At 55.1% G+C, this 69079-nt stretch overlaps 3 protein-coding genes across 5 annotated transcripts; 2 read left to right on the forward strand and 1 right to left on the reverse strand.

The window, feature by feature from the left end:
- Window positions 1–473: 473 nt before the first annotated feature.
- PTPN7 (protein tyrosine phosphatase non-receptor type 7) lies at window positions 474–11225 on the forward strand. Of its 3 annotated transcripts, none has more exons than XM_036909545.2 (10): window positions 474–558; window positions 1644–1815; window positions 2319–2502; window positions 2778–2862; window positions 4271–4347; window positions 5528–5665; window positions 6040–6150; window positions 6845–7002; window positions 8547–8660; window positions 9540–11225. In XM_036909545.2, exons 2-10 carry the CDS (start codon window positions 1694–1696, stop codon window positions 9760–9762), a joined length of 1212 nt encoding a protein of 403 aa, XP_036765440.1. In that variant the 5' UTR covers window positions 474–558; window positions 1644–1693; the 3' UTR covers window positions 9763–11225. The 3 variants fall into 3 exon arrangements, with proteins under 3 accessions (XP_036765440.1, XP_057364107.1, XP_036765439.1); XM_057508124.1 differs by having other exon boundaries at window positions 2781–2862; XM_036909544.2 differs by having other exon boundaries at window positions 486–591.
- Window positions 11226–12458: 1233 nt separating this feature from the next.
- Window positions 12459–20509, forward strand: ARL8A (ADP ribosylation factor like GTPase 8A). Its single transcript, XM_036909547.2, has 7 exons — window positions 12459–12758; window positions 17045–17125; window positions 17394–17467; window positions 18266–18359; window positions 18496–18563; window positions 18787–18857; window positions 19387–20509. Exons 1-7 carry the CDS (start codon window positions 12636–12638, stop codon window positions 19434–19436), a joined length of 561 nt encoding a protein of 186 aa, XP_036765442.1. The 5' UTR covers window positions 12459–12635; the 3' UTR covers window positions 19437–20509.
- Window positions 20353–28898, reverse strand: GPR37L1 (G protein-coupled receptor 37 like 1). Its single transcript, XM_036909542.2, has 3 exons — window positions 28098–28898; window positions 22129–25147; window positions 20353–22096 (listed from the first exon to the last, which is right to left on the reverse strand). The coding sequence occupies exons 1-2, from the start codon at window positions 28725–28727 to the stop codon at window positions 24338–24340; spliced, it is 1440 nt and encodes a 479-aa protein (XP_036765437.2). The 5' UTR covers window positions 28728–28898; the 3' UTR covers window positions 20353–22096; window positions 22129–24337.
- Window positions 28899–69079: the final 40181 nt, after the last annotated feature.

The raw sequence follows: 69079 nt of genomic DNA on the forward strand, positions 1-69079 counted from the left end.
CTTCTCACCCATCCCACCCCAAGTCTGTGCCCACCTCTGCTTCAGGAAGATGCAGTCTGTGCCCTGAGCTCCCAAGACTTGAAGGGCAAAGGCTTCCAGGGCTCTGAGGCAGAAGTGGGGAGGCGGAAATCCATCTCAGGCTGAGGTCGCTTTGAACAGGAGCAAGCCAGGGCTCCATGTGGGACGGTACGGAGCTGGGGGCCAGCTGAGCTCTGCCCGGCAAGCAGACAGAGGTAGGCAGGGCACAGGTCGGGGGGGGACACTGCAGGCAGGGGCTTTGGGAGTGAGGGGCTCCGGGGCAGGCAGGGGCAGTCCAGCCCCTCGTCCGTTTCCAGGAAGCAGGGCCTTGAGCCCGGGGCAGAGGTGCCGGCACACTGCCAGCCTGCCCCTGGAGGGGCACCCGCAGGAGGCACCTGACCCCTGGTGGCGGCCGCAGGCGCAGGAGGGCAGCATGCCGCTGGGGTGCGTGGGTGGCAGTGAGGAGGGGCGGAGGGAGGAAGCTGGCTTCCTGAAGCCTCCTCACCCTCCAAGACAGACCAACAGACAGGCAGACAGCTGGTAGGAGGCAGCCAGGGGGACACGGCTGCTTCAGTAAGTACCTGAACGGGGGAGGAGTCCTGTGGGCCCGGGGCGGTGTGAACCTTGGGACGACAGGAGGGCATCTCTAGGAGGGTGTGCACAAGGCTGCATCGGGTGCCACAGTGCCCGGCTGGGGAATGGGTGCTGGCCTAGCCGATGTCCCCAGGCCGGAGGGCAGTGGAGCCCCCAGGAGCTGCAGGGAGAGCAGAGGCTAGCAAGCCCCCGCCTGCTGCTGGAGAGTTCTCGCTACTGTGCACATCTGCACCGGCCCGCTCTGCCCCCTCTGTCCCTGCGGGCTTAGCACTCTGACACCACCTCCCCCCGAGGCTGTGTCCCTGCTCTAGAAGACGTGGACTGTCCCCCAAGAGGACGTGGCTCCACCACCTCTGTGTCCCCTCTCTTGCCCCCAGCTGTCGCCTCACCATGCGCTGTCGCTCAGAGGCTTGGTGAGGCCATTTCCTGTGACGGTTACAGAGGCGGGAGATGGGGGGGATGGGCAGAGGAGGAAGGAAACACCCCCATCCTATCTCCCAGGACAGAGACCCCAGAAGCCAGAATGAACGTGGGGGTGGTACAGGCAGCAGTTAGGAGAGGGTCCTGCCGGGGGCCCGCAGCTGGGCACACCTGTGCCCTCACTGGGCTCCACCATGGCACGGCACCTCAGGTGTCTCAGAAAAGGCCCACTGGCTGACTGAGAGGTGCTGTCCGGGGGCTTGCTCCCTCCTGTCCACACAGCCCCCGGGGAAGGTCCCCTCCCCTGCCTCCTCTCACTTGAAGCCCCGTGGGCTGTGGGAGCCGGCAGCCCCTTCTCCCTTCCCTGCCTCCTGGACTCCTTCCCACCTCCCCCCGACCTTGCCCTCACTCCAACCCCCGACTGCCCACCACCCTGGGTCACGCTGTGAAGATCCTGGCCTTCCCCTGGTGGACATGACACCCCTCTTGGAGGAACAGACACCCCCAGTGACAGCAGAGGTGCCAGCTAGCAGAGGGCTGGCTCGGGCTTGGGGCCCCTCCGGCCAGTCAGGCAGGCCAGGGGTCAGCAGCTGAGGGGCCCTGTCTTTCAGGCAAGCCTCATGGCTGAGTGAGCCTCCCCCGGGCCCAGCAGCCCCGCAGCATGGTCCAGGTCTGCGGGGGGCGCTCCAGAGCACAGCTGTGGGTCTCGTCTTCGGGAACAGCCATGACCCAGCCTCCGCCCAGCAAAGCACCAGCCAAGAAGCACGTGCGGCTGCAGGAGAGGTGAGATCTTTCCCAGCGGAGGGGAACCGTCCCAGCCCTGAGCCCCAGCCCTTTCCCTGCACCTGCCCCTCCGGCTCTGGCAGCTGAGAGTTCAGAGGGCCTTTAGTTGTTGACTCCAATCTGGAAGGAAATCAAATGTGTTCATTTGCATATCATTTGCATTCCTTTACATGTCTGGGCACAGTTTCATGTCAACTTGCGTCTGCTCCCCAAACCCCAGGTTGGATTGACCTGTCCCTGGAACAAGGCTGCCTTGAGTCTGGATGAGGGTCTGAGCTTTAGGGGCCAGGTCAGGAATGGGCAGAGGTGGGCTCGAGGCTGCCCTGCTCTGGCTGGCAGAAGTAGGGCATGCAACAGGGGCCTGAACCCTTGAATTCACTGGGCATCCGGGTCAAGGGAAGACAAGGAGCAGCCTCCTCAGATGTGCCCTATAGCAATAATCATCTGTTAGAAGAGCAAACATTATCGGGCGCTCACTGGGCACTGCTCGCCTGTGCCTGCAGGCGGGGCTCCAACGTGGCTCTGATGTTGGACGTGCGGTCCCTGGGGGCCGTGGAGCCCATCTGCTCAGTGAACACCCCCCGGGAGGTCACTCTACACTTTCTGCGCACAGCCGGACACCCCCTCACCTGCTGGGCCCTGCAGCACGAGCCACCCAGTCCCAAGCAGCTGGAAGAGGAATTCTTGGTAAGAGCCCGCAGTCCCCCCGGAGCCACGCCACACTCCTGCATCAGAGGCAGCCTGCAGGCAGCACTAGCTCCGACTGTGGGCCCAGCTCCCCTTTGGCCCTTAGGAAAGGCAGAGACTGCCCCCGGCGCCCTCTTCTGTCTCCACCCCATCCAGACCTGCATACTGACGCCAGGAAGGAAGGGTCAGGGCCCAGCTCCGCCTGAAAAGGGTAGAAGGGGAGGAAGAGGCTGGGTAGGGGTACTGACCCTTCACTCATTTTCTCCCCATGCCAGAAGATCCCCTCAAACTTTGTCAGCCCTGAAGACCTGGATATTCCTGGCCATGCTTCCAAGGACCGATACAAGACCATCTTACCAAGTAAGGCCTCTGGCAGGCATGCAGGGAGACGGCGCTATCCCTAGGGTGAGAGGTTCAGGAGGCAAGACTTCAGCCAGGGCAGAGCTACCCTGCATGGAGCACCTCCTGTGGGCGGGGAAAGGAGGAGCAGTAACCGCGGCCACAATGAGAACACAGCAACTCCTATTTGCAGATGTGTACTGTGCGCTAGGGGGTCTCCCAGTCGTTGGTAGGAACTCATTCTGCAACCCCATGAAGTGGATAGCATGGTATTATGATCCCCATTTTATGAGTGAGGTAACTGAGTCACAGAGAAGTTGTGTCACTTGCCCAAGGTCACACAGCTAGTTGTACCAAATCTTCTTCCTCACCCTCCCATATGGGAAACACCCAGCAAAGGGTTGCAGTGGAAGAGGCACCGTCAGGATGGCTCCCAGACAGAGGGCTTCGAAAGATGCAGATGCGGGGCGGAGACCAGGCTGGGATGGACGTCACGGAGCCGTAAGGGGTTCGGCACCAGGGGATCAGCACCTCCTATTTTTTCAGAGGCAGGAGTGAGGCCCTTTGACCATGAGGCCCTTGAAGACTCTCCCTCCTTCCCTCCGTCCCCCTCAGAGCAGCCTTTCAGTGGCTCTGGGTCTTAAGGCCTCTGCAAATTCTGACTCTGCCTGTATAGCAGGTCAAGGGGCTGTCAGCACTCCTCGACGTGAGGGGGAGGACGCAGCCCTTGCTTTTGGCCTCATTCCAACCAGACCCGAAGCTACCAGAGAGGGCAGAGGGCACACAGCCCTCTACCTGAGACCCCCCCCCACACCCGGGTACCCTCTGTCCCAAACCAGGACAGCACAGGGAAAGCAAGCATCCTCTCTCCTCTCTGCACAAACTAGCATCTTCATTCCTGCCTGGGTGGGTTTGGAGAAAGCCTCCCCCTTAAAAGAAGCGGTGGCCCCTTCCAGTGGGAATGAGACCTGAGATCTAGGCGCACTTCACCACTGAGACATCAGCAGGTCACTCATCTGAATCCCACATTCACCATCAGAAAAAATTCTTCCTCCATTTTTCCATTCTCTTTTTCCAACATCTCTTTTTCCATTCCTACTGGCACAATCCTACTCTACACCCTTAATGATCTCGAGGGTGGAGTATTACAGGAACTCCCATTGGGTCCCTGCTGCTCCCTTCCCTTGCTCCTACCCAGCACCACGCAGTTAACCTTTGCAAATTATTGCTTTGATCATGTCTCTCTACCACTCAAAAACATTCGGCGGCTCCCTATTGTCTGCAGAGAAAATAATCCAACGAGCATCTGGCCGCCTGCTATACGCAAGATACTATGATGAGCACAGGAACTCTCTTCTCCCTAACCCTGCTGGGGGGTGTGCATTAGTCACCTTTTGACCTCTGACCTCCACTGGTTTTGACTTCCTAGATCCCCAGAGCCGCGTCTGTCTAGGCCGGGCACAGAGCCAAGAGGACGGAGACTACATCAACGCCAACTACATTCGCGTGAGTGGCCGGCCGCCACCGCAGTGCAGGGGCAGGACGGTGGGGCTGTTTGAAGATGTGCCCGGAGAGCACCTTCCAACCGTGCCCGTGGCTCTGGCGCCTGGGTTTCCCGGCTCCCGCTCGCTGGTGCCATGGCCTGCCAAGCTGGGACGGATCCTGACCAGGCCCCGGGACACCAGCTGAGAACAAGCAGATGTTAAACACGCTGAAAGGAAGAGACTGCCAAGTCTCCTGAATGCCCCCTCCCCGTTACTTTATCTCTGCCAACCCTCTGAACACAGAGGAGTTTGCGCTGCCTACCCCATCCCAGCTCCCTGAGGCTAAGGGCTTGGGCCAGCACAACCGGCAGCCCTTGGGTGTCCCCCTTCCCTTTGTCTCGCCTTGACTGCCCCCCAGGCAGCCCCTCCTCGTGGAGGTGGTCTAATACCCAGCTAGAGGAACCTGGGATGCGAGGTGGGTCTCTCTCTACCGGCTGCCCACCTCTATTGGCCTCAAGTGGATGTAGAGGCAACGCTCTCTGGTGGTTCAGAGTGGGAAGGACCGTGGTCGCTGGTACAGAGAAGTGAAAAGCAGTCGGCAGGGGAAGCCACGGGGGAAATGTGATCTCCCAGCTGCCGGCAGAGAATGGGGTGCTGGCGGGGGGCAATGGTCTGGATTCACCATCCTGAGCAGCAAGCTGAGGGGAGAAGAACGGGCTGGCAAGAGTGTACTGCATCTTGCTTCTAAGTGTATAAATGTAATACGTAAGAATGAAATACTGCACAGTTTTCCTATTTTCTGCTAGTACAAAGCAGTGGGGCAGGAAGGGAACGTTTACAGAGGACCTGAAACATGCTAGGCTCGCAGTAGACTTTGTTGAATTTCATCTGCACTACATTCCTGCAAGACGGATATTATGCCCACTTCAAGATGAGAAAGCTGGGGCTTACAGAGGCTGGGTAACTGGTTTATGGTAACACAGCTGACATGCAGCAGAACAGGGATTTGAACCCAGATTTCTCTCACTCCAGAACACGTCTCCTCCACCATGCAGCTTCTGGCATGTGCATTTCTGCACGTGTGTCTATGGCTGCACGTTCCCTGGCTTCAGCCTGATTCTAGGACTTGCAGAGTCTGGGATCTCCCCAGACCTCACTCTCACTGTTTCCCTACCCCTTCTCCTGTGCCCCCACCTCCCCAGGGCTACGATGGGCAGGAGAAGGTCTACATTGCAACGCAGGGCCCCATGCCCAACACTGTGTCGGACTTCTGGGAGATGGTGTGGCAGGAGAAAGTGTCACTCATTGTCATGCTCACTCAGCTCCGAGAGGGCAAGGAGGTAGGAGGCAGAGCCACCAGCCCCGGTGAGCCCAGAGGGGGCTACACCCATGCCCCATTCAGGGCAGCTCGGGACCATGGCTCCCCTGGGCACTGAGAACACCCACAGCCAGGCCCAGCTCACCCATCTTAGAAAAATTCCTCCCGTATACACCACGGAGGCTGTCCATAGCTAGAATGTGGGAGGGGGTGTGCACTTCATCTGCGGGTACCAAGTTCAGGAGAGCCCGGTCTCAGGGGCTGACCCAGGCAGTGCCCAGATCCTCCAGAGGGGGTGGGAGGTGTGGAGGGGACCCCACTCCCCTTTCTGCTGCCCTGACCCCTGCTCTGGCTGATAGACCCTCTCCCTCTGACTCCCAGCTCCTTCCTTCCTAGAAATGTGTCCACTACTGGCCCACAGAAGAAGAAACCTATGGCCCCTTCCGGATCTGCATCCAAGATGTGAAAGAGCGTCCAGAATACATTGTGCGGCAGCTCACCATCCAGGTACCACCCTCTGGAACCAAGCCTGGGGCACAGGGAGGTCAGGCCACCCCCAGCACCCCTGGAGCCCAGGCCAGACCTTCACGAGGAGCCACGGATTTACCTGATTAAACCTTCTTTACCCCACATCTAAAAGAAGTGCTTGAGGCACAGAAGAAAAACATGGGTGCAGCCCTCAGAGGCCCCCCTGGGGCAGAGCCAGCAAACCAAGCCGAGCCCCGTGGTCTGTGCTGAATGGCCCAGGATGCGGGTGGGGGTGTGTCCGGTTGCTGAAGGAGCTACAGGCATCCAGAGATGTACAGCAGCTTTTAAGATGTGAAAGTGCTAAGAGTGCCTCCTATTATTGTATAGCATTTCTCCAGCCCCGGGACCCTCCAGGCATCCTGCGAAGTAAATCTAAGCAGCGCCATCCCCTTTCTCTAGGCAAAGAAAATGAGGTTTAGGGACTTACCCAAAGTCACGTGCTAGTTAGGGGCAGAGTCAGGACTTGAACTTGGGTCTTTCCGCCCTTCCACGGACAGTGCTCCTTCCAGCGTTTCCGAGGAGGAAGTGGTGGGGTCTGACAAGCAGAGAAAGGGCACACCTTGCCCGGCCAGGGCCCGTGGCTGCCTCACGGGGAAATTCCTCTGGCATCAGAGGAGAAGGCTGGCAGCGCCCCAACCCTCACCCTGGTTTTCACTCCTTGTCCTCACGCCAGTGCCAGGGAGAGTGCCGGTCAGTGAAGCACGTCCTCTTCTCAGCCTGGCCCGACCACCAGACACCAGAATCAGCTGGGCCCCTGCTGCGCCTGGTGGCTGAGGTGGAGCAGAGCCCAGACACAGCTGCCCACACCAGGCCCATGGTGGTCCACTGCAGGTACACAGCCCCCCGCCCCCCAGCAATGGCAGCGCCAGAGCCAGGCTCCCCTCCCTTCCACTGGGTCTCTCCTGGGAAGGGCTCTGAGAAGAGCAAGGCCGGGCAGGCCCAGGTACTGCTTGGAAAGGAATGTCTAGGTCGCCCAGCCAGTGCTGTCTCTTATTCCCTCCATGCAGAACCTGGGCTGGACCAGAGAAGGAACGGATGTCAGGAAGCGCCCGGTCTGCTGGGGCAGGAGATCAGCCCAGTCCCCGCTGCTGGGGAGTTTATTTACTCATTCAACAGTGTTTATTGAAGACCTGTTATCATCAGGCATAGTACTGGATGCTGAGGAGACAGCCGTGAGCAAGGCAGTCTGGTTTCCACCCTGACAGGCTTACAGTCTGGTGGGAAAGACAGCAGATAAAACAATTAATCATCACACAATGTGATGAGAGCAGATAAAACAATTAATCATCACACAGTGTGATGAGAGAGCCCTGATGGCATGTGTGGGGAGCACAGAATCAAGTCACCCAAACCAGAATTTGGCCAGAGAAGGTCTTCCAGGAGAAGGGATGTCTGAACTGAGCTAAGACCTGAAAAGTGACCTAGTCAAGCAAAGAGGGGAAAGGCGTAGTGTTCCAGGCAGGTGGAACAGCATGTGCAAAGGCCCAGAGATGAAATTTTAAAACTGCCTCATTGTTGACAGTAGAGTTAGACAGCAGGGGCCTAGAGGTCATGGGGGAAAAGGGACAGTGATGAGAGATGAGTCCGAACAGCCAGTAACAAGGGCCCCATAGGACTGGCTGAGAGACTTGGATTTGCCATTTGAAAAGAATACTTTGGCTGCAGAGAAAGACGTGGACCCCCAGGGAATAGGGTGTGATGCAGGGGACAAGGTTCAGCAAGGAAACAATTTGGAAGCGAATGCCCTAAACAGAGCATAGAGGCAAGGAGCAGACAGAAGGGGCTCATGAACCCCCTCCCCATAGGTGGCACCTGACATAAGCTAGGAGGTCACGAGGGACTTCTATCAGCTGTTCATATAAGAAGACTTTCTAAAGAAGGGATGCCTGAGAGGACGTAAAGGGGCAGGAAAGAGCAGAGTCGGGAGGGGAGACTCCGGGCAGGCCCCGGGACGGGAAAGGGAGCAAGTGTCAGCAGCCAGGAAGACGGTCTGTGCTGGGAGGAAGTCACAGTTAGACAGGGAGGGCTCAAGGGGTCAGCAAGCGCACGTGGGCACTGCCAGCAGGAAACCACTGCCCACTGCTCAGAAGAGAGCTCATCGAAATGCCCACAGGGACCTGAGGGCAACCTGGAATAGGTTTCAAGTGAGGCTAGGAAGATCTGTGAACTCCTTCAGGGCCAGCGGTAGCCTGGCACCATATTGCTACCTTCCTCCGTCCCCATGTCCCCATCCCAAAACAGCCCAGTCCCTGTTGCTGCTGTAGTTTGGGGCCTGGTCCCCATGTTCCCCAGCACCTGATCCTCATGTCCCCACTTGCCTGGTCCCCAGGGTCCCTGGCCTCCTGACCTCCCACCTCCTCCCCGGCTTTATCTAGTGCAGGGATTGGCCGGACAGGCTGCTTCATCGCCACCCGAATTGGTTGCCAACAGCTGAAGGCCCGAGGGGAAGTGGACATTCTGGGCATTGTGTGCCAACTGCGGCTGGACAGGTGGGTCCATGGATATAAACAGGACCAGCCACATTAAGGTGTGGCCTCAGTGGCCCCCGCACGCCAAACCACCTATAGGCACATCCCCATTGAGCACTTCCTGGGAGAAAGGAACTGGCCCTTTGCCTAAAGAGCTGTCTCCTTTGCAATTAACACCCAGAAAAGAATCTATATCTAGAATTTTACCATAGGGGCCTAGAATTAAATATGCCACTCTATGGCTTTTCCTGAGCCTTCCATCTTTTTGCTTTTGTCTTTTGTTTTTCCAAATCCCCTACTCAGGGGAAAGGTAGAGGATAGGGTTGGTTAGTTCGAGGTACTAGGCAGCCACAGGTAATGTGCAGAGGCTCACAGGATCTGGAGACAAGGGCCAGGGTGCAAATTCTGGCTTGCATCTCGCTGAGGGGTCACTGTACTTCTCTGGCCCCTTTCCTTACCTGCAGAGAATAATGGCCCCTTTGGAAGAGTGCTATTGTAAGGAATGAGTCAACTTTGAGAACCTACTATACAAATACATGGATTTATTAATTTTACTTTTAAGATCATTGGGAAGAGGAAACCTGGAGGCTCAGGAATGTTCCTGGCCTGGCATGAGGAATCAGGGGCCTGGTTCTGCCCCAGGAGCTGATGGGTCTGAGAAGACCAAGTGCCAGTGTGGGACACCTCCTCCTTGGCACAACTAACCGCAGGGCTCCACCCTGAGGAAGGGGCAGAGGGGCTTCCCTTCGTGGGAGGGGCAGCAAGAAGTAGGAAGCAGACAGGATGAACATGTGGGATGGAGCTGTGGGTTTTTTGGGAGAATCCAGATCTCCCTACAGGACTATGAAGACGTTTGACCTGACCCTCCTTCACTCATGGCTCGTGTGCTTCTCCTCGCAGGGGGGGGATGATCCAGACCACGGAGCAATACCAGTTCCTGCACCACACCTTAGCCCTGTATGCAGCCCAGCTGCCGGAAGACTCCAGCCCCTGCCCCCTGGCACCTTCCACTAGCCCAGGTGCCCAAATCCCCCAGGCCTGGGAAGGTGGGTCTGGGGAAAGTGGGCCTTGTGACCAGGGCCATCCCCAGGGTGGGCATGGGGAAGGGGTGCCCCCTCAGTGAGCACATGTGGCCCCAGGAAGCTGCATCAGCAAGGACCAGGACCAGACTCCAGGTCTGCCCCAAGGGCCGCTCTTCTGCTTCCGCTAGTCGCCCCATGCGGACACCAGGGGGACCCTCCCATGTCTCTCTGAACTTAAAGATAGGAGCTGGCACTTACACCAGACCTGAGAGGCCCAGGTGTCTCCATCTGCTCTAAAGTGCTCGGCAAGCTGCATTCTCCTCGTCTATGACACGGACAGTAAGCGTTTTGCTGCCATAAGAGGAAAGCAATCAGGGAAGATCCTAGAAGCTGCTCCAGATAAATGCTGTTCCTGGGATGGCAAAGTGATCCCAAGGCCATCCTGTGCCCAGAGCCCTGCCCAAGAACAGGCCAGACGCCAGAGCCAGCCAGGAAAAGTCTGGGCCTGGCCTTGGTCAAGTTCTCAACATCCTAGCAGCGACTCTGTCTCCTCGCCCCTCATCTGTGGGGGCTGATGCCCCTCACAGAGATATCCTTACGAGAGAACAAGGCCCGCACTACCCATGTCCACACGTGTCCTGGGAGCAGGCTGCAGAGGTGACCAGGTCCAGCAGTTGGAATCTCTGGAAGATGGAAAAGAGTGGGGACCCCTCAGCGGCCCAGAGAGCTGCCTGTGCCTCCGTGACTGCCAGGCTCTCACGCCAGCTACTCCCTAGGGAGGTCTGGCACCCTCTGTCTTCCTTTCCTGACCCCAGAAGATGCCCTGGATACCAGAAAGTACAAAAGAAAGAGGAAAGAAGAGATAAAAAGATCAGCCTGATTTTAGATTAACCAGCCCCCACCTGACCACCCTCCTCCCCTGCCACAGCAGAGTGCAGACGGGGGCTCAGACTGAACGGGGACCCCTCATTGTCTACCCCAGAGACCTCACTCTCTCATCACCTCAGTGAAAATGCAATTTCCTGGGCTATCTCAGGGCTGACCTACACACCCCAGGAAGGCATCCGAATCTTTCACCCTTGGATCCAAGATGGGCCGCCTGTGGGGATGAAGGGAGGTATTATTTCTCTAGGCACCCGACCCCTGGGGTCTGCCTTCACTGATGCTGCTCTCTGTGGAGCCCCCCAAGGAGCTGGATCCTGGAGAGCAGCTGGGCCTCCTCACCCATGACATCTCTTCTGAAGAACCTGTGGTGTTGAAACTGAGGTGGATTTTCTTAGTGCCTCTGCTTGGCCTTCCTGAGGGCCGCTCCTCCTCCCAGCCCTGGGAAGGGGCTCTCCTGCACCCCCACTTTCCTGACGGTCTGTGCGCGGGAAGCTGGGAGGAGAGCTCTCAAGGGCCTGGTGCTGCCCTGAGCGCAGAGCCAGCCAGGAGGGGAGCCACTGAGCAGGCCCACGGGCCCCCCAACCTGGTGCACTGCCCCAGCCCCATCCCAGCTCCACGCCTTTCCAGGGCACAGCTCTGGAAACGTAACCCAGCAGGAAAATAAAGACTTCTTGGATGACTATTCATTCCTTCTTCCCATCTTCTTCTCAGGCTTCTGCAGCCTCCTTACAGCAACACGGCAAGTGAGAATCCATAGACCAGGAACAGGCTGCAGATCCCAGAATATGCGCTTTCCCGGCATTTCTGAGGCACATAAAGTGTACCAGACAGACCAGAATCAATTCAGGCAATGGGGCAGAGGTGTACCCAAGAGCTGGAGAGGGACTTAGAATGGGCAGGGCCTAGAAAGATGACACTTAACCCAAAATATTGTGCTGGACCAAAACTGTGACTCCTCCACGTGGGCACCTGTTTGGATCATAGGGATCATCCTGGTTTGCCTAATATGGTTGATAATGAGTTTATGCACCTTTGACTGAAACAAAAGACTACATGTGAGTACATAGGAAAACCCAGTATGAAGGCACCCAGCATAGGGCGGGGCCTGCCCCAAACCTGCAACTAGATCAGGGTCCAGCCAACCCCAGGGTTCAGCAGGCTCTGCAAGAGGTTAGGTCCTCGGAGGTAGGGGCATTTTGACGGCCCTACACCTGCAGTCGCCTGTTCTCTTGAAAACTGTGGCTTTTAGCAAAACAGCCAAGTTTTTCATTTGCCACGGATCTTCCTCACTGGGACCCTCTTGGCAGTATCTTGAGTACCGCGGTGAGACTGGGGGAAATCGGCGTCAGTCTCAAACATCTGCTCCGGCCGGGGCCAGAGGCGTCCTGAACGAGCGGCCCAGGTAACTGTTAGCAAGATGGAGTTCAAACACCCGGGACGGTGCTCCTCTCTGCTGGGCACATTTTGAGAGGATGGAACTCAGTATCCAGAGATGTTCAGGATTCAGGGAACAGAAAGCCTCCTTTTTCCTCCCTTTCGGAGAGATCTTATCTTGGTGCCCTAAAAAGTGCTGAACCCCCTTCTTCACCCTGGAAAAAACGTTCCTGCTTATGGGGGACCACCTTGGTCCCACCACCCTTTAAAAAGGAAGGGGTACCAGACGGGCGCGGCAGCCCGGGTGGGAGAGACGTAAAATTCTACCTCTTTCGTCAAGTGCCCCCCGAGGCCAGCAGCGGGTCAGGCGCGACGGCTGGGACCCGCGGTTAGCCCCGCCCGCCCGCGCCCCCCGGAGCCCCTGGGTCCCCCCGGCTCCGCGCGAGGGAGGAGCGCGCGCTCGGCTGCGAGCAGGACACGGCCCGGCCGCGCGGGGGGGCGGCGGCGGCGGCGGCGGCGGAGGAGGAGGGCGCTGAGGCCACACCCATCGGCGAGCGGATCCCGGGGCGCAGAGCCGTCGGCCGCCGCGCTCGAGCCTCCGCCCGCACCGACCGCGGGACCCGGGCCGCACCGGGGAGGGGCCGCGCCGGGCCGCAGCGCGAGGCAGCGAGGGGCGGCGGCGAGCCGGCACCGGGCGGGGCCGGCGGCAGCGACCATGATCGCTTTGTTCAACAAGCTGCTGGACTGGTTCAAGGCCCTGTTCTGGAAGGAGGAGATGGAGCTCACGCTGGTCGGGCTGCAGTACTCGGGCAAGACCACCTTCGTCAACGTGATCGCGGTACGAGGAGGGCGCGGGGCGCGGGCCCGGGGCGCCGGCCGAGGGTCGGGCCTGCCTCCGTCCGCGCCGCGCCCCGGGGAGCCGGGGTCGCCGCCTGGCAGGGCCGGGCACGGCCCGGTGCCTGGCGGGGGAGGAGCGGGCCCCGGCGCTTGGGGCCTAGCACGGCCGGGATGGCACGGCCGGGGGTGGGGAGGGGGCACGAGGAGACGAGGCCGGCGCCCCGGGACCCGCGGTCCGGGGGGTCACGCAGTTAGGAGGGACCCGTTGCCCGCTGAGACAGGCCCCCTGCGACCCCGGCGCACGGGGGCATGACGGGGCGAAAGTGCCCGGGCCTCCAGGCCCCGCGGGCGGAGGGTCGCGGGAAGGGGCGGTCCGAGCGGCGTGGGGAGGGGGCCTGGGCAAGCCCGGCCCCACCCGGAGGGCTTAACCCCTCCTGCCGGAAGAGGAAGCCCGGCGCTTTTGAGGGGGAGGGGAGGCATCTCTGGGGTAGTGGCATCAGCTGAGGCCCTGGCTCCCGCCCAGACTTCTCGCCGGGGTCCAGGGAGGACGGCATCCTGAAGGGAGTTTGGGCGTCTCCGCCTGGCTCAGAAGTTGCAGGAGGAGGTGCCCGGACCAGGGGATGAGTTGGAGGGGCACTGCCCACTCTGGGGACACGGAGAGCGCGGCTCTGAGGGCTTGGGCTGGTCAAGACCGAGGCGGACCATTGCAAGTCTTTCAGTGCCAGGGGGCATGGTGGGGAAGGAGTTAAAAATCCTCAAAAAAAGGGGAAGATGAGCCTACGGGTGTGTGAGCTGAGGCTGCAGTAATGGCCGCGGCCTGCATTCAGAGCCCGGCTGGACTGGGCTTGTGGGGCTGAGGGAGGCTTGGAGCAGGGGCAGGGGTTGTCCAGGAACCTGGCCGCAGTCCCAAAACTGGGGTTTCTGAGAATTGTGGATTGGCCAGGTAACTAGCCGAAAATGCTGGTGAGATAGGTCAGCAAAGAAGTGTGGCCCGCCAGCCAGCCAGCCAAGGTACCTTACCCTGCCTGTGTTGTTGCCCATCCGGGCGGAAGAGGGTCTCAGCATCCCGAGATGCTGAGAGAGCATCGCCTGGGGCAGGTACCCCATGATCACATGTTTGGGCACTGGCTTCCTTTCCCAAGCATGTTTTGCAAATGACCTCTGCCCTTTCCTCCACCCAGTCACTCCTGGCTCCACATCAAACAGGGCAGGATCCTCAGGCCCTTGCTTCTCTTGCATGATGGTTTCTGGGCCAACACGCACCCCTAAGCTCCAGTCTGCCCGGGCTCTGGCCCCAGAGTCAGAGACGTTCTTTAGATGTGGCATTGACTTGGCCTCTGGGCTCCTTGAGCAGGTGCACAGCACCTGGGTTCTGATCCCGCAGGCCTGGGAAGCTTGGCTTCTACGCATTTAGATCTGGGAGATGCTTCTGGGGTCAGGCCAAGAGGCGAGACAAGTTGCTGCTGCTCTAATGGCTCAGCCTGGGTGTCACCTCCTGTCCCCGGGGAAGCTCTCACGGAGCATTTGCTGAAGCCATGCTCCTGGATGGGGGTGTACAGATATACAGTGGGCTGTTTCCTGGTCAGGAGGGTCTGCTCTAGACCAGCATCATATCCAGAGAGTGGGACACTGTGGCAGGTCAGGAACAGAATGCAAGAGGCAGATTCCACTGCCAGGATCAAGAGCATCTGTGATGTGCTGGGAAGTTCCTGCTTCCAGCCCATGCATTTCCCTTTTTGATATTAAATTAGCCACTTCAACTTGGACATCCTAAAAGTACAAGTGAAATTTCCCTGTAAAGAGGCTGTAAGGAAAACCACCCCTTGTACAGGGCTGCAGGGGGAGTTTCAGCGTTAGGGTGACCCCAGGGTTCTCAGATCTTGCAGGGCTACCACACTGGCATTTCCACCACCCTGTGTATGATCCCAGGGGAGGGTCTTTCAGGAAGAAATGAAGAGTCAGGACCCATGGGCGCTGTTCCCATGCCCACCGCTGACTTTCTGAATCACCCTTGCCTGTTTGTTTGGCCTCTTGTTTATCTCAGCTGTTTTCCCATTTGTTTTTTTTCCTACTCACTACATGTGGTCTGACTGTAAATAGGAATTGAGTCTATGTGTCTAGCTGCTCAGCAGGCTAATGTGAGCTGGACAAAAATTAGATAAAGACTTTACAATACTTTCAAGAATCTGAAACTGATCTTTTGCTTTCTGAAAAAGTTGTAATGCTGGGAAGTGGATGTTCTGCCTGAAGGAAACAAGAGGGCGTTTTCACATATAAAAGTCACAAAAGGGTAAAAGACAGTCCTGTGGAAGAACTAATCTTGGAGTACCCAACGGGGAGCGGGCCGGGGGAAGCTTTAGGAAGACAGATTTTTGACTTATAAAGAACTTCTAGAGGGTTGGTGCTCACCCAAGAGGGGATGAGCAGAGGGGATTCGGGTCTGAGACAAGAGTTTGGACTAGATGACTTCAGGGTTACCTCCCACCTTCAATGAGGAGCCTGCAGGATCAGGAAGCCTTAGCAAGGAAATAAAGTCATAACTGGTTCCAGCTTAGCTCTGACATTCTGCCAGTTCAGGCTGGTCTCTTCCATGGGAGCCAGTGAGCCTTGTTGCCAGAGGGCAATGATGGTTCCTCAGGCCATAGCAAACCATCTCCAAGTGCTCGGTGAGCCTTATTTGTCCGTCTCTAGCAAACCAAACCCCTTCTCCCCCACTTCACAGGAGGGAGGAAGCCCTGAGGCCCAGAGTTCCAAGTGTCTTGCCCAAGCTCCTCCAAGATGAAGGATGAGCAGGCAGTGGGCTTCCTGCCTCAGACTCGGTGCTCGTGATCGGCCCGGATGGGGATGGATAGGACCCCCTGCAGGGGTGTGGGTGCTCATACCGTGTGGGTCTCCCTGCCTGGAAGAGAAGCAGGCGCCCTTCAGAGAGCTCCCTTTTCCTCAGTGATCCTAACTTTTAGGGGCTCTTAGACTCTTTCCCCAGAGAAGCAGGCATACAAACATAAATTTGCATTTACAAGGGGTGCAGGGACTCTGTAAAACCCATGTGTGGCCCCCAGGTTAGGAGCCCTGTTCCACTGGCCATGAGCATCTACTGTGGGTAGTCAGTTCTGACATCCAAGGCATTTGGTGAATGAGATTGGTGATTCCTGCAGGTAAGAGGGAGTCGCGCTCATTCAGATGGGACCTCTGGGGTCTTTGTTCAGACTTACACACTCTGAATAAGAAACTGTCATCTCCTACGCCTTGGCTAATGGCCAGAGCCCCTGACCTCTTTATGTGACCCCTATGTGAGGCGAATTAACCCTACCACCCGGTAGAAAAAAATTTCACAATGAAGGAACAAGGCCGTCACCCTCAAGTTCAAGGTTAAGTGAGCCCTACCTCCTGTGGCCTGCATCTGGAGGGTAAGCAGAATGCCCCACGTAGAAACATGGACATGACCTTGGAGGTGAGTTTGGTCCGGCCTTATTTCTCTGGCTAGTTGAGAGCAATCTAGAGATCTTAGAAGCAGTTTAGAGGGGAGAAATGAAAATTACAGGAATTTGAATATAGATTATGGGAAACAGAATTATAGTCAAGTCCAAATTACTCAGCTCACACTTAATCAACACTAATATACACATGGTTCCTCTCCCCAGGAAGCTCTCAGTCTCATGGGGAGACACTCAAGTTAACAACTAATAATTCAATGTGTAGAGTGTCCATTCTAACAGATGGAATATGTGCAGATAAACCAAAACTGTGGGTGCCCCAGAAGTTGCTTGGTGTACATTGAAGTCTGGGGCTGGCCAATTTACTTGCCCCAAAACTTTTGACTTGGGTATTTACTATTAGTTTGAAAATTTGTCTGCTTCCTTTGAGATCCCCCTTGCCTGTTTACCATGACTTGTTCCGGGATCTCACACTGGGAGGTAATTGCTCTTCTGCTCCACTGGAGGCAAATCCAGTAAAGGGCCTTCTGTCCCTACAGAGAGATGTGGGTTAGACCTTGGGAAAAATTCCCTCTCAGTCTAGGTTGAAGACTTTGAGATTGCCTGACGAAGACGAGCCTCTTCATTCATAGGAGAGCTCCAGGTGTGGGGTGGACACCTGGGTTGGTTTCAGCCTGTCCTGCCTGAAAGCCAGAGACACTCAGGAGATGGCCCCAAGACCCCCCAAATGGGATGCCTCAGAAGTTCTGGCCTGGCCTCTGTTTTTACAGCCTTTTGGTTTGTGTCTCTCAGGAATGTGCATCTGGGTCCTGGTGATATTTGCCCCTTTTCCAATTCTGACTCTTCCTTCTAGTCAGGACAGTTCAATGAGGACATGATCCCCACTGTGGGTTTCAACATGCGCAAAATCACCAAAGGCAATGTGACCATCAAGGTGAGTGGCAGGGAGCTGAAACCCGGGCACAGGCTGGGAGCCGCACAAGCGTGCACCTGAGGCCCCGGGAGAGGCTTGGGTAGTGGGGAAACGGGGCAGGAGACTCCTGAGGCGGTCAGGGGTGTGGGGGAGCTGAGCAGGGTCAGCAAAGGGATCCCCGGGCGGGGCCCGGGAGTGGGGGAGGAGGGCAGGGAGGGGAGGGCTTGGCAACCAGGATGGAGTCAGCTGCCTGCCTGCTGCTGAGACATCTCACCCTCTTCTTGCTCAGCTCTGGGACATCGGGGGACAACCCCGATTCCGCAGCATGTGGGAGCGCTACTGCCGAGGAGTGAGCGCCATCGTGTAAGTGTCAGGCAGGGCGGGGCCACAGGACTGACTGCTCAGCCTCACCTGGCTCCCCCAGCCCTGCTCCCTGCGGGGACCTTAGGCACAGAATTGGGTTAATCCTCTTCCTTGGTTCAGGACACGTGTCCACGCTTAGCCTACCCTTTGCGTGCCGCTGGTGGATTCCCTGAAAGTGCTCTGGGTGCCCCCACCCACCTAAGGACCAGAGCATCCGACGGCCGGGCGTGCCTGCGCGGCCCCTTGGTGCCTCCGTGCCTCCCCCAACCCGAAGTCACCTCTCTCCTTAATTTGATGTGATTGAAATGGTTCAGTCCCTCGCTTTTTAAAAACAATTTAGCATCCATATGCCCAAGCAAAAGATTGCTTTGTTTTCACCGTTTGTAACCTGTTCTTAAAAAGTATCTTGTGGCAGGAAAGTTCTGCGGGGCTTCCTTTGTTTTTTATGTGCAACCTTATCTGGCCTTCCCATAAAAATATTTAAGAGGGTCGCTTTGCGAGGGACGTAGGTCTGGTCCAAGGGCACCAGAGCACCCGTTGCCAGGCTTTGCCACGTGAGTGACAGCTTCCCCAGAGGGGGCCTTTGGAGGACAAGATCATGACAGGCCCTGGCAGTCCTGCAGCTTCTTTTTACTCCAGCGATTCAGAAACCAGTCCCTGCGGCACCTGCCTTGAGCCCGTGAATCCAGAGGTGACTCAGCTGCAACAAGATGTTTTCTGTGCCAAGCAGCAGCTCCTTCTCTTCCTGTCTCTCAGCCTGGAGTGTCCACATGCTTGTCCCCTCCCTGCCTCCCCCAGGTACATGGTGGACGCCGCTGACCAGGAGAAGATCGAGGCCTCCAAGAATGAGCTCCACAACCTGCTGGACAAACCTCAGCTGCAGGGCATCCCGGTCCGCGGCACTGATGGGGTGGGAGGGGGCGGGGCGGGGGCAGGCCCTTCAGGCGGGGAAAGGAAATGGGAGGCCCGCTGAAGCCAGCCTGGCCACCGCTGCCCTGGCTTCAGGCCTTGACCTCTCTTCTCTGTAGGTCCTAGTCCTGGGCAACAAGCGAGACCTCCCAGGGGCATTGGATGAGAAGGAGCTGATAGAGAAAATGTGAGTCTGGCAGCTCTTCTGTCCCCCCTGCTCCCCATGTCCCTGGGCAGAGATGGCCGCTGCTGTCAGTGGTGGCCACATGGTGGCAGCAGAGCCCACGTTCCAGGAGCCTCGCCCTCCCCATGGACGTTCCCGGGGCAGGAAAGGGGGCCCCAGCGCCCCCAGCCCCAGGCCTCCTGGGCAGTCCCAAGCCTCAGCAGATTCTGCTCTGGTCTCCCCCCAGGAATCTGTCTGCCATCCAGGACCGAGAGATCTGCTGCTACTCCATCTCTTGCAAGGAAAAGGACAACATTGGTGCGTGGGTTTGGAGGAGATGCTGGTATTCTGGGAAGTAGGGGGGGCAGGGGCGGAGGGGAGGGACGCTTCGGGTGTTGCAGTACAGTGGCTCTCAAAGGCTCGCACTCCAGGTCTTTCCTTGAAGCCAAAAGCTGTGTGGTTCTCCTGGGGTCACACAGGCAGCCAGGAGGCTCAGAGGCGGAGGCCATCACCCGGTAGTGTGACCTTGGGCCTCACACCCCACGTGTAACATCACAGGGTTGGACCAGGTGATTCCTAGGCCCTTCCTGGCTCTGCGGTCCAGGATGCTGTCTCTTTCACAGCACCCAGTCGCCCTGCTACCTGTTTGGAGCCTAGTATCTCTGGGCTGTTGTTGAGCTACACGCTGACCCACACCCACACCCACACAACTCCCCCACACCCCCACACACACACTCTGCACTTTTGGGAGCCCTGGGCTTCCTGCCACACCCCCAGGTAGTGGCTCTGCTTCTGCAGCGGCTCAGCCCTGGCAGCCCTGTAACCCTCTCTCTTGCTCCCTGCCCAGACATCACCCTACAGTGGCTTATTCAACACTCCAAGTCACGGAGAAGCTGAGACCGCGGCCCTGCCCCTCGGACCAGGGACCCCCGTCATCCAAGCCTGAAGCCGAGCTCCCGCCCACCCCTAAACCTGTCCCCGCTAAGCCTGACCCTCCTCTCGCAGTGTGGGGAGGGGCTCTCTGGGGATCTCAGAGTTCTGTTCTGCTGAGGTTTGAACTCCTGATTTTATTGTAAAATAAATCACTCCAGTTCTGGTCCCCTGACCTCTAGCCCTTCCCCTCTCCCTGTGTCCCTCCTCTGCCCCACCCTGTTTCCCCTTCCCTCCACGCCCAGGCCCCAGGCCCCAGGCCCCCCACCCTCCTCTCTCCCCTGCCGCACTCCTACTTCCCTTTTCAACACTCTTCTGTTAGTGTCCTGTGTGTACAGTATATATATGTATATATATTTTAATTTTTTAATTTAAGCAAAAACTAAAATCAACCATTTGATGCTGCAGGGGCCAGTCAGGATCTGGGAAGGGGTGGTCTGGAGAGAAGAAAGACATTCGGGGTTGGCCTGGGGCAGGTTCAGACCAGGAGAGTGAAGGCTGGCACCTGGGGCAGGTACCAGCCTGGGCACTGGTGACCATCCCCATGTCCTGTGTGTCCACTTTCCAATATGACTTGTCCCTACAGTGCTTGAATGTCACAGGCTGATGGGAGCCTCCAGAGGCGCCCCTCTCTACCCTCAGCCTCAGTAGGGCCACCAGGCACAGTCAGGTGCCAGAGACCACCAGGCCAAAGGGGCAGGAGGCCCACAGCCATGTGGCCCCAGAAGCCTCCTCCTGCCTGCTCCTGGCCCCCAGCTCCTGCCCGCCCCGGGGCCCCCACCTCCATGGGCCACCACCTCATTTTCTGTTCTCATTTTGCAGAGTTGCACAAGGAGAGAACTTGGCATGGGGGGGTTGGTTCTTTGGGTTTTGTTTTCTGTTCGTTTATTTGTTTAATTTAATGATTTGTAAAGTGACGTTCCTCTTCCTTTTTTACACTTTTCAACTCATATTTAACCTCTGTTTGGAAAACGATTCTTGTAACTGTACATTTTTTTGCCTCCTAACAACAGTAAGAATAAATGACCAATTTTGTGTTGGGGGCGTGTATGGTGCAGATTATTTTTCCGTAGATGGCACGGAATGAGCAGCAGGCCTGGGGACACCAGCACACCCCACACGCTGGGCACAAACAGCCACGGGGGAGGCGCGCGCTCGCGCAGGCACACAGCAGCACTGCACCGAGCAGCCTCTGCACACGTGCCTGGGCCCTCGCCTGGCCGCCGCCTCTCGTTGACTTTTCGTGTGGTCCCAGCTTTGAGCTTGCAGGGGCCCAGTGGAGCTCGGGGTCTTCAGGGAGCTGCCTGAAACCTGGGTTACCGTGGCAGGAGCATGGGCTCCTCCCAGGGTGCGGGACAGAGCCTGTGTTTTCTTTTGGTCTGTCCACCTGCAGCCAGAGTTGGACGCAGGCCAGCACTCTGTCCCCTGCCACTCTAGAACCAATTAATTGCCCTCCTGGGGCAATGCTGGGCTGTCAGAGCCTGATGGCCAACCCGTCCTTCGTGCTTCTCTATTGGTGTTAGGGCTGCTGATTTCCGGGGAGCGGCAGTATCCTCACTTCTCTGCCCAGTTCCCAAGTTCTCCCCCTCCCACCCCAACCTTCAGAGCTGGGCCCCCTCCTCGCTGCCCACAGCTGCCGCCTCTGAGCCGTGCGGGCCCAGCTTACCCAAATCCGAGGCCATCTTGACCCAGTTTTAGAGTAAGCCCCGCCTCTCTCCTGCTTCACCTCCTCAGTGTCCCTGCTCCCTGGAAGAGGACCCCTCCTGCCCGGCCTCTGCAGGAAGGAGCTGTGCTCCCCTTCACTCTGGGGGCAGTGGTGCCAGGGCGCTGGGTCCTCTGCCTCCTGGGCCCTGAGCCGTCCCTGTTAGCTCTGCACTTCGGCCTACCTGACCCTAAGAGCCAGCAGGGAGACGTGACCTGTCCCGGAGGCCTGGGGAGTTTGAGGAAGGAATGTGATTGAATTTGGCAAATGGAGCTAAATGATTTTAGGGTGACTTCCAACTCTAAGGAATGAGAAGTGAGCCCCCTGTTTGATGCGGCAGCTGGGGTCAGGATGTCCCCATGCTCTCCCAGCTGCACACGTGGCAGCAGCTGCCCCTGGCCTGGCGGGGCGGGAGGACCAACAGTCGCTCAGCCGAGGAGCTGGACGGGGGCTGTGGGGTTGACCCGCCTTTCTCAGGCCCTGCAGCCTCCCATGACAGGCGAGCTTTGAGATGAGACAGGGTGAGCTGACTGCAAGTGGCATCATGGCATCATCCTGCCAGTGTCTGCACGCAGCAGGGGCTCTGATGCAACTTAGTCGGGTGAGAGTGGCACAGGGAGCAGGTCGTGCGCATGTGAAATGCATCATGTTTAGGGCCCCTTGAGCTGCCAAACCTGGGTGAGTTTGAGAATCCCCGGGCCAGGCCTGCTCCGGGTGTGACCTGGAGAATCAAATTCCCAAAAGAAAGGGAGGGAGACAAGGACCATCCAGCTGCTTTACGTGCCCGCCTCACGGAAGACCAGCCACCTGTCGGGGACTGTCCTGTTTACCGACGGGGCGGGAGGTTCTGTCACTGCACCCAGGCAGACAGGAGGAAGGCGATTCTCACTGCAAAGTGCGTGTGCTTCCCCCACCAATCCCCCAGCTGGGGGGCTCGGTGGGTTGCCCCACCCCCACCCGGCGTCAGGTCTGAGGGCTGGCCTCCTAAATCTGCCCTAAGTGGGAGTGAGAATGTCCATGCAGCCTCCCAGCAGCCCAGCTCTAGTCCACCGCCCACCACTGTGCCAACCGGGCCCCCACCCAAAGCCTGGGACCCCTGAGCAATAAATGCCACATTGTTCGCCCAGCTGGCCCAGGCTGGAGAGACAGTGGCTCTTTCCCAAGGCCCGGCTGGCCTGCTGACTAATCCTGTAAGCCTTTCACGTTGGCTGGCGTGGGAGGCAGTGGCGGGGCCTCGGAGCCTCCGTCTCCCCCCTTTCAGTTGAGCAGGCCAGCCAGCAGGAGGGAGAGGCAGGGGGCACCCACAGAGGGGGACAGGCCCCCACGGATACTGCTGTGCCTCCCTCCGCTGCCCTCTGCCTTCTGTTCTCGGCTCTCTCCAGGTCCCAGCTGTGCCTCGGATCACCCCGCCCGACTTCCTGCATCTCCTAGGAACTATGGGGTGGCGGGGGGCATGGTACTGGCAGAGAGGGAGTTGGGGGTGCAATGTGGAGGAAGTGGCCCTGGTAACTCAGCGCAGCAGGCCTGCCTTTGGCCCCCTGTCCAAACTGCTCCCCTGCTAAGTTTGTACCAAGTGGGGGGCTTCAGTCACTGTGGCAACAGGTCCACCAAGAAACCAGTGGGTGTCCTTCCCCAGCACAGAGAGTGTGCACATGGCGGCACTGTCACCTAGCAACGGCCTCCCTCGCCCTTGGCGTCACCCGTCCTGGGGGTGGGTGCCAGGGAGAGAGAACAAGGCTGTTAAGATCCCGAGAGAGGGGGGAAGGAGGCTTGGGCACAGGGCTGGCCAGGGCCGAGGGGTGTGGGAGGGGTGGACAGAGGAGAATGGAGTCCAGGACACTCGGCAACCCCTGCCTTGGGGGCCCTTCTGAGCCCCGGGACCCCACCGGCCTGGCAGGCAGAAACTGCTGTGAGACCCAGGGCAGCGCTTCCCACCCGGAAGGATAGTTCTGAAGAAAGCCAGGCTTACCAGGCCAGGGACTGATTTGTGGCCTGGGCTGAGGGGTCCCTTCTGATTGACTGCGTGCCAGCTTCCCTGGCCCAAACAAGGCCAAGGGGCCGTCGGAAGGGCCCAGAGGGGACACCGAGGAAGTGGAACACAGTGCAGGCCCAGCAGGAGGAGACGGGAAGGGGCTGGGGTGGGTGGGGGCAGGCTGGGGACAGGCAGCTGGGTCAGCCACAGGCACAACGGCCTGAGCTGAGAAGCGGAACAAGGCCGGCTTCTCAGAACCACCGGGGCTGGAGCTCCCGGGCCCTCGGAGGGCAGGCTGCTGGCTTCTCTACAAATGGGGGCTTTGTGGAGAGAGAGGAGCAGAGGTGGGGGCTCAGAGGAGGTCCATTGGCAGCCAGAACGGCTGGGCTCAGGCCTGGATGACACCTCGCACCCAACCCCCAGGCCTTCCATCCACTCTGCCCCTCAAAAACTGTATGTAGGGCCACAGGGCTGGGCAGGACACCAGCCACAGGCCAGAAAGGGCACAGGGGGCCAGGAGGAATCCCCCCAGGGCACTGCCTGTCCTAGGGAAGGCCCAGGTGCATGGGTTCAGCCAGGATGGGGCACAAGAAAGTCTAGGGTCCACAGAGGGAGTTCTACCTAATTTATTGTTTTTCAAGAAGGGCCTTCTACAGGGGGGCACCTAACAAGGGGGCCCAGACAGGGCAACCTGGGTACCTCAAAGGAGGAAGAAGGGAGAAAGATCCTCCCAGAGAAGAGAAGGCGCCGAGAGGAGGAGCATCTGGGCCTGGGACGGACCCAGTCCCCGGAAGAGCCAAGCCGGGCTGGCCCCCGAAGAGCCCCCCCTGCTCCAGGATGGGGGGTAAGGGGGTGAGAAGAGATATCGTCAGGTCCGAGACAACGGAAGCAGGGCTGGAGCCAGGTGAAGGTCTGGCTCCCGGCCAGCAGGACTGAGTGTTCCTAGGCAGTTCCAAAGGCCTGGAAGCATCCCACCCATCAGCTGAGAGGACAGGGCAGGAAGGCCCCTGAGGACAGGGGAGGCCCTGCTCGGAGAGCGGGCTTTGGCACACCCCACCCGCAGCACAAGGAGCCAGGGCCCCCTCTAGCCGGCAAGACCTGTGGGGACAGCGACCCCGGATGCAGATGGGGGCGGCTCCCCACCCCGTCCTGCGCACCTTGCCCGGCCCCCGTGCCTCCCGCTGGGGCCTGGCCTCAGCAAGGCGTGCCCAGGGGCAGGAGCGGGGGTGACTCCCTGGGCCTGTGGAAGTAGGTGGGGGAGGCCATCTCGGTCTTGAGCTTGCTGTCCGGGCCGGGGGCAGCCGTGGGCTCAGAGGCCAGGCCACACTCCGAGCAGCAGCAGCAGCAGGCCAGGAAGGCCTGGCCCAGCGGCCTGCAGATGCACAGGAGGAGCACGGGGGAGGTGGCGCCCTTGAGGAAGGCGGAGAGCTGGGTGATGAGGCCCAGGAGGTCTAGGGTCTGGCGGCTCAGCTCCACAGACAGGTAGGCCACCACAATGCTGCACACGTTCTCGGGGAGGGTGCAGAGGGCATAGACCGCGGTGAGGCCCGCCACCGTGCTGTTGAGCTGGCTCTCACACGGCTCGTGCTTGCCGGCCCGACTCTCTGGCTTCCTCCCCGGCGGGCCCCGCACCCGCCACGTCACCAGCTGGCAGGTGACTGTGAAGAGGATGGGCAGGCAGAAGTAACAGCCGAAGGACCACCACATGCGGGCGTTCTGGTAGGTCATCACCAACGAGTACAGGGCCTCGGGCAGGCTGGCCGAGGGCTTCATGATGCATGAGTCCACTGTGCCCGTGGTGGGGGCGGGCTCCTGCACCAGCTGCCACAGCAGGAGCTCGGGCACAGCCAGCATCATGGAGCCCACCCAGATGACGGCCAGCTTGGCCAGGATAGACTGGCACCTCTCGATGGGCCTCACCTTGGGCAGGGTGCTGGTGGCCACGTGGAAGCGGTCGATGCCCAGGGCACAGAGGCTGAAGGTGGTGACCCCCAGAGAGGAGACCTGTGGGCCAAGGCGTGCAGGAAGAGAAAAGCGCAGGTCAAGTCCGGGCAAAGGAAGATTCTGGCCTAGTCAGAGCAGCAGCTGAGTGGAAGCAGAGATGACAGTGAGGACTGCCCTTCGGTGAGCATCCTCCCGCCAGGCGTGCCCAGACATCGTCGCGTCCTCGGGACCACCCGCCTCACAGAGGAGAATGGGGTCAGACAGCAGGAGGGCCTTGGCGTGCGGCCGCTGAGGCCCAGGCGCAGACCCACTGACACCTCTGCCCTTGGCCTCTTGGGCGAGCGGATGAGAAGCTGGGCCCACAGACCGTGCACCCCCGAGACTGGGAAACCGCCTCTAAGGCAGAATCGAGAGGGAGGCACGCAGTTCTGGGTCTCTGCAGGTCCTCCCACGGCGTGTGCAGCGAGTGAATGGTCTTGTGGAACACGGCTCTCACACCCTCACACCCATACACACTCACACACACACACTACCGCACTTACTCACACACTCTCATGCTTATTCACATCCTCTCACACTCACACTCATGCACACACACACACACTGTCATGTACATATACACACACACATACTCTCATGCTTATTCACATCCTCTCACACTCACACTCATGCACACACACACACTCTCATGCTTATTCACATCCTCTCACACTCACACTCATGCACACACACACACTCTCATGCTTATTCACATCCTCTCACACTCACACTCATGCACACACACACACACTGTCATGTACATATACACACTCACACACACACTCTTATTACACACACGCTCCCCCACACTCTTGCCCTCCCCGCCCTGTCAGGAGAGGCAGCCCCCTCCAAGCTGGCCCGCGCCCCTCCCCGCGTGCTGTTCAGGAGCGCCCAGGAAGGGCGCCCTGGGAGCCGAGGGAAAGGAGCCAGAGCAGCAGGGGGAGAAAGTGCCGGAGAGGAGAAGGGCGGCGAGCCCTCCGAGCTGCTGGATGGCGTCCGGCCACGCTCAGGGACTGTGCTCAGCCCCGCTTTCCGTCCAACTTCTTCCCTCTTCTGGCAGGGGGAACACAGCCACGTTATTAGCGCTGCCACCAAGTGTCCCTTAGTGAGGCCCACCCCCTCGCTTGGCAGGGGAGCTCACGGGGCAGAAGAGCAGCCTCCAGGCTTGGGCAGAACACCACCTCTCCTTTCCCTGCATCTCACGTTTTACTTCACGCTGCCTTCCCCTGCTTCCTCCTGGGGCCACCCTGATTGCTCTGAGGAGGTGCATTAGGACCCTCACCTCCCACCCCAGCACCAGCCAGGGGGGACCCGAGGCTCTGTCAGCTCGTGGCCCCCCTCCCCTGCAGGAGGCGCGGAGGGGTGGCCGAGGAGGATCTGGGCCAGAGCCGAGGTAGTGGGTATGCCGAGAAAAGCAGGGTTCATCTACATCTGTTCTCCCTGCCCCCTACTCTTAGACCACTCCCCAGTAAAAAAAACCACTTATTTATTGAGTTATTTTCATTCTAAGCACTTTATAGACATTACCCATCAGGAATTCACTCAGATAGCTATTGTTACTGCTATTGCCCCCAATTTCCAGATGAGGAAATTGAGGTTGACACAGGTCATGTAACTTAGCAAGGTCACTCAGCTAATGAAGGGCGAAGCCTGGTTTCTAATCTGGTCTGTCCAGGTCCAGAGTCCTTGCGTCTGACCTTTCACAGCTCACCTGGCTGTGACCTCCAGGTGGTAAAAGAGGCACAGGCTGTTCCCAGGTGTAGGCCTTCCTTCAGGTTTGAGTACCTTTGGACACCATCACATGGTCTGCCTGGGCTGGGAAGGACAAGAATCTAACTGCTGGGCCTCAGGGCGTCTGCCCATCACTAACACAGGGACCTGGGGACAGAGCTGGGAGCAGGACCCATGTCCAGATGCCTGACCCTGATTCCTTCTCACCCAGCCAGATCACCCATGTCACGTAACACCACCCTCTCTCAAGAAGGACAGCAGCCTTCACAGGAGGCCACAGTCACTCCAGTCCTCATTATTACCCCCCACATAGCCAAAATGCAAAACGCTGCTTGCTTATTTTGTATTCCTGTATAGACACAGTGGCCTTGCTGCGTCTCTCATAAATGCACTTATATGGGTGTATTTTTGCAGTACTTTGATTAAGCTGTCTCTATGTTATCCACACCCATGTGCTCGTCTTAATGTGGAAGTTCCTAAGGTGAGGAGAGAACAAAACCTGAGAATTGTAGAGAGCTGGAAGGGCCATCTGGTCTACCCACCGGCTGGAAAATAAGGAAATTGGAGGGGAACTAGGCCTGCCCAGTGACATCCAGTATGTAAGTGACAGAGCTGACACCAAAAACCCCCAAGCCCCAGCTCCCAGAACCAGGCCTTCTCTTTCAGAGATGACTGAGGAGGTTGCTGACGGTGGCGGCCACAGAGATGACAGTCACAGTAAGGGAGGGTCCCTGGAGGGTCCCTCCCTCTGGTGTCGGCATCACGCAGACCGGACACTGACCTGACCTGGGGGATCTGTAGCAGGTTGGGTCTCCCATTGGAGCCCCTTTGGGAGGCAGGATATTGAGGAGTAAAGAAGGGAGCTGTGGGAGCAGGCCTGTGGCGGGTGGGGGGGGGGGGCGGCACCAAGGGAGGAAAAGGAGACGCCCCAAGGACAGCCGGTTGCGGTTGCCCGGGTGGGAGGCTGGAGGAGGGCCAAGGGAGGGGCGGGACAGCCGGAGGTGCAGGGGGAGAGGTACTACGCTTTGGGGCTGCACCCGGGGCCCTGCACACCTGCCCACTTAGTCTGCCTGGCAGCTCCCAGGAACCAATGCTGTATTTATCTTCTTGCCCAGTTTGGAGGAGAACTGGCAAAACAGAGCTCCAGACCTCTGGGGTCCCGCACACCCACAGACCCCACTTCCAACAGCCTGGTGGATGGCAGTCCCCCCAGCTGAGCTCTGGCAGGGCACACACTCACCTCCATGAAGGGTACAGCCCGGCAAGAAATGTCACCCAGCAACCTCTGCTTGGTGATCTCATTGAAGATGACGACAGGGAGGCAGAAAAAGAGGACCAGGAAGTCCCAGAGGGCCAGGCTCGCGAGGATGGAGTTCCAGGCGCTCTTCAGGTGGTAACTGTGCCACACGATGCACATGACGGACAGGTTGCCCACGAGGCCCACCGCAAACACCAGCAGGGCCAGGAGCATGATGGCATAGGCCCTGTACGAGCTCTCGGTCACTGGGTACAGGGGGTTCTGAATCTGCAGCCTCTGACCAGGCGTCCCCGTCAGATTGCCCCGAGCCTCCTGCCTGCTGCCTGGGGTCCCCCCATCCTTGTCTGGGTCGGGGCTGGCGGCCACCAAGGGCTTGGTGGGCTGCACGCCAGCAGGGCGGATGGGCCGGGGGTACTCAGCCCATTCCTCGGGCACATACTGCTGCACCCCCCTGGCCTCCTCATCCTCAGTGCCTCTCCTGGGCCGGCTCTGCTGCTCCTGGACCTCGGCTCTGTGCCTGCCCGGGTGCAGGGGGGCACCCCCAGAGACTCTGCTCAGCCCCACAGCCGACACCACGGCGAAAGAGACAGCTATCGGCCATAGCCACCGCATGGCCGGACGAGCAGGAGGCGGCTGCCCCACGGACAGCGGGTGGGCACAGGGGACCCAAGCACTGGCCTGACTCGAGAGAGGCAGCTGGCTGGTGGGTCCGCCCAGTCAGGCGTCTGGCATCACCAGCCTGCCCCAGAGGACTCGAGCTGCTCCCTCCCACCCTGCCGGCCATGGCTGGGCAGGGCCCTCTGCTGGACACGGGGCACTCTTTGCTGCCCTCATGCATCTCGCCTCCAGGACAGCCCTTCCCAGGCCCCACAGGAAACAGCATGTCCGAACTGCAGGGCCCCAGAAGCCCGCGCTCCAAGCTGCTGAAGCCAGAGAGGGAACATGGCTTGCCCGGGCCCCACGGTGAGTAGGGACAGAACGGGAACTGAGGTGCAGGTCTCCCGGCTCCCCTTCAGGAGATAATTCTAAGGCAGCTGCTTTCAAAACTGGACAGTTAACTGTCATTGTCGTGTACTGAACACTTACTAGCCCCCAGCACTCGGCCACTTGCTCAAACAAGCCCCACAATAGCTCTGTGGGCTAAGTGCTATTATTATATTATTACCATTTTTCAGTTAGAAATCTGAGGCTTGCGGAGATCCGTCACTAACCCCACAGCTGATGCATGGCAGAGCTGGGCCTGAGGCCTGGATCTGACTCCAGGCCTTTTAACTCGATGCTGTTCTCAGCAAGCCTGAGTCTATATGCTCACCTCCCAGCCACACAAACTGCCCTCAGAAAGCAGCAGCAGTCAAAAATTTAAAACACCACATTCTGATCCAAACCCAAGATGGACAGACATTTCAATAACAAAGCATCATGAGCACCTGCTCTGTTTTAGACACGGTGTGCACAACAGTGTAAGAGACCTGCCACCACAGGGCTTCATCCCAGAGGGGGAAATAAATCTGTGATTAAATAATTACAATTCAGTATAATAGAAGGTCTGAAAGGCAAAGGGGGCCCGAAGAAACCTGGAGAGATCTAGATGGCCTCCCAGATGAGGTGCCATTTGAATGGATCCTGAGAAATGCCTGCGCGTTTGCCAGACAGACAGTGGGGAAGGAAGGGATCGTGGAGGAAGCCATGTTAAGTGCAAAGGCCCAGAGGCGGGGCAGTGGGCGGTGCATCTGCAAGATGGCCATGACCTCAAGAAGGCTGGGATGCAGGGCAGTACAGGGCAGGGTGTGCGGGTTTGGGGCAAGGAGCCTGGAGAGGCCAGCTGGGGAGGGCCCAGGAAGGACATTCCAGGCCACGGAGTTTCCCCTTCATCCTGAAGGCAGTGGAGCGCTGCAGATTGTTGGCAGAGCAGCAGTGACTTGGGCACGCTGCTCCCTGATGGGCAGCTGGGGTCACGGCAGCCTGGAGCAGGGGGACCCAGGGGCAGGGGTACTTGGGAGGCAGTGGTCTGGTGGAAGCGAGGAGCACGGAGTGCTGGGAAACCAATAACAGGACAGGGCTTCAGCCGCACTTGGGAGGGACGGTCAAGGCTGACCCCCAGGTGCGGGGAGGACTGCTCACCTGTGCAGGGGGATGAGGGGAACCCCGTGTGGGGGCGGGAGAAAACCTCAGCTCTGCATACACAGAACCCTAATGGTACGGGTGGTTAGGGAGAGAAGTAGGAGAGAATTCTCCGCAGCTCACAGCTCGTGAGGAAGGTGAGTGCTGGGGGCACGGGGCATGCAGGAGGCAGGTCAGGCTGCCAGGGACAGCAAGGCACACAGAGGGGTCTTTTGTTATTCTTTTTGTGGGGACAGGAGACAGAGGTGCTTACAGGACTGGGCTTGTCTGGGGTTCAGAGGAAGTCAGATCAGTCAAGGACTCTCCTGTCCCCACCACTGCCCCCACCAGCCTGCTCCCCGGGGTGGGGAGGAGAGGCCAGGACTCCTCGTCTGCATCCCACGTCCTCAGGAGAGGGTGGAAAAGGGGCTGTAGGAGAGACAGGGGTGCCCAGACCTCATCCTGAGCATCACGTGGTCCAGCCCCAAGACTGTGCTCCCCTAATCCCACCGAGAACTGACCCCTGGACCTGCCCCTGAGTAAGTCAGATCCTTCCCACCTCCAAATCCCCATGGCACTTAGCCTGCTGACCCTGACACCCACCTTCTGCCTTGTGGCATGGCTCTTGTAAACAGAGTCATGTCATCCACAACATCACCACCGTTTATGGAGCACCCATCAAGTGCCAGGCCCTGTGTTAAATACTTCGTGTAATTCTCATCGTCAATTTCACATCGCTACCCCCAGGCTCAGAGAGGTGCAGGAAGTTTCCCAAGGACACACACCTAGGGAACACCAGCTGGGGTCCAAGCTCAGGTTTGTCCAGCTCCAGAGCTGAAACTCTTGCCACTCCTCAGTGCAGCCTGCAGAATTTTAACATGGGAAGAGACCCTAGAGATGATCCACACCAACCTTCTTATTTTTCAGAAGGGGAAACTGAAGTCCAGAGAAGTTAAATGCCAAGGGCAGGCACTGATCATCAGGGCTCCATAGTCAGGCACCTGCCGACACAGTGTAGACCTAACACAGTGTAGACCCGCGTGTGGCAGGCCGAGTAAATGCTAGTCCTCTGCTCACTCTTTGTACTCACGAACATGCCCCTGCTGGGCCGCAGAGCGTGACTTGCACAATGTTCGTGCTCAATAAACCCCGAGCACCAGCCTGCGCCTCCTCTGCGGGTCCTGAGCTTCCCTGGTTCTGTTAGGACAGTCGGAACAGCAAAGGCCACTAGGTGGAACCAGATGTTCAGTGATGGAAGACAGCGACGGCTTTCTCGGTCTGGTGGTCCCCCATCCTGCCCTGCCCAAGCCCTGCCCACAGCCTTCCTGCGGCTGTATAGGGGACAGCCTGAAAGCCTGACAGGGTGGGTCCCCGGGGCCTACACCAGGGGGGTGAATAGGGACGGGCCTACCATTTCACCCCACCACTCAACATGCTCCCAAAGGTGCCCTCCTACCCCTGCTTCTGCTTCTGGAAGATTCTGTTCCCTGAACCAAGCTGGAAGCATCTCCCTTATTCAGAAAAATGCCAAGCAGAAGGTGAAGCCTTTCCCAGCCCTTAGGAATTCCTCTCCATGATCCCAGGAATTCCCCCATTCTTCTCCCTGGGAATTTCCCCAACACTGGCTGCAGAAAAGGTAGTAAAGTGGGATAGGGTGGGAGAGAGACTGGGCTGTCCCCTGGCATTGAAAGAGGGGAAGCCTCGGGGCTGATATGGAAGTGCCACCTAAGAAAATAAGAGATGACATTTTATTGAGTGAGTCCATGCACAATGTGTTCTCCAGCCAAGAGCATGTTCTGGAACCTACCTCCTTCTGGATTTACCTCCTTAAATGGCTCCCCCACTTCCTGGCTGTGTGTGTGTGACTTTGGTCAAGCACTTAGCCTCTTCTGTGCCTCAGTTTCCTCACCTGTAACATGGGAATAATAACAGGCTTGCTGTGGAGACTAGATGAGTTCATCTGTGCAAATCACTGGGACAATATCCAGCGCGCAGTAAGTACTATAAGCGTTAGCTGCTGGCTACGGCAACTCATGTGATCCTCAGAGCACCGTCACAAGGCAGGGTGCTACTACCTTCATTTGGCAGATTTGGAAATGGAAGCACAGAGACAGGAGGCAACCAAAGAGGCAGGGGAGGCACATTCTGAAAGGTCCTTCCCGCTCCAGATAAGGGACTGAATAGGGGCATCCCTCTGGGCTGCAGCTGGCACCAGACCAGGGCTGAGGGGCATAGATCCTTGGACCCACTGGATCCCGCTGTGCCAGCTCTCCCTGCTCCTGACTCCTGGGCCTGAGGGGCTCTGAGTCCTGCTCTGGAGCCTGGAGGACAAGAGAAGGGGCTCTAGGGGAAAGAGTGCTTCCAGAAGTCAGGGGATCTGGGACCTGGTCCCAATTCTGCGGTTAGCTAGCCCTGCAATGTTAGGAATCCCTTGCTTGTTCATTTAAAAAATATGTGTTGCGCACCTACTATGTGCTGGGCATTGTCTTAGATACTCTGGAAACAGTGAACAATATGTGCATGACCTCTGCCCTCCTGAAATTCACACTGGAATGAAGGAGGCAGCCACTGAAGACCTAAACCCCAAACAGCATCACTACTACAAATAGCAGGAAGGACATGGAACTTCCCTGTCCTTAGATTTTCTCCTTAGTAAAAAACAAGGAGTATCATCGGGGCCCAAGGTCTCATAAGGATGCTACTGCCATGAAATGTGCATTGTGAAGGTGTCTTTAAAAAGATTTCCACAGCAATGTATATCAGCGGTTCTCAAAGTGTGGTCCCTGCCTCACCAACACCTGGAAATTTATTTGAGGTGCATATTCTCAGGCCCCACTTCCAACCTACTCTATCAGAAACTCTGGGGTGAGGCCAACACTCCTGTTTTAACAAATCCTCCAGAGGATTCTGATGTAGACTCGAGTTTGAGAACTGATACGTAAGGGATTCCCGCTGCATCGGAACAGTGGTGTGCTTATCTGCAGAGCCTCAGAGCTGTGCTTGTAGGAGAGGACAAATGGGGGGACAGTGGCCCTGGGGAACTTCCACACCATGACCCACTGAACTCTGGGGAGCAGGGCCTGTGTCTCCCTATTTCCTCAGTGCCTGGCATTCAGGAGATGCTTGATACATGTCCTTAAGAAAAAAAGAATAAATCAATGGTAAACAGATGCATAAAATAGTTCACCAAATCCTACCTGGTCCGTAATACCAATCCCTTCGCTGGTGCCCGGTGGGGGGAGGAAATCTCTGGCTTCCTCATGAAAGGAAGACTTACAACTGCCAAGACAGTTGGTGGACAGACTTCCAAACATCCCAAGATGCTCTTTTCTTGGGAATTCTCGCTGCTACTGTTTCCCAGGCACGGTCGCTGGCTCCCCCAGAATGCCACGTTCCAAACACATCCCACCAGCCTTCCTCACTCTCCTACAGCAAGTCTGGAATGTTCCAAATTGATGCCACACTGATATAAGCATAGCTGCTTACAAGGAAGCCGACAGTCTGGCCTACAAGGTGTCATGTTACTTCCAGACCCCAGAGAGCACCTCCATTGGAGACGGAGTGGGCTCCAGTGGGCAGCCAGCGCCAGGACTCACTACAGACACTACTGTTCTCCTGCTTCCCTGAGGATTGCCCTCTGGGTTAGGGCTCCCTGCTCAATCCCCTTTAACATCAGCACAACTTTTAGGACCCAACTGGTTGGCCCTATCTGAACAAAACCCCAAATTTTTATGGGATATACACAGACTATAGGACAGGAGTAAGTCGTGTTGGTATTTAACAAATGTTTACTGAATGCCTATTATGTACCAGACACATAATTAATACTCAAAATAATTTGTTACTAATGAATAACCAGCTGCTGTTTGAACCCCTCCATCAACGGGGAGGTCACTACCGTCCCAGGCAGCCCATTCCCATTTAAATGGCTATAACAATGTGCACATTGCTCCTTTATTAGAAATGTGACTCCAGGAAAATCTACCCTTTGGTTCTGGTTCTGTTCCTTGGAGGAGATGGACAGACAGACACACACACACTCGAGACCCAGGTATAAGATTCAATTGGCAGACAGAAAATCAACTCTACAAAGAGGGCAACTGGTCCCCAGCAACAGCGCAGGTATGAGAATAGCCAGCGAATAGGAGGGCTTGAGGGCGGCCAGCCAGCCTCGGATGAGTCAAAGGAGGCTTCCTAGAGAGAAGGCGTGGAAGGGCTGCCTTCTGGAGCTTGGGTGGAAGTAAAGGAGCTTCCTCAGCAGAGAGGTGGGGCGAAAATTCCAGGCAGGAAGGTGGCTGGTGGGAAGGAAAGGTTGATTCCAGGGAGATGCCGCATGCTGGGTGGAGCGGAGTGTCACCCAGCTGGAGCACAGAGCCTGGCCTCCGGAATGAGATGAGGAGACCAGGCAGCTGAGGGGTGGGCGGGGTGGAGTGAGGCTGGAGGCGCCGGGGAGACCCGTGGATGGCCCGCCTGCGTCCTTTCCTGTCAGCCCCTTTCCATGGGACCCCAGGCATGAGGGTGCCCAAGTCCCCGACATCCTGGGCTGTTCCCTACGGAAGCCGCTACTGGAGTCTCATCCTCAGGCAGCCTGGAGGGACCCCTGGAGACTGGGGCCTGGCTCTGCAGACCCGGGGCAGATGGAGGGCTGGGAGAAAGTCCTGGCGCACGGCCAAGCCCCAGCCTGTGTCTGTAAGGGGTCAGCCGCAGCAGTCTCTGTTTGGACGGTGATGGTCTGGGAGATGAAGCAAGCTCTAGACACCGGGTGGTTCCGGGGGGCCTGCCCGCTGAGCTGGCCGATCCCCTCACCCCAGCCCTTGCCCCCAGGTGCTGGCACTGGCCACCATCTCCCCTCTGAGACAGGGACCGTGGATGTAGTCAGAGTAGGGTGAGGGCCTCTGGAGGGGGCAGGGTGGGATATTTGCAGTCAGAGCAATGTAACTACATGCAAGGAAACCCCCCTGCTAAAACTCTGTTAAACATTGAGCTCTAGAATCATTCTTCAGTGAAATCAGTTAATGTTCCCCAGATAAAGAAGAGTAGCACATGTTTTATTATGCTAACCATTTATAATCATGTGTATGGTTCTCTTTAGCATGCTAAAAGGCCCAGGCCTATGTGCTGTCTTTCCTCCTTCAGATCTGATGAAGTGACTTAGCAAACTGGGCAACTAATTTAGCAAGTAAGCCCAGGCATAAACAACACAGTAATAAGGCAGGACGGATTCCACCTTAAAGATAAGATTGCATTTTAATACCCAAGAAGTTAAGATGTTAGAAATTCTTCACTTACTCTTTAGCAAACAATACCTCAGCCCACCCTGGGGGCTGAGCAGGTGGCCTTGTTTCATATGCCCCCAGACCAAGATGCTGGTATCTCAGAAGTTGCTTGTGTTAAGTTAATTGTAAATATTCAGGGACCACTTTTAACAAGTCCACACCCCTAAGTTTTTTTCACGTTCTCGAAAAATCCTCAGCTGCCTATAAAACCCCCTAGACAACGCACCACTATGACTCTCTTGTCCCTCCAGGCGTCCCTCCGTCCCTTCACTGGATCTCTAAATAAAAGCCTGTACCTCGCTCTCCTACCTTGGCTGTTTGTAAAGCTCATTCTTCGGCTCCGCAAACAAGAATCCCGGCATCACCACCACACAGCCCCAGGGCAGTGGGGCCAGGACAAGCAGATTATTCATTGCCAGGTGCCCTGGCCATGTCCTTTCTGCTTTCTTGCCCTGGTGTCCCGACACAAGCCGCCAGCCAGAGCTCAGCAGAGAAGAATGCAGCGCGGAGCCAAGAGGGAGGGCTTAGCCATCCCCCCGGCGGCTCTGCAGCCGTGCTCAGGGTGAGGAGAAGATGGTTGAACTTCCACCCAAGCCCTTCAGAGCCCAAGAGTGACAAAGTCTTCCTCCCTTTCTCTGCAGGTGGGGCCTAATCCTGGACATCACATGGAATTAGATTCGCACAGTCCACCTTCTCTCCCTTCCTCGCCGTGTAGCCTTACCCTGTTACTTAACCTGGCTGACCCTCAGTTTTGACTGTAAATAAGGATAGTAATATGTCAAAGGGTTGTTCTGAACCTTAAATTATATAACTTAAGTGGCATTCCTGACACAAAGTGGGTTTTAACAAGGGGCCATTCCCTTCCCCATCCCTTGATTCCCTCCTCCTCCATTACCCTGATTCCCTGGGTCCCACTGAGGGCACCCCTCCAACAGGCCTGGGTCCAGTGTTCAGCAAGTGCAGCCCCACTTGGACGGCTGGGTTGGCGGGTGATGCCCTGGGCCTGGCAGCCTGGCAATGTCACTCTGACCCTGCTGCTGAGGGGGCCCAGCCGTGCTGCCCAGACCCCAGGCACCCGAGGGACCCAGCAACAGGCTCAAGGGTTTCCTCTCCCCCTCCTAGGGTGCAAAGTTTATTCTGTTCCCACCATAGTCGTTGCCCCAGATTGGAATGGAGAAGAGACAGCGTGTGCTTCAAAGGGAGGGGACAAAGTTCCCTGGCTAGGCCTCTCTGCAGGGAAGACAGAGGAAATTCCCCTTCATTCAAAGGAGGCCAAAGACAGGCTCAGAGACCCGGCCCCAGCTGGGTTTATCTAGCCCTGGAATGGCAGTCCAGCCTCTGTCCCCTGGACCTGGCAGGGCCAGGCCACCTGCCCAGATCCTGGGTGAGCCTGACGGGTGGATGAATAGAATGATTTCTGGCCACGGGCAAAACTCCTCCTACCTCTGGCCATTCTTGTCTGTGGAAGTCAAATCTCACCCCCTTCTCGGTCCTCCTGGGCTTCACCAGACCCAGCACCAAAGCCCTGCGGGTCTGCAGGACCCAGAGCAGCTCACTCACCATTTACCAGGATGTGGGTCTGGCGATCCTGGGTCCTGAGCAGGAGGTCCTTTGCTGAAGCTACCCTGCAGGAATGCACTGCAGGGAAGCGGGTGCCTGCTTCCCCCCCAAGGTCCCCAGGTCCCTGGGTCCCAGCACAGCTCCTGACACCAAGCACGCACTTCACACATATTCATTGTTTTTATTGGTAGCAGGGCTCTGCTGAGGGTGTGGGAGGCTTTGGTTAAGGCCGTGCCTAGGGACTCACCCTGCATCCTGAGGGCCTGAAAATGTGAGGGTGGATTTTTTCGGACCACTGCAGGGTTGTACTGAAAGATTTAGACGGTCCCATCTCCCTCTGTTGAGCCCCTCTGGGACACAGCCCTGAGCTCCAGCCCTGGGTACTAAGAACCGTGTGGTTAACCCCATTTCTCCCATGTCAGGAGGGACAGGAGCTCCCAGTGCACCCATCATGCAGGCAGGTTCCAGGGCGGGAAGTTTGGGAAGACAATACAAGCACATTGGCCCTTTCCCAGGTCTCCCTGTGTGCCTGTGTGACCCACCACTGCACCCTGGGGGCACCCACCCAGGATGTCCTCCAGGGTGGGCCCATGAGCCAAAGTCGGCCCTGGCTCCTGGACGCCCTTGCCAGCAGTAAGGAGCCCAGAGCCTTCCTTTTGATGGAGAAGCCCCTGCTGGGCCCTGGCCCTCTTCTATAACCTGGGGCTTTGCTAGGGGGCTCTCAGTCCCCTGCAAACCACAGTATTCCCAGGGGAACATCTGCAGACAATGCCTATTCAATGTTTTTGTTTTTCTGCTTTTGTTTTTTGTTTTTGCAGAGAATGAGGGAAAATTTGGGGCCACTTTTGGCCTAACGGCTCATAGAAAGCTGGTAGTGGACATTGGAGAGACTTACTCTGGTCTGTTGCAATCTCCTGGACCTTTTCCCCTTTGCCAGTTTCTGTCGGACCCAGAAGGTGGAGGAGAAAGGAGATGGCGGTGACCTTTCAGAGGCAGGAAGGTGTACACATGCTCACCTGTGCAGGTGCATATTTATTCATTTGCATATATCTCTGTGCTCAGTATGTATCCGTGTGTGTCTCCCTCCATGTCAGAATTACAGAGCTCTCCACATGCAGCTGTATAAAGAGATTTATATTTCTTCCTAGAATGGCTGGGGCAGGGGTGTGGTCAACAGATGGCGAGCAGGTTACAGGTGTGTCTGGCTGAAAAAGGTACCTGGCCCAGGGCCTCCGGATTGGCTGTCGTGTGTCACAGCAGTGGGGCTCCTGGAGCAGAGCTCACTGGCTGTCGTGGAGTTGGGTTCATGCCCTGCCTTATCTTCTGCAGCCCCAGGACGACAATGTTCACTGTGTGGGCAATGACGCCTGCAGGCTGCTGACTCCGGGTCAGTGGGACAGGCCTTCTGGGTCACTTTCCCAGCAGTGCGTGGGTTCGCCTTGCCCTCACCACATCCTGACACCTCAGCCCTGTGGCACCCACCATGAGGGTGATTCAGGGGCCTGCTGGCTGGCTGGCTGTAACCTGGCAAAGCTACAAAGGGGTGTCCTCAGTTCTGAACAACTCACCTGAACTGACTGGCAACATAAAAGTGTTTGTGGGTAAACATTCTAGAAACTAACTCCAGACTCTGGGAAAAGCCTCCAGGGACATGGGCAGGGAAATGTGGCCACAGAAACTCGCAATCCTCTAAGGGTCCAGCGGAGAGGATGCAGGCAGGTGGAAGGGGTCGTGGCCTGGCTTCCAGACCAAGGGATCGCTGTGCACGAGGGCCACGGGAAGTGTTCTGCCTCCCATCTCAGGTCGCAGGTGCACAGAGGGCTTTCACTTTCCTAGGCCCTTTGTGGGCGTGGCTTCACGCCCTTCCTGGGGGGCGGGGCCCAGATGGTTATCCCTGAGTTTAAGGTGGACAAAGCCAGGTGCTGCCGGGGATACACACTGCCCAAGGGCACAAGGTGGAACCCAGAACCTGCAGGGGCGGCCACAGGGACAGCTGCCCCCACAGCACCAGACAAAGCTTTCTTGTGCTGGGCCACCTAATCAGCAGCAGCCCCTAGTCTGCTGTCAGTGTCCCAGGGCCGCTCAGCCTGGTGCTGGGAGGGGCTGGCACAACCGCTCTGACTCAGGGCTGCCATTTCTGAGAAGCTCCAAGATTTCAAACAACAACCATGAGTGTCTCCATTGCTCCTCCCCTGTGTCTGCCCCCCTGAGCAGAACAGAATTTTTGCATCTGGGCAGCGGGGGGCAATTGGGTCAGGGAGCCGGGCAGGCCCCTCTGCAGCTCCCTGTGGGGCAGGCTGTCTGTGGGTACCCTGCACTCCTGGCTCCTGCCCGCCCACGGTGCCTGGGCAGAATGCCAGAGGGAATTTTCCACCTGCCTGGCTTTGTTGTCTGCTCTGCGCTCTGGGTCCTGGGACCAGGGACGCAGGCCCCCTCCGGCGGCTGGAGGAGGGCTCCCGGGTTGCCTTGGGCCGCCTCACACAGTAACGGCCAACTCTTGCCCTGCTCCGTGACAGCCAGCACGTCTTTTTCTCCTTCAAAGACTAGCAAAAGCTCAAGTCGGCACTGGATGGTGAAGCCCACCTGGGTGACCACAGAGGGCCAGGCTAGAAGAGGCCCTGGCTCAGCCAGTTGAGCCCGTGCCTTGTACAGATGGGGATACTGAGGCACCGGGAGAGCAATGGATATCCCCAGGGTCACAGGAGGAGGCGGTGGCCAAGCCAGGACCGAAAGCCAAGTTCCCAGACTCGCAACCCAGGGTCCTTGCCCCGTCTTGCGGGTCCCCCCAGAGCTCTCCTCTCCCCTAAGCTCGCCCCTCCATCCCAGGTTGCCTGTCTTCCAGCCCAAGCCCCCAGCACACACTCTCCTCTCCTGCTGGCACAGGGCTGGTGGGGCCGGGCCTGCCCTCCCCACCTCCGCAGTGCGAGAAGCAGCTTCGGCTGCTGCCCCCACCTACAGGGGGCTTCCTCCCCCACCCGCTCAGGCTGAGCTGGACCTGGGGGCCTTCCGGGCTAAGGGTGGCAAGGGTGGGGTCGCGCTGCTTTGGGAGGAGCCTGAGAATGACGAATGATGCCTGAAACCACCGATGACCAGGAGACTGGGGAAGAGATTAGAGGCAGATAGCCGGAGGCTCAGCAGCTGGGCAGGGGAGGGGGAGCTCAGGGCCTCTGGGAGGGGCGGAGCTGCGGGGCAAGTGGGTCAAGCCTCTGGGAGCTTTTTGCTTGCCCCTCAAATCGCTCACCTTGCTGGGGAGCCCTAAGACCCTGTCTGGGCCTTGGGCCCCCAGCAGGGACGGACCAGGTAGTGTCCCTGTGTCCTGAGGCCTTGCCTCACCCCCTCCCTCAGTGAGATGACCGAGTGCACCTGCTCCAGGGAGTAAACAGGGACTGGAAGGCCAGAGGCGAGGGTGGGGAGAGGCTGAAACTAGGTGCGAGCCAGGTGAGTCACGTTCTCACTCTGGCCACCGGGGATGAGAGGGGCAGTGGAGGGCGGGGAAGGACAGATCTGGGCCACAGCACAGGCCAGTCCAGGCTCCACACTCTCCGCTCCTCTGGGAGCCCTGAAAGCATCCTCAGAAATCGAAATCTCTTCTCCAACCTCTTTATTTTATTGAGTTAGGAGTCTGTGCCTTTGAGATGGCCCAGAGAGGACAAGTGACTTGGCTAGAGATACACAGCATATTAGTGGTCTCAAGACTCCTGAGCACTGGGTTCAAATCCCAGAGCCAGGAGAAGTCCAGCAGGCTTGCCCTACCCCAGGGTCGACCCCACCTCCAGCTGGGAAAGGGTTCTGAGAGAGATTGTAATTGTAATCACTGCTAAAGATGCCCAGTGCTGTCCTGGGGATGGGGGCCGTGTGGCCCCTTCACCTCCCTGACGTCAGTGAGTGTCACCAGTCCCCGGAAGCCCTGCCCAGCAGTGTGACGTCACAGGGCTGTTCTGCTCTTCTGGGGAGAACAGTTCCACCCTGGGGAGAGGAGGCTGGAGGAATGCAGATTCATCCACAGCAACAAGACCCAGCTCGACCCACCCCTTGGTAGGTGGCCAGCCAGGGGCCTGTGACCCCAACTCCCATATCTCCCTGCTAGTCACCTCCACCTTCCCCGGAAACAGGGGTCCCTGGGGCTGCTCCCAAGGGTGACAAAGCCACCTAGAAGTCAGGCAGGCCGTCCCTGACTATGTGTAGGTAACACTGTGGTTAAGGAAGTGGAATTTAGAGAATTCGGAGTATCATTGGGTCATCCTAGCAAATCTCAGCTTGTTGCTTGTTACCTGAGACCTGGGTAGGTTTCTGACCTCTGCAGGCCTCATCTGTAACTTGGGCACCAGAACACCTACCTGGCAGGATTGTTGTGAAGATTAAACGGGATGACCTGTTTATACCTCCAGCATAAGGTCTGGCATATGGGCTCAATTTTTGGAAGACAAAAATGCTATAGAAGAGCTCTCTAGCATCAATAATAATAAATAAACCAAAATACTAAGTCTCACATTTACGTCACCGAAGAATTGTGTAGTCTTTGTCTTTCATTTATCTAACAAACTTTTCTGAAAGTCAGCGAGGGAAGTGCCCCCCTGCCCTACGTGGCTTTTGGAGGAGATGGGGATCTGAGCGCAGCGCCCTGAGGACAGCACCGAGAGGGGGGCAGAAATCAACGCCCCCTCTTCACTCTGTGACTCTACGCAGGCGGGTTTTCCTGAGGAGCACTGTGCTGTTCACACCAAAACTCTCCTTTACCAGCTTCTGCTCCTCCTTCAGAGCCCCTGAGGGGCTAACCCAGACCAACAGCCCTCCCGGGGCAGGTGAGGGCCCCCCATGCGCCCCAGCACCCTCTACTCCCCCTTGCCTGCCGTATACCACAGCTTCATCCAAGCTTTATCCAAGCTCTTGCCATAAGTCATCATCCCCACCGACTCTGAGCTTCCCTGGGCCGGGGGCCTCTTGCTGTCTTGAATTCCCAGCTGAGCTGAGAGTGAACTTCTGTGCCATGAATGCTTGTGCTCTGTGGGTGACCTGCCCAGAGTCCTGTGCCTGTGAGAGGACCTGGCTGACGGTCTATGCTGCTGTCCCATCATATTATTAATAATGTCCCCTTCACCTGTCAGTGTCTGGGTTTGAAGGATAAATTTGATGACCACCCTAGGCCCAAGAACCCTGGTCAGGAAGCACTGTTTTGCCAACCGACGACTGTTACTCTTTGGCCGCTTCCTTTGGTTACACTTCGTTCAGCTTCCTGGCTGCGCTAACAGGGTGTTGGTGGACGGCTCTGTCCCAGCCTGGGCCGGGATTGTAAGGGGAATGGGCAGGGACTGGGCCACAAGGGAGAGTCCTGGTGGGGGTCGGAGGTCGCGGTACCTCCCACAAAGAAAGCTCCTCTCCTAGGACACTCAGCGGCCTCTGGGGCTTATTTAGTTAAGGAAGCCAAGAATAAAAGGCTTCAAAGGCACAAAGATGAATTCAATAGGCCCAGAATATATGTAGAGGGAATATTACCATACAATTCAGCTCTTTGTGTTTCTAAATCACCATGAGTCCCAGTGGGAGGCCCAGCCTATCCCTGGGGAGTGAGCTCTCGGCCCCAAAGCGCTCAGGGGAAAGGTCACGGAGCCCTGAAGACCCTCTTTCCAAACACATGCAAAGATGAGCCCCCTCCTCCCCCTGGGCTGGGCCACCTCGGGAGGGGCTGGAGAGGGTGGAGAGCTGCCTCTGTTTTTTTTGTGTTTCCTTTGTATTTCAGTGGGGAGGGGTGAGTAACCATGGCAACCAATCCATAAACAGAGACTCATCGAGTCTGGAAGAGACCTTGAGGAGGCATCTAGCCAGCACTTCATTCAGTGATTCTGCAAACATTCGTTAAGGCTCATGGGGTGCCGGGCACTGGACTAGGCCCTGGGGATACAGAGCCGAAGAAGCAGCTCCACCCTGTGGAAGCGCTGCCTTCGGAGGCTGGGGCTGTCAGGCAAACTCCTGCTGGCAGTGACTGGCCGGGAGGCTAGGAGGGAGGGGAGAGGCCAGAGCCTCGCCAGGGCCCAAAGCGCCCAAACCCGGGTGTGGTGGGGGTGGGTGGTGTCAGAGCCTGGACCTCCCACCTCGGGCCTGAAGGAGGGGTAGAGTGGCCAACAGGAGGAGAGCTGCTCAGGCACAGAAAGAAAGATGGAGACGGGGAAAAGCAGGATATTTAAGAACTTTCAGCATTTTAGCATTTCTTACGAAGAGAAATTACCAAAATTTGGAAATCAGGCAAAGAATGACTGCATGGTCTTTCAAAACCATTCTAGACTACCAAGCCAGTCTGAGACGACTGGGGACTTCAGGGGAGGGAGCTTTGTTTGACTTAAAATTTATTACTGAGGGCTCCGTAAGGTCAGATGTTAACTGCAGGAAATTGGTATGTTATAGTCATTTGTACCTGGTAAAAAAAAGTCAAAGGTTACAGTACTATTTATTATCTTATAGGACATTAACCGGTGTTGTACCCAGCTTTGCACCCTCGTTCCAGTATTCTTTCTATGACCGATTCTATGGACTCTTGTACCCTCCGCTGAACCACTTCACACTTACTAAAGTAAATAAAGCTTTGGTGTATGTTTACTATTTACGTAGGAGATTCATATTTTTAACTGCCTGGAACTTATACTTTGACAGAGTGCATAAAAAGTCATGGATGAGAGTGTATGTTTAACTTTATAATATACTAACCATGTTGTGGTAGTTTCTTATAAAGCATACCTTTATCATGCAATCTAGTAATGCCATTCCTAGTATCTGCCCAAGAGAAATGAAAGCACATGTCCACACAAAGGCTTGTATAGAAATGTTCGTAGCAACATTATTCACACTAGCCAAAAGTTGGAATCAACCTGATTGACCACCAACAGCTGAATGGATAAGCACATAATGGTACATCATGGGGTGGACCGCCGCTCGGCGATCATAGGGAATAAACTACTGGGATACGAAGCATCGTGGGTAGATCTCAGCAACATGACTCTGAGTACATGTAGCAGACATTAACGAGTACCGACTGCCTGATTCCGTTTATATTCCAGAAAACGCTAAACAATAGTGAGAGAAGGAAGACTGGTGGTTGCCTGGGGCTGGGGGACAAAGGCGGAGATGGACTGAGAAAGAGCCCCTGGAAATTTAGGGGGTGATGGGAAGGCTCTACCCTTGGTTAGGGTGGTGGGTGCGGGGTTGCATGCTGTGTCAAGACTCAACAAGAGGTACGCTGAAAATAAGTGTATTTTACTGTATGGAGCTGGTATCTTCAGTAAGCTGCTTCAGAAAAAAAAAGAAAGAAAGAAAAGGAGGGGAGAAGGGATGGGAAAGGTCCCTGGGCGCAGAGGTGGGAGGGTTGCTGAAGCAGGAAAAGGGGGTGTTTCCGCCCGCTGAGAGGGCTGGGAAGGAGGTTGCAGAGATGCAGGCAGGTGGAACCTGCAGGTGGGAGCGGGCTTTGTCTGGGCAGGTCCCGGCTCTGCAGTTAGGATGGAAGGTGCTCTGCTTGGCATTCAATCCTTCCATCTCCTGCATGATGCAAATCACTGGGATGTTTCAGAAAGAACAGCCATCACAGTACTGCTTCCTTATCTGGACTTCGTCTTTACCGCGTGTGGTTAACTCCCACAGGCTCCCCAGGGCTCCGGTTAATCATCTAGAAGTATGGATATATTAGTGGACATATGAATCAATAGTAATCCCCTTCCCTGATTACTATCCCAGGGTTATTGTGAGGACAAAATCAGAAAGCACTTTCGTGCAAGGGCTGTGAATGGGTAAGGTGAGAGATTTCACACCGGCTCACCCTGTCCTGTCTGTGACGCGTTCTGTTAAGAACTCCTTGAAGACAGGACCTAATTATACTCCCGTGTGCCAGACTGTCGCTGGGGAAGTTTCCATCCCATAGACGAGGGGATAACTCTTGCTGATACTTGGAGGTCTTTAAAAGAAAGGGTTTAAACTTTGAGGGCTCTTTTTTTGTGGCATTTCCTGCTTCTCTGGACCATCTGGCTGCTGCTACAGGGACTGCCGCTGATGATGGTATAGAGGAGGAAAAACACTTCTCCTCCACCCTTTGAAGTTCAGGGACTGGAATGCATGAACTAAATAACAAAAGATAGATTAACAGGAGGAGAGGCATACAAAATATTAACATCTATGTGATGTTAATATGTTAATTTTTATGTGCATGGAGGCCTTCCTGGAAAAGAAATGATGGTGCAAAGCAGTAGTTAAACTTGGGGGCTTACATATACCATGTTAACAAAGGGCAATGCATTGTGGGAAAGGGAAAAGACACAGGAAAAGGGTTAGGACTTCTAGCGGTCGTAAATTATGGGAAGGTAAATATATGGCAGAAACTAATGGCGAGGTATAGTTTATGCAGATTCATCTTGGCGCCCTGGCACCAGAGAGGGAGCACCTTCACAAGGGAAATGCATGCCCTGCTTGTAAGCAGATGGGAGGAAGACAGGGAGCTTTTTTTTCAGTTGCCTTAAGCTCAAAATAATCTTTATGCCAAAGTAGCATATTTTGGGGTGGCATACACTGAGCCCCTTTCATATTTAACATTTGTCAGGCATTTTCTATGTGCCAAGCTCTGTTTTAAATGCTTATCCATGCATCAACTTGTGGAATCCTCAAAAACTGTTTGTGGTAAGTACCATGATAATCATACCCATTTTATATACGCAATAACTAGGGAGCAGAGAGATTGTGAAATTGTACCCAATTCTACTATACACTGCTAATGAGCACAGCCCCAGTCCAAAGGTGGGCAGTCTAAGCGAGGGGCTTTCTCTCCTAGACTCTGGTCTGAATGCCAGCCATTCTCAGCTTGTTGTTTCAGGACCCCTTTGTGCTCATAAAATTATTGAAGACTCTAAAGATCTTCTGTACATGTGGGTTATATCTATTGCTATTTTTCAAATTAGAAATTAAAACTGAGGAAGTAAAAAGCATCTATTTAAAAAAATAGTTAACCATTATATGTTAACATAATAACATTTTAATTGACAAGACATATTTTCCAAAACAAAATAGTGAGAAAAACGGCACTGCTCTAGATTTCTCCCAAATCTTGTAAACATCTGGCTTAATAGAATACAACTGGATTCTCCTATATGCTTCAGCATTAACTCTGTTCTGATATGTTATTTTGGTTGAAGAATGAAACTCAGCATTGCACAGACACGCAGCTGAAAGAGTGAGGGGTATTTTAATAGCTTTTTATATTATCGGGGCTATTCTTTGACACTACACCAATCTCAATGAGTTTCTTAGAGATTAGTTGCAATGTGGAATCTGAAACCTTATCAGTGAACTTTTTGTACTCTTAACATTATATACCCATTGATCTATCTTTCATTCTGAAAAAATTGGGGGAGATGATGGATATGACTATGCTGTTAGCTTCATGGGTGTATGCAAACGTCAAAACTTACTAAGTTGTACAATTGAAATATGTACATTTTATTGTATGTTGATTATTATTCATAGTTGTTTAAAAAAAAAAACCTTAAGAGCCAGATTGCCTTGACTTATTCAGAGAAGCAGCATGGCATGAAGGAAACTGACTGGTCTGGGTTTGTCTGGCTCTTCCTAGCTATGTGGGCTTGGGCCATTCATTAATTACTGAATCAATGAATTCACTCATTCATTTCACATACATTGAACGTCATCAGGCTCTACTAGGTGCTGGCCTGAAGCAGTAAACAAGGCTCACAGGAGCTTCTGGTCTAGCTGGGGAGATGGGTAATAACACAACAGATGGGTACAGAGCTCTGAGGAATGGTGAGGAGGGACAGTTAATCCAGGGGGAGGTGATCAGGGAGTGCTTCCTGGAAGAGGTGCCATCTAACCTAAAACCTTTTTAGGCCTAAGGTAGGAGTTAATCAGGCAAAGACAGGAAAGATGAGTTTTCCTGGCAGAGGGAATGTAATTGCAAAAACCCAGCAGTATGCAGACTGGTTGAGCAAACCCACAGTGGAGAGGAGATGGTAGTGTGGTGGGGGGAAGAGGACGCCAAGAGAGCCCTACAGTCAGCTTGTGAGGGGCCTTGACTAGGCTTTATCTGAGGGCAGCTGGAGAGCCACCGGATTTTAAGTAAAGAGTGTTGAGATCAGAGGCATCCATCAGAAAGATCACCCTGCGGCAGAATGGTGGATAAATCAGAAGGGGCCCAGGGAGCAGAAGCAAGGCTTAAAACTGGAAAACCCGTTAGCAGGCTACGATAGAAGGCCAGGAAAGAGGCGCCGATGGTCTGCATCAAAGTAGTGCACTGGATATAGAAAGAGTTGGACAATGGGCAAGATGTTTGACTTTACCAATTAAAATTGGTTTTAATTACAAAAAGAATGCATTTTTAAAACAGCAGTAAAAAAGCATTTAAAGTAAAGACTAAGAGCCAATTCCACTCCCACCATGGAGGAGAAAACCTGACAGACCAATATGGGCCGCTGTGGATCACAGCAGAGGGTCAGGTGCTGAGCCCATGGCTATAGCCGGACCCTGTGCTCTTACGGCTTCTCCACTGGGACGGGGAAGCCTGATTTTGTGATGTGCTTTGGACGCTCAGCCTAGATTCTGAGCTTAGGACCCTCCCAACCATTCTGGGAGCTAACTTCATTCCTTTAAAAAAAGAAAACCCTCCTTTTGCTTAAAACAGAATTTGGAGGATTTGGAGGGAACAAAAGCAGAGAGTGGCAATAGCTAGAGGGACAAGGCAGAAACATCAAAGGACAGGAAGTTTCAAATTTATATATTAGAAAGAAAGACTAGAAGAAGCTGTCAGGGGAAGGGGAGGTCAAGGGATATTTGAATTTAAGTGGTGGGGTAGTTCTTAATGACGACGAAATACAGGATGTGGCCATGGAAACCGCCGGCTAGCATAGAGTGGAGGCGGAGATCTGTGGAGTCGAGGTCAAGGAACGAAAAGGGTTACCTGGATTGGATGGGGTTTCCTCTGTGGACTTTGAAATCACCCAGAATAACAGCAGGATGAGAAAAGACCCCAGTGCAGGTTCCCCCGTCTGCAGAGAGGGAGGTCAAGTGACACGCAGGTGGTAGAGAAGAGGGACAAAGAAGGGAGAGATGGCAAAGGCAGAGGGAAGGGGCCTCCCGGGAACACTGAGGAATGGTGAGGAGGGACAGTTAATCCAGGGGGGAGGTGATCAGGGAGTGCTTCCTGGAAGAGGTGCCATCTAACCTAAAACCTTTTTAGGCCTAAGGTAGGAGTTAATCAGGCAAAGACAGGAAGGGACACTAGTGAGCACGGCCCCACCGCGCCCAGAGGGAGGGCATGGCGCCTGTGGGTGCTGCTGGGAAGTGGGGTCCTCAGCCGAGCCAGGCTCCTGCTGAGGCCGCAGGTGCTGGGAATAGTTGAGCATGTGGAGTGTTCATGGATCAAGACTTTTAGATGGCAACTGGAAAGGTCTAGAAGGGAGGGAAGCGGTGGAAGGCTTGGTCTGGAGAGAGGAAGCTCCAAACAAGGGAGTGAGTCCATGCCCACAGGGCCTGACATTGTAGGCTGAATGACTAATGGGGATACCCAGGGCTGGGGGCTGTGTGGCTGTGGCCTCCCTCCCTGCTGGTGACTGCATAGAAAGCTGGCAGTGAGAATGGATCCTTCTCTGAGGATGGGATCAGATCCAGAAAGGATAAAAGAAGCCTAGAGCAAGTGAAAAAGGTACTTAACCTCCCAGGGACTCAGTTTACTTGTTTGTAAAATGGGTGCAAGAATACCTAACTTGCTAGGTTTTTCCAAATTTGAGAAATAAAGTTAAAAGGAGGAATTTAACCAAGTGTCTGACCCAAGGTACTTTTTAGTAAACAATAGCTATTATTATTATTAAGTTACTTAGGGGAGGTGAGGCATGAAAGAGAGATGACATGGGGGTGAATTCCTAGGGCTTGACAACCTGGGAGCCCAGCCCATGTCTTCCTCTCCTCCCCTCCCTCCCCCTCAACCAGCCTCCTCAAGAAAGGCGGCCCCTGGCTGCTCGGAGGACCCAGGCTTTCTCTTTCTCTCAATCTAAGGCACTGAAAAGTCACTCATGACCAGACAGAAAGTCCTCTTCTGGGTGGATCACCCCTCACATCCCAGAGCCCAGGGCACCCCCAGGACCCTGCACCCTCCACGGCGCCTGTCAGTATCTGTGACCCAGTAACTCCCCAGTCATCCCCACACACAAATCTCTCAGTCTTCAGCAAGGCAGAATCTTGGCCAGAGGACCACCCATGGGCAGCAGAGGAGGACACCAAGTCCCCAGCCAGCCAGCGCCAAGGTGCCACGCCGGAAGGCCCGGCCGCACGCATGTGAGGAGCCGGCAGGAGAACAGTGTCTCTGGCACCTGCTCCTCCGCCTTCCCTCCTGTCTTCCCAGCAACTTCCCTCTACTGTCCCCTGCCCCCGACACACCTCCGTCTGTGGCTACCTGGGGTCCCCATCCCACCTATGCCCATCTGGTTCTGAAAAGGGACAATGGATATGAAGGTGAGTTTAAGCACTTGGCATGGTATTAGTCGCACGCACATGCACGCCCTTCCCCATCTCCCCGCCTCTCCTCCCGCCACTGTTCCTGCCCAGCCCCCTGGACTGAACAAACGTCTTTCTCACTTCTTTCCCTCTTCTCCCCAGGTCTGTTTCTGGCCTTCACCTCACTCTTTCAGCCAAGACAAGAGTGAACTGAGCGCCCTCTTGGCATCCCAGGAACAAGATCCCGGATGGCCCGGGAGGATGCTGCCAAGTGGCTCAGCAGAGGTGGCGGTTGAAGCCACAGAAACTTGACTCTGCACTCCCTCCCGTCTGTCTGGAAGTCACTGAAGCTCTCCACGCCTCATTTCCTCTCCATGCCTCTGTTTGTTGTAATGAATCTGGATTTCAGGTCACTGTAGGCACACCAGAAACAGAAGCCCAACTGGGGGTAGCTGATGTCCCCAGAGCTCATCTCCTCTCCTTCTGCCTTGTCTGTCCAGGAGTTCAGTCTGAGACCAAGAAGAGGCCACTCATTCAGTCCTGATGTCCCCAGCCTTGGCCTTGACCAGCTGCGCCCGGGTACCAGCCCCCTCCTGAAGCACCGTCCCTCCCCCAGGCACGCCCGCTGGCTTCCTCTCCCTGGGGCAGCACCCTGCCACAGCCGGCCTGAGCAGGGCCAGTCTGGGAACCCCTCCAGCCCCGTCAGGGCCTAGTGTCAGTTTCGGGTCTTTCTGGGGTAGGAGGAGGTTTGGGGTGGGGCTGCCAAAGTCAGCACAGCTCGTCTCCACGGGCAGGGGCTGGCTGGGCACCTGCAGGTCTAGCTCCCAGCCCGCACGCCTGGGTCCTGGCCTCTCCCGGGGTCAGCAGGAGTTCCTCTCCTGACAGGTCTCGGAGCATAAAGCTTCTCTGTCTCCGTCCTGCAGTCCAGTCATTGCTCCTCCGACCGCAGAGATGCCAGCCGCTCCCCAGATCCCAGACAAGCCCCTAGAGATGTTACTCTCTAAATTTACACCTAAAATACAAACTACCTACCCCGCACAACTTCCAGTCTCACTGACATGGCCTTACTCCCTTGGCATGACTCACTCTTCCGGTAATTCCTGGTTGTTCACCAAAGGAACTTCCCCAAAGACCCGTCAACTTCAATGGCTTGCTCCCTAAAATTCTCCAAATCCTTTGCGTCAAAAATGCTCGCCTTGCTGTTTAATCCTTACCCAGCTCTAGTCCAGGCCCCTCAACCCTTGAAAGGCTGTCTTACGTCAAACTTCCGATTCTCAGCACGTCCAGACCCTGCCCCAAAGGCTGCCAACTTCTGCCAGGACGGCCTTCTCCCCGCCAAGCTCAACAGTAAACCCAGCTGAGTGTTATCGGTAGGTGGTGCTGGTAATGTTTGGGGAGGGAGCCTTCAACACTTCCTACCTCTCCCCAAAAGAAGTCAGTCTGGTCTCTGAGGGTACAGCCCCAATAAGATCCCTAACCTGGCCCACAGCCCCCTGAATCGTGTCCACATAATCCCTCAGGGCCAAGTCCAGCTCCCTGCTGGGAGGCCAGTGCAGGGCCAGCACCCAGCCAGGTCTCATCACATGCAGACAGAAGGGATGGGAGGGAGGGAGAGGGCAGATTCCACTAACCAATGAGTGAGAGGCACACCTGGAGCTGAGCAGAAGCCCCACCATCCGGGCTTCTCTCCTTCCCTCTGTGAGTTGAGCAAAGCTCTTACCTCTCCAACAGCCTGATTTGTTTTGCAAATCTGAAGGTATTTTACACCCAGGCCCCAGGGAAGTGGTGAGAGCAGGTGGGGATGGGCAAGAGGCAGCTCCGAACTGGACAGACAGTGCTGCATTCAGTTACTACCTTGCCCCCCAACACCCCCTTCTTCATTCCTGCTTCCAACCATTCCCCAAGTCCTAGCCCCAGGTTCTCTGCACCCCAAGTCCCTCACTCCGTACCCTGATACCTGTTTGCTTGGGTGTGAGAACCTGGCAATGAGGAGCTCGCCCTTCCCCCAAACAGGGGACAGCTGAATACCCCAAAGCTGGCCCTCACAGGGCTGACTGCATGCCTTTTGAGCCTGAGGCTGGAACATCTCAGGAGGAAGTCCCCTCACCACCAGGACCTGGGCATGCCGTCCCAGTGGGTGGCGGGCATCACTGATGCCCTTTGCCCATCAGGGGCAGCTCGGTGGGAGCCTGCAGGCGCCTCGCCCAGCACTGCCCGCCCCGCCCACCCCACCCCCCAGGGCCACCCTCCCTCTCCCCCAGTGGCTCCTGGGGCTCGGGTCCCAGGGCTGTACAAAGAGTTCTTTGTCTGGGCTGGAAACAATTGTTCTCCCCTTTATGAAAACATGGGCTGTGCCTCATAATCAAGCTTTCAGAGGCTGGGTCAAAGGGCACTAAGCGCAGGGTGTTGGGATTATGGAGCTGTCCTCCGAGCGGCCCGCAGCCTGTCATCAGCGCCTAATCCTTACCTGTCCCGGGCCCCTGAGAACACCCTTTCTCCCCTGGGCTGGGCCTGGGTGCACCTAGGAGCTGAAGGGAGTGGCGAGAGACCACGAGGGCAGAGACCCACCCTATCCTTGTTGGTCTCTCTCCCTCTTCGCACCCAGGGCTCAGTTTACAGCCCTGCCAGCGCGGCATTGGGTGTGAACGTGCAGAGAGGCACTAGCGGGCGAGAAAGGGTGGGGCCTGGCCTGGCACAGGGCCACCCCCGTCTCCTGGAGCCTCTTACACCACAGGGGCCTCTTCTCTATTTGCTGTGGCCCGGGGTGAGTCTCTGCCCAGAGACACCTGGCCCAGGCCCCCATCCTGCCAACAGTGGGCAGCCCTCTGCCTGTCACCACCTCCAAACCCTCGCCTCCTGCCAGTTCCCACGTCTGCTTCCCTTCACCCTGTGGCCCTCCCGTCTTCTGCCAAGTCTCCCGTGTGGGAAGAGCTGGGGGCTGGCCTCCAGGGGCCTTCCCTTCCCATCACCCCATGTGTCCAGGGCCAGAGGCTGAGGACACACAGCTTCCAGACCACAGACTCCTCTCCCCTCATGAAACAAGTCCTGGGCCACATAGAGATTAAAACCAGTCCCACCCTCAAGGTTGGAGCCTCCCTGAGCAAGTGCTATAATCAGAGCACAATAAAATCACATTATCAGAACTGGAAGACACCTTAGGGACAAATCTAAGGACTGGCAATTTCACGTCTCCTAACCATATACAAAATTTGGGGCACCTATTTATTATTCTTGGGGCACCATAGACATTGTTGGTATGTCAAAATAGTGTAAGAATTGTTGATTTAGCCCAGTGCACATCATTTTATAGATGGGGAAACTGAGGCTCAGAGAAGGGAAATCACTCAGCAAGTTCAGTGGTACAACTGAAACATGAAGTTTCGGTCTCCTGACTCCCAGGCCACTGGCTATGGATCCCTGCTCTTCCCTGTCTGGCTTGTGTCTCTGCCAGCAGCCAGGCGCACAGAGTTTAGGCCCTTTTGCAAGGTCAAGGTTAATTCAAATGTCTGGGAGACCCAGTCCCTCCCCTAAGGAAGCTTCTAACCCAGCAGAGACGGAATAGGTAACAGCTGACAAACGGGGATGTGAATAAGCACAGGGGTCAGTGCAATGCACGGTGCATCAGAACATACTCACACAGTGCTCATGAAGACTGGTACCTGGAAGAAGGCAGGCCTGCGGGGGCCCTGGTGCCTTCCTCCGGCCGGCGGGCTGCAGGCAGGAGCCCAACCGCTCCCCGCCTGACTGGGCGACTGGTCATGCATTCTGGGCCAGCTGAGGTCCACGAGGGACCACGTGCTGGCAAGGACAGCGGTCCAGCCAGCCTGCCAGCAGACCACCTGTGGGCTGAGCACTGGACTCAGTCCAGGCTCCGCAGAGAGAGGAGGGAGGCAGGGGTCCCCGTTCTATTTCCCGCATAGCAGCCAGATGGTTCCAACCCTCCCATGGGGCCTCGTCTTAGGCAAAGCCAAAACGCCACCGGGCACTCCCAGATCTGCCAGACTGCGGACCTCGCACCCCCACTGTCTGTCTCCCTGCCCCCTGCTGTTGCTGCTGCTTGGGCTCCATGCTGCTGCTCGGTTCCTCCAGGCGGCCTCACACTCCAGCCTCCGGCCCCCACAAGTTGCTCTCTGCCCAGAAGTCACTTTCCCAAGATGGTGTCATGGCTCATGTCCTTAGATCTCTGCTCAAACGCTCCCTAGCCAGGCGGTCTTCTGTGCTAAGTCCACACAGAAGCCCACCTTTACCCCAGGGCTTTGCCTGGGTCCTTTCCCCTCCTTTATTTTTCTCCAGGGAGCATATCAGCACATGCCATAATTATTTGTTTGCTGATCCTTAATTATATTCTGTGGTCAGCTTCCCCCGGTAGACTGTTGGTCCCGTGAAGACGGGATTTTGTCTGTTTGGTTCAGTTCTCTGCTGTATTTCCGGTACCCAAAGTAGCTCTCAGCGGGAGCATAAAAAATATTTTAATGACTGTTGTTGAAAAATAGAGGAAAAGGAGTGCGAGGTGGATCATGTGGCCTGTGTTTCCATGTGGAAAATGGGAGAGAATGAACCTGGGTCTCTAAGATTCTGTGGGTGTCCAGGGCTCAGGCAGGCCGTGTGGGAGGCCTCGGTGAGCCTGAGGTGTTTGCCCCGAGGCTTGGGGGCGCAGGGGCGGATGCACAGGGTGAGGCAGGGTGTGGATAGGGGGCCAGCCGAGGGTGGTGGTAAGGACCTACCCAGGGCACTGCGCATTCCCCCAGAATGAGCACAGGGCCTGGGTGCGGGCAGGAGACTCTTCAGTTCGGAGCAACACCCCCACTTACTAGGAAGACAAAGTCCTAAGAGTTTTCTGGGTTTTTCCTTCCCCCTTGGTCCCCACATCTGATCAGCTCTCAAACCCCCGAGTCTTCCCTGCATTCCGGCCATAAAGGAATCTTTATGAGCGCTGACATTTGTTGAGCACTTACTACAGGCTTGTTTACCCTGTCAGCCCAGCCGCCCATCTGTTATCATCCCCTTGGCCCTTCTCTCCCCGGGCCCTCCACTGCTTAAGGCCCTTCCAGGGGCACCTGGGTCTCAGGTTAAATGTCACCTCCCTGTCCAGCGCCCTCTTGGGCCACGCCCGGTCACCGAGAAGGCATCCTGTCCTAATCCCCCACGGAGAGCGCGGCGCCCCCAGCTGGCTTTTTAGTTCCACATCAGACTCTCCCATTAGAACATGAGCCCCACACGGGCACCCCCAGAGCAGCACCCGAGCACAGAGGCGCTCGATAAAGACAGGCTGAATGACGCCCCACTTTATAACTGAAAACAAAAGCTCAGAGAGGAGTGACTCACCTAGGGTCTAGCAGACAGCCTGGCAGCTGAGCTGGGATTCATCCTTGCAGGCTTGTGCTTCCTGCCTACGGCCTGTTTCTCCCATCCTGTCTCCACACAGCAGCTAAAGGGAAATTTTCAAAATGTAAATAAGATTTCTTCTGATTCAACTTCCAACTGCACATGTAATCGTCTCCAAACTTCTTATCTGGGCTTTCCAGCCGCCATCACTGAGCCTCTGCCCGCATTATTCTCTCCCGCTCTCACCTGCCCCGCCGGCTTGTTTGCCCCCCCTGAAACTACCCTCCGTCTTGGAGCCTTTGCCCGCGCTCTCTCCAGACAGGCTTTCCTTGGGCCCCTTTTCATCCTCCGGCTCTCCTTAGGGAGGCCGTCCTGACCGCTCTGTCCAAAGCCACGCAGTCCCCTCCCGTGGTTTTCCTCTACCGCATCCTCCCTTCATTTCCTCAGTTGTGCTCACTGCAGTGACGGGTTTAGTTTGTCCCAAACCACCCAGAGCCTAAGTCCTAAAAGCACAGACCGTGCCTGGTGGCTTCTCTACTATATCTCCGGTGCCCAGAACTGTGCCTGGCACAAAATGGGCTCTCATGAAATCTTTGTGAAAAGAACGAATGCACAGATGAATGCATTTGGGAAGAAGGCCCACGCACAGCCAAGAAATGTGCTTGAAAAGAGCCGTCTGCAGGCCAAGAGCAGAGGCCTACAGGCCTGGCAGAGAGGGTCAGGATTGCTGCACGGACTGCCAGCTAGGAGACCTGTGACGCTGAGGCTGCATGCTGTGCTGGGGAACCTGACTTGGGGGTTGAATATGGCCACGGAAGCTAGCGCAGGCAGACAGGCAAGACTGGTAAGCCTGACCCAGTGCATCTCACTGTTCTTATCGACTTTCTCTGAAGCGGTTATCTCTCTGGACTTCAAACAGCTGCCTCTTATCTTCAGCCCTGCCCAGGCAGTTATCAGGTTCTAGAATAACAGCTTTCCAGGCTGCTAGGAGCCCAGTGCAGGTCTCCAGGCTGGCATGGGGAAGGCCACAGTGTGTCTGCCTTCCCTTCACTTGCCACAGCCCTACACTCCCAGCCCCCCCAGGGCCTGGCATCACGGTCTGGGGAGAGACAGAGGACAGGCTTCATTTCCATGAAGCCACCTCCAGTAGGGTCAAGGCTAAAAAAATTAGCCAGGGGCCAGCTGGTCTCAATCACCTGTTAAGGAACTGGTACTAGGCCCCTCTTAAAATCTGAGCCATGGGTTGAAGTCCTACCTACTCCAAAACATGCCCTGGGTGCCAGGCTTCCTGTGAGAACATCTCAGTCTGCAACACCATTTGGAAGGAAGAGAAGTCTGCCAGGGCCTCTTGGTCCACCCTGCCCTGAGAGATCACCTGCCCAGAACTAAGTCACCTTCAGGACTCCGAGGCCAGAGAGCGAGGGGGAGGCTGGGTCACTGAGGCACGGACCAAGCCCTCACCATCTGCCGCCTCACCATCCCCAGCAGAACACTACACCCCTGTGGGGCTCCAACAAAGTCCAGGAGGCCAAGGCTGACATCTGCCTCACCTCATCTCACAGCAGGTGGTGCCTTGGCCCAGGCCCCGCTGAGATAGGACAGCCAGAGCCCTGACTGTCTCTGCACCTTGGGGCAAGGGCAGGAGAGGGGGCACGGTATTACGTGCCCTGAGGGTCTCGTGTCAACAGCCTTCCACAGCTCCTCATCCACTAGCTGTAGGAACATGTGTAAGCTGGGGGCACAGGAAGCTTCCCGAGACCCCTGTAAAAGTTGGCTAGACCCCTCACTTCCTTGCATCATCACACCTTGATGTAGAGGGGACGCCAGCGAGGAGAAAACCACAGACAGAAGCAGAATTAGGAGCGTCTTGTCAGCACCTGTCGGGTGCAGTTGGTCAGTAAATCAAGGCCAGTACTGGAACAGAGGCAGGGAGGGAGCAAGGCTCAAGATGGGAGGGGAGGGCGAGGCAGGGGGTGGAAAGCACCAGGCGCAGGTTTGGAAGATGCTCTCCAGCTGCAGGGAGTAGGGAGGACTCTCGGGGAGGGACACTGAGAGGTGAGAGGTCAAAAGTGCCAAAGGAGAGAAATGGACACCTGCAGAGAGTCCCAAAGTGCACATGGGTTTTCTCAGTATAAAGATACCGAAAGCCAAACTCCTTGGGTATGGAGGGTTCTCAAAAGGTTTTAAAGTGCTTCTGAAAAAACGGTCCTCATAAACCAAAAGGCTGGGTAAGCCTCAGATACAGGGTGAAGGGCAAACTCCTTACCCGGTCTGCACAGCCTCCTGTGATGTGGCCCCGCCTAGGCTGCAAGCCTGTCTCCCTGGCCTCATCCCCGCTCCCTCCCCCAGGGCCTGCGCACTACGTTCAGGCCGCCCCTCTGTCTAGGGCGCCCCCACACCCACCTCGGGTCTGGTTCAGCAGCTGACACAGCACCTGCCTCACTGCAAGCTCTCTATCAAAATGCGCGTGTTTCACACACAGCAGAGGCGATCCCGCCCCTCGCCCGCACTGTCCGGAGTTCCCGCCTCTAGGAAGGCCCTCGGGCTGTCCTGAAATGACCTGTTCACGGCAAGCTTGGGGGCTGCAACTGGGCTTTTCACTTCTGGGGTCCTCGCTGCCTGGCCCATCCTAAGAACTCAGCAAGCACTTGTGGAATGAGGGGGTGACACTGCTCTGAGCCCTTCCTTTCAATCTTTGAGCCCTAGTACACCTATGTGCTCTTCACAAGCACCCCCCACCCACCGTGGTTAATCCAGGTCCACATCCTGGCTGCACCACTTAGTGATGACCTGTGGCACCCGTTCAGCCTGTTTCCACTCATAAAAATGAGAACAGGAGTAGCACCTCCCGCCAGGGCAATGGGAGAACACAGGGCAAATGTCAAATCCACTGTAGCTCTCTTATTCTGGCCTCACCTGCAGCGATTGCACTCCTAGATTCCTAAAGCCTGTCATTTGGTTCCTGTTAGGAAGATAAGATGCCCGAGGTGTGCCAAAGAACAAGAAGACCCGAATTGAAGATAACAATTTTTTAAAAATTTATAAAGCCAGGGATAAGAGGCAAGAGAGAAAGTAGGCTGGCCGGTGCGGTGACAGCCGCAGAAGGGACCGCGAGCCCGCCTGGGAGCGCCTGTGCACTGGCGAGGCAGGGCCAACCGTCAAGCGCCCGCAGCCAAGTTCTGGGCGCTGGTCCAGCGGGTCCAGCCAGGCTGCCTCCACCCCCCACCCCTGCCGGCTCCCCCTGGGGCTCCCCCTGCAAAGCTGCTGTGCTTTTGAGGCCATTGTAGGGACAGCAGCCTTTGGAGGTGGGGAGAACTGTCATCAGGAACTCAGCCCCACCTCCAAGCAAATTACCGCCTTCCCGGGTCACTCTGCATTTGTGAATTGGGACAGCAACACATACTCATGGAATTTCAGTGAGCAAATGAGATAATGTGAAGGTGGCCATATAGTTTATTATCCAAACTGGGATACATCTGAGAGTGAAAGGAGGCCACTGTTAACAAATACCGGGAACAACAGGCACGACCCAGGCCCCTGGGGATCGAGGTAACCGTAGGGTCCCAGACAAGCAGGTGGCCATCAGTCCTTCCTCCATGTGGTGGAAGTCTAAGAGCTTTCTCTCTTTTGACCCCCACTATAGACAGGATTACTCTTTACAGGTGAATATCCACCAGTTTATGGTGAGTAAATCAAGACACAGAGCAGCCGAGTAACATGTCTGAGTCACCACGTGGTAACAATGGACTGCGAAGGCGAACCTTTGTCTGTGCACCTGTGACACCACCATCCTGGCCTTGGGGAGAGCTTTCACCCTTCCTTCCTCTCAAGCCCTCCCACACTCACTCCCAAGGTCCAGGGCGCCTCTGCCCCGGGGCCTTTCTCCCTTCTCCTGGAAGACACTGCAGGGCTTTCTCGCTGCGCCCTGTCCCCCTGTCTGAGCCCATTAGCTGGGTGGTCCTATCCACTCATGCCCTGGGATGGTCCCCACCCTGGTGTCTCAGCCCAGGCTTCTCTGCTGAGCTTCAAAACAGCAAATTAAGGGGTCCCTGGGCATCTCTGGTGTCCCTTGTCTTCAACCAAAGCACACCAGCAGGGGCCAAGGTGACCTTTCATGGGGCCCAGGGTACCATACCAGGGAGGTTCATCTAGACCAGAGGCGCAGATGAACTGCAGTGTCCCAACTCTGGTCCTCCCAGCAGAGCTCCTGATGGCCACCGGCTGCTATGAAGTAGAGGCTGTTTAGGGATGTGCCTGTCAGCATGTCAGGGGTGAGCCCCCCAGAGGTGGGCAGGGAGTCGGGGTCTGGCGTGCTGGATGCTTCCCCTGAATGGAGGGGAGGAAGCAGGGCCGCGCAGAGGGAGGGGCTGAACTGCAGGGAGCTCTGGGGCAGGTGCCGCCTCTCAGGATTCCCCGTGGGGCCCAGGTGGCCAGGCCTCACACGCACACCATTTACCAGGTGTGGGTGCTCAGGTTGGCCCCACGAGGTGGGGGAGTTGGCCCTCTGCAGCCGAGGCAGCCCTGAAGTGGCTCACAGCTGGAGGCTGTTTGGCGACCGCCCTCCGAGGGGTGCAGCCTGTTCCTTCTCCTCTGCCTGCCGGGGTTCACCTCTCCTTGTCTCTCTGGGCAGAACAGGATCCCCCAGGGGCCTGGTGGACCTTCTTCCTGGCCGGAAGCTCAGGGGAGGTGAACAAAAGTTCCATCCTGCTTGACACATAACCATTCTAAACCACCCCCCACTCCAGCCACTACCACTGCTGGCCTCAGAGGCTTACCTGGCAGAGTGGCCGCGCCTACCCGTCTATAGTCCTGCTTGCCCCTCAACACTGCATCCTTTGGTCTCAGGAAGGGGCGTGTCCTCAGGCCTTCCCATGAACACACACACCTGGTGGGCCCTGGTAGTGCACAGCACACCCACTTCAGCATGCCCCTTCTCTGCACCTTCTAGTCCTTTCCTTCACCATCTGCACACTAACTCAGATACTGCAACTTCAGTCATTGTGGACACTCCCTTTTTCCATGCTTCTAAAAGCCATCGTTGTAGCAAGCTCATATGGTCTTCTGCGGTCCTTGCCTGGGTACTGAATCCAAACCTTAGGAGACCTCAGAAAGTCAATACATGCTTCCTATGCAATTTTATGTTCCAGCCCCTTAACCCAGCATCTTCAGAGTCTAGTTCCAAGCAGACTCCACTGCCCCTGCAGATGTTTGCTGACTAGCTTTGCAGCTCGTCTGGAACGGAGTCCCTTTCCTCTGTCATCAGGCCCAGCACTTCCCCAGCTGGGTGATGTTAAGACTTAAAGACAACCAGTGATTTGACCCCATACCGTATTTGTCTTTCTCTGTCTCACTTACTTCACTCTAAGTCTTATTTCACTGTAAGTCTTTAAGTCTAGTGACCAGAATGTGGTGGGGGCCCCTGATGGGGTACATGTGGTCTTGTTAGGGAAAGGCTTCTCACTGCCTTCGGGTGTGGTGGGAGGGATGGTACTAGCTCTTAATAAAGAGGGGTGGGCCACATCTGCGGGTTCAGAAGAATCTTTGAGGACCTTCCCCCAGATGTCTCCATCCCATATGCCAGAATCCCAGATTTTTCTAACTAGGGCTCTGACTTTGGTAAAACAAACCTGTCTTGGTTGAATATTTAACTGGCTTTGAAAGCCAGAGGTTCTGACCATTGACTCCTCGGCCTGGTCTGCAGCTCCCTGAGCCTCCCCACCACCCCGCTCGTTCGTGTACAATCAAAGAAGCCCTCTGCCTTCCACACCTCACTTTCAGCTGCCTGTTACTCCTGCAGCGGTTCCTTATTTTTCTCTACAGCATCAGTGGTTCTGTAACAGCCTTTTCAATAACTTCCTTATGGACACCGTTCCCCCAATGCCTCTGAGACTCCTGGTTCGCCCCAGCCTCTAGTGCCTTCCCATCCAGACACACCGTTTTCCCATTTACCACTAGGGAAAGTTTCTTAAATTGAAGTGTAGTTGACATATGATATTATATTGGTTTCAGGTACTCAACATAGTGATTCAACATTTATATGCATTACAAAATGCTCACCAGTGTAGTTACCATCGGTCACTATACAAAGATATTTCAGTATTATTAACTAAATTCCCTCTGCTGTACTTTTCATTCCCACGGCTTATTTATTTTATAACTGGATGTTTGTACCTCTTGATCCCCTTTGCCTGTTTTGCCCGCTCCCCTCCACGCTCCCCATGGAACCCACCACTTTGTTCTCTGTATTTATGAGTCTGTCTGGGTGTTTTGTTTGTTCATTTGTTTTGTGTTTTAGATTCCTCATACAAGTGAGATCATCTGGTAATTTGTCTTTCTCTGACTGACTTGTTTCAGTTAACATACATCTTGCCAGTGGGTTTCAGCCCCGGGCAAGCTCACTATGGATTCAATGGGATCAAAGAAATGACAGTAGTAGAATGTTCTTGGGGTGAAAGCATTATATCCAACTATATTTCCACGGTGGCAGGTCAATCACTAAAATCCCGTTCACTGAGAGCAAGTCTGCGTGCAGCAAGTCGGTCTCTGCCTCTGGGCCTCTCTGTCCCCTGTAGCCATCTCAGTCTCTGTCCTCAGCGCTGCCACCACTCCAGCCTCTGCTCTGCTCTTGTGCAGCCTTGCAGCCGCACCACCTTGTCGCCCAGAGCACTGGGCAGAGCTCTTTATATAACGTCAATAACAACGTATTGCCCACACGTGTGTAGTGAGCTAGCCAACCAGGGCCAGGTGAGAATCCTGGCCAAGGAACCTTTATTTTATCCACACCTAATACTCTTTAGGTCCATCCGTGTTTCTGCAAGTGGCAAGATTTCTTTCTTTTTAGGGCTGAATAATATTCCATTGTGTATATAGGTACCATCTCCTCCTTATTCATTCATCTGTTGATAGACATTTAGGTTGCTTCCATTTGTTGGCCATTGCAAATAATGTTGCAGTAACTATAGGGTACAGATATCTTTTTGCATTAGATAAATACCTAGAAGCAGAATTACTGGATAGTATGGTAGTTCTCTTTTCAATTTTTTGAGGAACTTCCATACTGTTTTCCATAGTGGCTGCACCAATTTACATCCCTATCAAGGGTGCACAATGGTGCCCTTTTTTCCACATCCTTGTCCACACCCGCCAGTGAAAATTTTAACGATGTCACCTTGTGCCAAGGGTGCTCCATGCTCTGCTCACCACAGGGTATGGGGTCCTCATTGCCAGCTGGGCAGGGAGGCACCCAGCTCCCAATGCCTGCCTCATCACCTGCTTTCTCAGACCACTCCTGCCGGGGTTCTCTGGAAGCAGTGCTGAGACAGACCTGGAATGTTTGTAAGAAATTTCTTAGGGACCAACACTTCTGAAAGAAAGCGAGACTGGGCAGAGGAGACGTCAGACACTGACGCAGACCTGTGAAAGCCGAGACCCACTGGCGGAGGGCTCTGGGCGGGGGAGGTGCTGCCAATCAGGTGTCCCCATTGGGCGGGAATGGCAGGTGTTTGTACACCAGTCTTGCCCAGCACTGGATCCAGGCTGCCTGGGGAAGGGTGTGACCTTGAGCTCCCTAAAGCCCAGGCAGACTCAGACAGCGCTGACACCTGGGAGCATCTGGTAACCTCACTGCCCACATATGGGTTGCAAGTTCTTTCCAGAAAGGGGATCTGGGCAGCGACCCTCTTCATCTCCCAAGGAGCAGTTTAACATGCATTCATTCAACAAACATTATTTGCTACGCACTGTTCCAGGGGCTGCAGACAGAGCAGTGGGAAGGCGAAGGCTTTCTCTCTCTCTCATGGAGCCCTGTGACTTAACAGACATGAGGTTCTTCTCCTGTCTGCTATTACAGGTCGGCTTTCATATGTCAAAGAGGAATTGGGGCCCCAAACTGCACTCCAGGCAGCAGTTAAAGCTCACATACCATACAGTTCACCTGCTTAAGGTATACAGCTCAGGGGTGTTTAGTATATTCAGAGAGTTATGCAGCCATCAGCACAGCAATTTTAGAACATTCTCATCACCCTGAAAAGAAACACCATACAAATAAGCAGTCACTCTACTTTTCCGCCAACCACCCCACCCCCACCATAGGCAACCACTGATCTGCTCTGTGTCTCTATAGATTGGTCTATTATTCTGGACACTTGGTATAAATGGAATTATACAATATATGGTTTTTTGTGATGGCCTCTCTCAGGCAGCATGTGTCAGGACTCCATTTTTATGGCTGAATAATATTCTGCTGTATGGATATACCACCTTTTGCTTATCCATTTATCAGTAGAAGGATTTTTGCCTGATATGAATAATGCTACTGTGAACATTTGTGTATAGGTTCTTATGTGTACATACATTTTCAATTGTGTTGCCCATGTGTGGAATTGCTGGATCATGAGATAACTAACATTTTAAGGAACTGCTGGACTGTTTTCCAAAGTGGCTGCACCATTTTACAATCCTACAAGGAATGCTTGAGGGTTCCCGTTTCTCCACCTGTTATTTTCCGTCCTTTTTATGTTAGCCATCCTAGTGGGCGTCAAGTTGCATCTCATTGTGGTTTTGATTTGCATCTCCCTAACGTCTAATGTCATTAGTATCCTTTCATGTGGTAATTGACAGCCTCAATAATCCTAGCTTGGAATTAAAATGATCCAGTGTAGAGGATTTCACACTTCCTTGGGCTTTAGACTCTTTCTTCATTAAGCATTTACAAGAAAGTCTAACACTGAAAACAAAGAAACCCAAAGCTGGGGATCAGGGTGGATGAGAAGGAGCCAGGGCTTGAGCCTCGGGCCCAGGTCTGTCCCGGAGACCACCCCTCAACAGCAGTGACCCCTAAAATGACTAGAACTTTGCAAAGCATAATTTGAAAACCACTAAGTAGGGCAACATCACAAGATAACTGATAAAATAGAGCAGTAAAAAATTGGGAAGAGAATGATCTGTCTAAATGAAAGGTATTTAGTGATCGTATTTCCCAACCAAAACAGAGCTGCAGGGTCTGAAAGCAGACTGTTTGAACCTGAAATGTCTTCTGGAAATCCTGTCTTTATTAAACACATATGAATGAGTACCTTTTAGGTTCTGAGGATTAAATCAGTGCACCGGACAGACAAGCCTGTGCCCTCCTGGGGTTTACATCCCTGCAGACGGAGGCAGATCACAGACCAACAAACAAGAAAAACATCAGATGGTGATTAGGGCTTTGCAGGGCCTGACAAAGCTTGAAGGGACCTGCGGCTACTTTAGATCAGGAGGTCAGGGGCCCCCACAGAAGGTGACATTTCAAGTGAGAGCAGAAAGACTGGAAGGCAGAGGAAAGAGTGCCAAAGCCCTCGGCTGGGACCCAGCGTTCGCGCGCAAGGAGCCCGGGGAAGGCAGAGCAGAAGGGCACCGGGAGAGCTGCAGGGAGTAAGACAGGCAACGTCGCTCACAGCCAGATTTCACTGGCCTCTTTGGGCCAAGCTAAGGGAATTAGATTTTGTTTTAAATGTGATGGAAAGTCATTGGCGATATTAAACAGAAAAGTGACGTAGCTGATTTATACTTCTTTTTTTTTTGGGAATAAACTTTTCATCTCACAATCATTTCAAATTTCTAGAAAAATTGAGAACCTACCGAGAGATCCCACATATTCCATTTCTAATGTCCTTCGTTATTAACATCTTACATGTATGGTATGTTTATCACAATTAATACTAATACTGATCCAGTATTATTAACTGAAGTCCATACTGGACTAGCGTCCCCCTTATCTGCGGGCATTCCAAGACCCCCAGTGGATACCTGATTCCTATGATGGTACCGAACCCTATATATATATATACTATGGCTTTTTTCTAGACATACATTCCTCTGATAAAGTTAACTTATAAATTAGGCACAGTTAGAGATGAACAATAATAACTAGTAATAAAATAGCACAGTTATAACAACGTCCTGTAGTAAGAGTTACGTGAATGTGGTCTGTCTCTCTCTCAAAATCTCTTCCTGTGCTGTACTCACCTTTCTTCTTGTGATGATGTGAGACGATAAAATGCCTACGTGATGAGATAAAGTGGGGTGAATGACACAGGCATTGTGACAGAGCGTGAGGCTACTACTGGCCTCCTGATGCTACGTCAGAAGGAGGAGCATCTGCTTCCGGACTATGGTTGACTGCAAGTAAACTGAAACTGCGGGAAACAAAACCACAGATAAGGGGACCACTGTACAGATTTCTTGAGTTTTTATCTACGTTCTTTTTCTGTTCCAAGATTCCCTCCAGGATACCACATCAGATTTAGTTGTCATATCTTCTCCAGCTCCTCAGGCTTTCCTCGTTTTTGATGACCTTCACAGATTTGAGGACTCCCGGTCAAACATTTTAGAAAAGACCCGTCCACTGGGATTTGCCTGATAGTTCTCTCGTGATTAAAAATGTGGTTGGAAAGGCGCGGCTGGATGTCAAGGGCCATGCAGGACAAGCATTCATTTATATCAATAGGGACACACGAATATTTATACTTTGGGTTATAGTCCAATACTACTGTGTTTTGTTGTTTTTGATCATCCCAGCTTTGGTCATGGAGAGTTCTTTCATTTGGTTCCTGTGTCTCTTTGACATACTACTTCCTAAGGCATCAGTGGGAAAGACCAGAAGCAACTCAGTTTGCAAGAATAGAATGTGGGTAAGTGGATCCCCAGCCCGTTAAGCCTCTAGCCAAGATCTTGACTGAAGCCTCTTGAGAGACTACGACCCAGAGCCTCGCCCAGCCAAGCCCCACCAGAATCCCCAACTCAGAGAAACTGTGAGACAATAAAGGTTTATTATTGTTTTAAATCTCTAAGGTTTGGATGTTATGCAGCAATGGAAAACAAATGCACAAGAACAGAATGCTATGAAAAAAGAACATTTATAGACTGTAAAAGATGTCTTGGAAATTATGCACATGAAAGCAGAAATAATAGTCTCAATGATAATTTTTCAGAAAAAAGTTGAGGAAAGCTTCCAGAAAGAAGAGCTAACTGACAATGAGATAGGAAATAAGAAAGGATAAGAAAATTAGAGAATTAGTCCTGGAGTTAAACGTCTGAAAAATAGGGGTGCTTAAAAAAGAGAAGAGAGAAAAACAAGAGTAAGAAAATCATCATTGAAACAGTCCAAGAAAATATCCCAAAACTGAATTGAAGTATCCTTCAGTTTTCAAGGTCAAAGGGTACATCAAGAGCCAAGGACAATGTTTGAAAATAGAAACACACTAAGGCCCACCACAGTTCACTTTTAGAATACCAGGAATAAACAGATCCTACAAGCTTATACAAATGTGGGGGGGTGGGGGTGGGGGGGACACGTCCAAATGGTCAAGAATCACAATGGCTTAAACCCTCATCCTGGTGGAGCTCATCCTCCCGTAGCTTTCTGAGAAAGGATATGTGGAAGGTAAACTCTTCTGAGATTATTTATAAGTGAAAATGTCCATCCCACTCCAGCACTTAATTAAGTCTGGCTAGATATAGAATGCTAAGTAGGAAATATTTTTCCTTCAAAAGAGCCTTTTAAAAGCATTTTGGCCTACTCTGTGGAGACTGTCTCCAGGGGGTCAAGGACGGACATGGGGAGCCGAGTAGTAAGTAGGCCCGGAGAGACAGGATCATGGCTAAACCTAGGGTATGAGGGGTGAGGACAGAACTGAATAAATTGGTAATATTTTTAAAGCTTGATAGAATTTTTCTGATGGATTCAGTATGGGGTCTGCGGGGGTCCAGAAGAATCCAGGATGACTCGTTGATCTTTGGCCACAGCGAGCTGACAGTGCCAGTTACTGAGATGAGAGGGACGATTATGTTCACCTCACCCTCCAGCCCCCGAGGGCATGGGAGGCTGAGCCCCAGAGGGCAGAGATGACCAGAGGGACTAAGAGCACGGGACTGTGGGTTCATCTACAGCAGGCCTGGTCCACATTGGTAGCTGGCAATGAGATTGTTTGGTTCCCAAGACGTTGCCCCTTTGACATCCGCATGCCTCTGTCCCCTTCTCAGGAAACAGGAATTCTACTAAGATGACACCTGCCTCCAAGTGGCCTGTGCTCCTTGGTCCTTGATTTGCCTTCTGGTCAGCGGCGGTGCCGGGTACTCTGCTTCCATGTCTCCTTACTCCGAGCGTTTGCAGCGTTTTCCTGGTGATACCAAGGCGAGAACGATGCCACAAGCCACCAGTGAGAAGGATCAGTTCTGCAATGGGTCCCAAGGACAGAGTCCACAGTTTTTTACCTGTGATTTTGCTGTTCAAGGAGCTCTTGCCTCCTCAGAGGCCTTCATAGGGTCCTTCAGATCCACCATCAGAGAGCTTCCTTGGCTACCAGAACTTTATTCTATGTTCTTTCGCCCCTTTCTCCAGGAGGATCTACTTTGTCCCTTCTTTGAACTCCCCGTAGCTCTATTCATTGATTTATTGATTCACTCATTTACTCACTGCTTGTTAATTTTTAAAAATTAATGTTTATTAAGCAACCACTATGCTCCAGACTCTGGGATTTAATAATGAACAATAAAGACACAAGACCTCTTTTATGGCACTTATCTCAGGCTGTATTGTATTACTTCAGACACGATGCATTCATTCATTCAGCAGCCTTTACTGAGCTCTTACTAAGTGGTGAGGACATGATGGTGCCCAAGATACAATCCCTGATTACTTTCATTGGAAGAGACAGGCTCATCGACCAACAAGGAAGAAATAATATGGTAAAGGTTCCGATAAATGAATGGATGGATGGATGAAAGGATGGAAGGAAGGATTAATGAATAGTAAATGGACAGATGATGAGGGGAGAGAGAGAGGCAGATAGGTGCCGGGTGTTAAGAAATTTATGTCCGTGGTTCAGCTTCATTAGACTTTAAGCTCCACAAGGACAGAGCCCGTGCCTGGCTGAGCTTTGTCTTACGCACACATAAGTGTCCTGTAGGTGTTTGTTGAATCACATAAGCTTGTCCCCCAGCTGCGGCCAGATCCATCAGGGGCTCCCACACAAGCCTGCTCTGCTCCTGCCCCCACTACAGAGACCAGACCCCGTGGGCTCCAATCTCCTTGCCACCCCTGCACCCTTCAGAAGGAAGGCTCCAGGCTCCTGCAAAGCCCCCAGCCCAGCCATCAGCACCTCCACAAACTGACCTCTTGGAGGCGTAGTGGAGTCTGTCTCCAGGTAAGGGCTGTGGAGAAGGAAACCTGTAAAGGCAGGGTCCCCAGCTCTCTGCCTACCTTCCTTCCCCCAGGGTATGTCTCCAGTGAGGATCACAGGGTCCCCCAGACCACCCCCTAATCTAGTTAATCTGCCTTCGTGGGGAGCCTCCTAGGATAGCCCTGACCAGACCAGAGAGGGGCACTTTGGTCCACGCAGTGTGACCAGCCCCACTGTCCCAAGTGGCAGCCGCCCTTGGGGCTGAGATGACATCCCGGCTGAGCGCCACTGGGTTCGTGACTGAGTCTGTTTGCAGAGCGCTGGCACCCAGCTCGGCCAGCCAGCAGAGCTGTCGTTCTGGCCGCTCTCTGGCCCCGGGCCCACGCTGCCCACACACCAGGGAGGCCAGCTCAGGTTACACCAGGGTATCTATGGTTACAAAGGCAGCCTGGGACTGGGTGGGAGGGCCTCGCCCCGTCCCCCAGGTAGCCTGGGTGCCTGGGCAACGCAGCAGGGTCCCGTCTGCGGGCTTGGAGAGCAGTTTGGGCGTGCAGCGGCCTAAGTGGTCATAGATACCAGAATCCTGGGCCAGCCTCACTTCCCTTCCTCCAGGATTCACCCGGCAAGCCGCTCAGGGCTTGCCCACACTTGCCCTGCACACCCAAGTCTGGCCTCAGGGCCGGCCTCAGCCCTTCCCTATCTTGACCCCACTAAGCCTGGGGAAAGAGTTTTAAATAATAGCAGCAACGGTGGCGGCCGCCTGCTGTCTGGCCTGGGCCTCTTGCAGAGCTGCCGTCCCCGGAGCAAACGCCCTGACACCTCATTGGTTTCTCTGGTTCTGCCTCACATCTGATTCATCAACAAATCCTTGCAGCTCTGCCACCAAAATAGAATCCTAATCTGCCCGTTTCTCACCATCTCCATGGCTGGTCCACTGCACCATCCTCTCCACCCAGGACCACTGCTGTGGCCTCCTGACAGGTGCCCCGCCCCCGGCCCCTGCTCCCACCTACGTTCTCTGCACGGCCACCAGAGTGAGATTTAAACTCAGAATCAGACTCTGTTATTCCCA

Source organism: Manis pentadactyla, chromosome 9 (genome assembly GCF_030020395.1).
Source record: "Manis pentadactyla isolate mManPen7 chromosome 9, mManPen7.hap1, whole genome shotgun sequence".
In the NCBI taxonomy this organism is placed as follows: Eukaryota; Metazoa; Chordata; class Mammalia; order Pholidota; family Manidae; genus Manis; species Manis pentadactyla.

Bases quoted from the DNA above. Each gene is read 5' to 3' on its own strand.
- PTPN7 (XM_036909545.2), top strand. From the start codon at position 1,694: ATGGTCCAGGTCTGCGGGGGGCGCTCCAGAGCACAGCTGTGGGTCTCG. The intron at 6,151-6,844 runs GTACCACCCTCT...TCCTCACGCCAG, and splicing joins TGCGGCAGCTCACCATCCAG to TGCCAGGGAGAGTGCCGGTC. The intron at 7,003-8,546 runs GTACACAGCCCC...GGCTTTATCTAG, and splicing joins CCCATGGTGGTCCACTGCAG to TGCAGGGATTGGCCGGACAG.
- ARL8A (XM_036909547.2), top strand. From the start codon at position 12,636: ATGATCGCTTTGTTCAACAAGCTGCTGGACTGGTTCAAGGCCCTGTTC. The intron at 17,468-18,265 runs GTAAGTGTCAGG...TGCCTCCCCCAG, and splicing joins CGAGGAGTGAGCGCCATCGT to GTACATGGTGGACGCCGCTG. The intron at 18,858-19,386 runs GTGCGTGGGTTT...CTCCCTGCCCAG, and splicing joins CAAGGAAAAGGACAACATTG to ACATCACCCTACAGTGGCTT.
- GPR37L1 (XM_036909542.2), bottom strand. From the start codon at position 28,727: ATGCGGTGGCTATGGCCGATAGCTGTCTCTTTCGCCGTGGTGTCGGCT. The intron at 25,148-28,097 runs GTGAGTGTGTGC...CTTGGCCCACAG, and splicing joins GGGCTGTACCCTTCATGGAG to GTCTCCTCTCTGGGGGTCAC.